This window comes from Rutilus rutilus (assembly GCF_951802725.1).
Source record: "Rutilus rutilus genome assembly, chromosome: 20".
Classification (NCBI taxonomy): Eukaryota; Metazoa; Chordata; class Actinopteri; order Cypriniformes; family Leuciscidae; genus Rutilus; species Rutilus rutilus.
The window spans coordinates 30,272,599-30,344,687 of record NC_140225.1 but is presented as its reverse complement, the minus strand read 5'-3'; the positions used below and the strand labels follow the sequence as shown (position 1 = coordinate 30,344,687).

General features: G+C 39.1%; 4 protein-coding genes across 9 annotated transcripts in view; 1 reads left to right on the top strand and 3 right to left on the bottom strand.

Moving 5' to 3' along the window:
* LOC311279721 (tight junction-associated protein 1-like) overlaps nt 1-28,373 on the top strand; it is a 111,998-nt gene extending 83,625 nt beyond the window's left edge. For all 3 annotated transcript variants that reach the window (XM_084391404.1, XM_084391406.1, XM_084391405.1), the window contains 4 exons: nt 7,500-7,566; nt 15,465-15,572; nt 17,192-17,275; nt 24,877-28,373. In XM_084391404.1, the coding sequence (XP_084247530.1) occupies nt 7,500-7,566; nt 15,465-15,572; nt 17,192-17,275; nt 24,877-26,313 (1,696 nt within the window). In that variant the 3' untranslated portion in view covers nt 26,314-28,373. The remainder of the gene's footprint in view (nt 1-7,499; nt 7,567-15,464; nt 15,573-17,191; nt 17,276-24,876) is intronic.
* An 11,299-nt stretch (nt 28,374-39,672) lies between these two features.
* lrrc73 (leucine rich repeat containing 73) lies at nt 39,673-55,916 on the bottom strand. 2 transcript variants are annotated; one of them, XM_084391413.1, is made up of 6 exons: nt 55,268-55,916; nt 51,922-52,082; nt 49,901-50,023; nt 49,414-49,514; nt 42,724-42,919; nt 39,673-42,610 (listed from the first exon to the last, which is right to left on the bottom strand). In XM_084391413.1, exons 1-6 carry the CDS (start codon nt 55,537-55,539, stop codon nt 42,516-42,518), a joined length of 948 nt encoding a protein of 315 aa, XP_084247539.1. In that variant the 5' UTR covers nt 55,540-55,916; the 3' UTR covers nt 39,673-42,515. The 2 variants fall into 2 exon arrangements, with proteins under 2 accessions (XP_084247539.1, XP_084247540.1); XM_084391414.1 differs by having other exon boundaries at nt 39,673-40,023; nt 55,268-55,887.
* Nucleotides 55,917-61,564: 5,648 nt separating this feature from the next.
* Nucleotides 61,565-67,480, bottom strand: LOC311279729 (serine/threonine-protein kinase pim-2-like). Of its 3 annotated transcripts, none has more exons than XM_084391423.1 (10): nt 65,218-65,344; nt 64,943-65,035; nt 64,719-64,769; nt 64,153-64,534; nt 63,879-64,050; nt 63,312-63,456; nt 63,049-63,129; nt 62,843-62,939; nt 62,512-62,661; nt 61,565-62,104 (listed from the first exon to the last, which is right to left on the bottom strand). In XM_084391423.1, exons 1-6 carry the CDS (start codon nt 65,218-65,220, stop codon nt 63,447-63,449), a joined length of 711 nt encoding a protein of 236 aa, XP_084247549.1. In that variant the 5' UTR covers nt 65,221-65,344; the 3' UTR covers nt 61,565-62,104; nt 62,512-62,661; nt 62,843-62,939; nt 63,049-63,129; nt 63,312-63,446. The 3 variants fall into 3 exon arrangements, with proteins under 3 accessions (XP_084247549.1, XP_084247550.1, XP_084247548.1); XM_084391424.1 differs by having other exon boundaries at nt 62,584-62,661; XM_084391422.1 differs by lacking the exons at nt 61,565-62,104; nt 62,512-62,661; nt 62,843-62,939; ... (3 more) ...; nt 64,153-64,534; nt 64,719-64,769 and adding exons at nt 66,149-66,484; nt 66,579-66,698; nt 66,805-67,480 and having other exon boundaries at nt 64,990-65,035; nt 65,218-65,403.
* Nucleotides 67,481-70,923: 3,443 nt separating this feature from the next.
* LOC311279731 (protein YIPF3-like) overlaps nt 70,924-72,089 on the bottom strand; it is a 4,148-nt gene continuing 2,982 nt past the window's right edge. Inside the window, exons 2-3 of the mRNA XM_084391427.1 lie at nt 71,532-71,612; nt 70,924-71,029 (exon numbers count right to left, since the gene is read on the bottom strand). Of these exons, the coding sequence (XP_084247553.1) occupies nt 70,934-71,029; nt 71,532-71,612 (177 nt within the window). The 3' untranslated portion in view covers nt 70,924-70,933. The remainder of the gene's footprint in view (nt 71,030-71,531; nt 71,613-72,089) is intronic.

Sequence of the window (72,089 nt, the reverse complement as noted above, 5' to 3'; positions counted from 1 at the left end):
AGCGTAGGCTTCAGGAAATAAATAAAATAAAGGTTTTACAGGCAATCAAACAGCTCTATTGTCTGACGAATGCCTTGAGTTTTTGCCGGCTAATTAAGGGCTGCATTTGAGACCCGTAAGTGACTGTAATGTGTTATTTTCATTACAGGTAAAGGAGGAGAACAGTGCCTGATTTTAATGAGCACAAGCTCGCTGTGAGGCTGTTTTGCAGTATTTGTGTGAGGATTCAGTGGAACTGTATTGGCCAGTTCATCTCTGTTACTGTGTAACTGTTTTAATTGGCTAGACTGTTGCTTCTGACATGCGGACAGGCTGATTTCTGTGTGAACAATGGTGAAATACAGTACAGAACACTATAGATTTTGAAGAATGATTATGAAGACAAACTTTTTTTTTCTTTTTTTTTTTTAATAGTGTGCACTAATTATGGGCAGTAAGACCAAGAACATCTTTTCCTTTTTAAGGCCTGTTCACACTAACATGAATGTTCAGCGTTTCGCTGCTTATGAAAATATTGTTTGCTTATCAGGATCTTGGAAAATATCTATATTCGACACCACTTTCGATACTATGGGAGAAACTGCCATATATACCGCCATACAGATAATTTGTTATCTCATAATTGTTTGATAATTTGGATAATTTTGTTGCAATAGCTTACACACAGCACAGGGAGGCTTAATTTGTATCATTGAACTACATTTTCATAAAAAAGACAAGTAAACAGTCAGTAATAAAATAAGAACAAATAAATTGCAAACAGTATCACAAATAAATACAATAGAATAAAGAGACAAATTAAATAAACATGGCTTTAAGTTTTTCAGGTTGGGTCTAACAGTATATTCAGGTAAGAAAGTAATCAATTGTAAAATAACACTGGATAGTTTTCATTGTAAAAAGTAAATACATATTAATGCTCTCAGTTAAAGTTAAAGTTATTTAGTCAAAAGCAGCAAGTGATTTTCTCTTGTCTTTTGCAGCAGGTTTATTAGGCTGCTGTCACTTTAAGAGCTGATCGGATCCAATATACTGTTACACAACATGCATTTTCTCTTAACTTTTTTCCGCACAATAAGAAAAAGAAGTTTATATGGTACTCATGAGCTGTTTGAGAACGCCACTTAAAGACATCAGTAGTGCACGCGCTTTTGGTGTGAGCGGGAAACTTATGGGAATGACTAAAATGATGCGCAATACAAGCACTATTCAACCGGAGCGAATGAGGCGAGTGAGTGCGAGGAGGCGGGTGTGTGTCAATTCGCCCTCAGAGAGAAGAGAAAGTGAGAACGCACAGTTAGTATCGGTGTATCGATACTGCAATATGGGAGTATTAGAACAGTTTCAGATATTTCAGTATCAATACACCTTATTTATTTATTTATACGCAAGGTTACATGGGTCGAAAACAACGAAAAAAATATGCTTTTTTATTTTAATCATTTATTACTTTTTGGTGGTGATGCCAAATTTGAAACTCTGTAAAAAAAATCTTGGTAACACTTTATTTCAATAGTCCACTTTAGATAGAAAAACCAAAAGATCTGCTCTCGTTTATAAATTATATAAAAAAATTAATTATGCAACAAAGTCAAGTCACCTTCATTTATATAGTGCTTTTAACAATATAGATTGTTTCAAAGCAGCTTTACAGTGATAATAAAAAATTAAAGTAACAGAGATTGTTTGGCTTTACAGCAGCTCTAGGATAAAGTCATTGTCCAGCTAAAGTTAGTTTTGATTGATTGATTCACTTCCGTTGCAAAGTTAATTTAGGGGCCGCTAACACGACACCGTTCTAACAGAAAACCCTGAACGCGCTCTGGCCCGCTCATCCGCACTAAACAGTGCCTGGTGGCTCGAGAACACAAACCCTGAAATCAGTTCCAAGGTGCAGGCGTAAAAAAAAAGTTACCATCTCCGTGCAAACTTCAAAAACGTGAATCTGTGAAAACGCAGACGGCGTGCACAACATGTATTACGTGTTTAGTCTATAGGTATGTGCGTTTTAATATATATGTGCGCAGGCGTGTAGTCTTTCTTTACAAATTGACCTCAACAAATTACTTGCCTGGCCTTAAAAATTCATAATACAGAATTTATCGCTTCCGCGTAGCCATGTGGACTGGAATTATTTTGACAGTGTTTTATCTGTACAGAGGTGAAGGGAAGGGAAGGAGGTCTTCACAGGGGAGAGACTAGTTGACACTTCAAGACTGCGTTGTCGTCGTGTCCAGGCGCAGGTCCTTCATCAGATCAGGATACGGCTTGGATCCGGCGGACTGCGGTAAACCTCTGGATAAACGGAGAGGCTAATATTAGCGTAGACGCCATTCGTCATGTGTCTGCTTGTTAGGAAGCATGTTCTACAATGTTAGGAAGATTGTTCCAAAGTTTTGGTGCTAAATAGGAAAAGGATCTACCGCCAGCAGTCGATTTTGATATTCTAGCTATTATCAACTGGCCGGAATTTTGAGATCGCAATAGACGTGAAGGACTATAATGCGTTAAGAGCTCGCTCAAGTACTGCGGAGCTAAACCATTTAGTGCATCAGCAATATTTAAAAATGTATACAATGTTTAATAGGGAGCCAATGCAATGTTGACAGAACGGGGCTGATGTGGTCATACTTCCTGGTTCTGGTAAGAACTCGAGCTGCTGCGTTTTGCACCAGCTGTAGTTTGTTTAGTAAGCGTGCAGGGCAACCACCCATAAAAAGCATTACAATAATCTAGCCTTGATGTCATGAATGCATGAACTAATTGTTCCGCATTTGTCATTGAGAGCATATGACGTAATTTAGATATACTTTTAAGATGGAAAAATGCGGTTTTACAGATGCTAGACACGTGACTTTCAAATGAAAGATTGGTATCAAAGAGCACACCCAGGATCCTAACCGACAAAGCACGTCTGGATCATTAGTCCACTTCAATAGTTTACTTTAGACATTCTACTACAGTAACTATGCGTAAGTTATCAACGATATCAGTCATTAGAGTATTAGTAGACTGTCTGCTTAATATCTGCTAACACTTTATTTTGATTCTCCTCAACAGACACTCTACTGACTATAGGTAACTTTGCAACTACATGTCAAATTATTCTACTAACCCTAACAGTCTACTAATACTCTGAGAGTTAGTTGACATGTAGTTGCAAATTAATTAGAGTTAGTTAACATGTAGATGCTTATATTTAGTAGAATTTCTAAAGTGGACTATCAAAATAACGTGTAACCGAATTATTAGTCGAAAAATGATTAGTCGCAGACTCACAGTGAACGTCACTTCGCACCTTGTTCGGACACATTGTTATCAGTTCAGTTTAAGATCAGCAGGTCTGAGTGCAGATTCTGATTATTTAATCTCATATCGGCCTGATATGCCCCTGATGGTCTGAGTGCAGTGCTTTGTGATTGAGTCGGTGTGTAATTTGGCTGCAATCATGCCACTTTATCTCCAATCAGGATGCATCTCCGGCTTATATGCTTTCAGACGGCAGAGAGATTGAATTACCCAGCATTCCTTCCATCAAAAAAGTGCGGTGCTCACATTTGCTGCTCCATTTCCTCGCCTGCCACATCCGAAACCTGCATGCCAGCTCTCCGCAGATAATAGCCTAATTGGATCGTAATTGGTTGGTGATTCTGCAGCGTGGGCGTTTGAATGCGATCTCTGATCTAACGCTGTAACATTGTCACATGCGCTGTGGCGATTTGCACCCGGTGCTGGGGGCTCTTATAGATGTTTGTTTGTTTACTCAGTTACCCATTTATTTCGTGTGTTTTACCGAATTTATTTAGCTTCCCCTCCTCTGTGATTCAGAGAGGTCATCAAGCAACAGTAATTGCGCACATTTTGCATTTCATCAGCACCGGCCGTCTGCAGCTAGAGTTTATGACTGCGCTCAGGGCAAATCACCACAGCTTGCTAAAATGAATTGATTAAATTCTAATTGTTATGAAGCGAGACAGTGAAAGTCCCCTATGATCTGCCAGGCATTGAAACTGTATTGATCCAAAAGAGGGAAAGAGTGATTGAGACCTTGGTGTCCGCTGTAAACTGAAAGGCAGAACTTGGAGAAAATGTGTAATGCAGGCCAGATGACCTTTTGTAAGCATAAATTTTGTGTTTGAATTGATGTTTCCTACAAAAAGTTTTATGAACCTTTGAGCCTTGTGCTCAGTCTCAGTGTTGATTCAATGAAGATATAATATCAAAAGGTCTCAACATCAGCCCATGTAGCCCACCGCTCATTTCTTGGAGCTTTGGTCTTTAATACCCCTTAACCTTTGAAAAAAATAGTGTAAATGATTCATATAAAACTTTCTCTCTTCCTTAAAGCACACAACATAAGTTTATGGAGGATATCCTGGCTGCTCTTGTCCATAGAGTGAAAAAGGGTTGGGTCTGCCAAGCTCCAAATTGATAAAAAAAAAAAGTAGTAGCATATCAGTATGCCTAATCATTTCAGTTATATGGAAAAGAGTGGTCAGGATAGTTTTAGAAATAGAAACACCCATTTTGGGTGAAAATTCCCATTTTGTTTCCACATAAAAGTGGACATATCTACTATATAGTATCCAAAAAGCACAATGTGAAATGAGTAGTATGAAAAAAATGCTCTGATGTTGTATTGATTTCACTAAGAATTGAACGATGAACACTTTTGGACAAATTTGGGCACAGTGAACAGGTTCTGCTGTCAGCTTAAAGCTACACTGTGCAACTTTTTAAGTTGATTCTTAGCAAAAAACACTTTGTTCTATCAAAATGATATGTGCTCATTCATGTGTAATTACTTCCCACCAACTAATAAAGTATTCTCGTAAGCGTAAAATCTGCCATTTATAATACATACGAGCGAGTCGCTCGAATGGCGGCAGCCATGTTGCGCCTCCATCTTGAAAATACATTCGCCAAAGAGGGACATACCTGGAAATTCAAGCTTCGCCTTTCGCGCTTTACACTCAGTGACACCGTGACGAATGCGAGGAGGAGATTACTCGCGACTGCCGGCAGATTTGAAAGATTGCTGATGGTGGATCACGCCTATTCTCGAGGACATGTAGCAGAGTCGCCAAGGAAGCGAAAGAGAGAATTAAAACGTCAACACGACAGGCAAATAAGCAAGACCAAAGTCAATATTGGAGTAACTTTTCCCAGATGGAAAGAGCTCATGAGGAGCAAAGATTTTAAAACGGACGCCGAAGTTGCCTGCTTTCTTCTCGACAGGTAATTCAGCCTATTTGTGTAAATTCGAAGTTTTATAGTTGCTTGTCTAACCATAGCATGGTTGTGCATAACGCCAGAACGACCTCTAGTATACCTTGCGTTACTTTTCCTCGCGTCAATGGTGAAAAAGTATTGTTTACCATGTAACATAAATCTGTGCTGCGACGGATCACAGGTGATGAATAGTTTTAAAGGCGCAATTTTTTAAGCTATATAAAAAACGGCATAATCTTGGAATAATACGGCCACCGTAGGAGTTAAAACGCCCTCGAAATTGAAAGGAACAGAAACTATTCACTGAGTAGTCATATACAATTTCACCGCTAGATGGGGGAAAATAATCACACAGTGTAGCTTTAAGCATCTTTAAAGGAGCCATATGTAAGATTGTGGCCAAAACTGGTACTGCAATCACTTTCAAATTACTGTAGAGCGGTGTATCCCCTCCCCCTCCCCCCTGACTCGAGGTTGCCAGATAGGCTGCAGGATCCAGCAGGAACGTAGGCTGCTACGTAGCTGTGGTAACTAGAGCAGAGCTGGCAACCCGGATGCCGAAACACTACAGACTTCGTGATTGGTAGATAGGTGGAGGGTGGCGCATCAGGCCAAAACACAAGATGACAACATCAACATCAGTTGAGGGCTGCAACTTCACTTTTTAAATGACAATATCCTGGCCGGACTACTGTTGTCAGTGATATAAGTATTTGAAATGAACATGATTTCTTAATGTCTAGTGACATATCAGGGCCATTTTATGATTAATTGAAATACATTTCTTACATACAGCTCCTTTAAAGTCGAGATGAAACAGAAGTAGCGACAGTTCTTTTCTTTTGTATTGTGACACATCCAAGTGTGATGGATTTTTTAAAAAGAACCAAGTCCCAACCCTACATTTTTTTTTCTTCTATCGATTGGTTGTTGAAGTTGATTGGATTTTGAGTGTGGAATGTGCCGTTGCACTCAAAAATAAATGCAAGCTTGGTAATAAAGCGGCATATATCACCAGAGAGAAGAGTTTCACCGGAGGTCGAGCTGTGACCATTTTCATTAAGCATTTCATGTTCATGTTACAATCCAGAAGGAGGCGCGTGGTAATGCAACACTGTTTGCTAACAGCCGCAACAGGAAAAAGAGCAGAAGAAGAAGAGACGGTCTATGCACCAACCCAAAACAAGTGTTCAGACGACACGCAAGAGCTTGCTAGTAGCCTATACGCAGAGTCTCGATTCAGTTTTGTGACGCGCTCCAGAAAGCAGAAGAACGTATCCTGTTTGTTCTCTTTATTTTACAAAAGCACAATGTTTTGTTTTGGTCACACTTCAGTTTAGGCTCCAATTCTCACTATTAACCAGTTGTTTATTAGGATGCATATTACTAGTATACTGGCTGTTTATTAGTCCTTATACAGCATATATTAATGCTGTATTCTGCATGATCATATTCTACATCCCTGAATCCTTCCCAATACCTAAACTTAACAACTACCTTACTAACTATCAGTAGTCGTAGTTAATAGTGAGAATTGGACCCTTTGCAATTTCTAATAATTACTCTTTAAATCCTCTTATCTGTATAACCATAAATGGCAGAGTTTTTTTTAAGTTGTTTCCACTGTTATAAAGAGACAAAATCATTTGGCATTGTGTTGATTTGTGTCGTGGAAGTCCACTCGTATCGAACCGTGACCCCAAAACCGAGGTACATACTGAACCGTACATTGTTTCATTGTTTCTATACCAGATACTGTTGTAAATGGGTTGGAAGTACTAAAATGAAAAAAAATATATAATGCCTTTTCTTTTTATTTGCAATATATTTCATGCAACACAAAATCTGTCACTTTTTGGTTCAAAACACTTGCACAGAGGATAAGCTTAATGGCTTTTTGTGATGAAAATGTCTTTTTCTTTTCCTCTTCTGACCACTTGAGGATTTGATGACTTTAACAGCAGACACACTCTCTTACAACTCTGTGTTGAAATATGAGGTCTTATTATTGCAATAACTTGTGAATGTTTTCTTCGGCTTGCCTTCACCTTCAGTACATCAGAGAGATGTAACGTTATCTTGTGTGCGATGCGACATGCGGTAACGTTTCCCAGCAGAGAAATCTTGTACCGTTTCCTGTGACCTTTGATGTCGCTACCCACATATCCATATCAATCCCACACCATACCAGGATACATCATATAACATCAGGATATAGCTTTATACCCTGACAGTGACACAAACTTGTTTTGTTGTTCCCCCTACAGACTGCAGAACAGCTACACGGCGTCTCAGAGAGCAAATCAAGACCTGGAGGAGAAACTTCACGCCCTGGTAACCTTTACACTCCACTTCACTTTCCCTTTCGAAAGCCCTTTATCTTAAACACTGATGTCTTTAATTGCTGTTTAATTGTTTCGAGTGCCCTAATGACGCCACGCTCAGTCAGTTTTTTCACAAGTATTATGAACCATAATTGAGGAACCTTTTACTTTGCTTCATTCTCCAGGGACTAACAAACAATTACCAGTATTCCTCATGCCACTCATGCATGCTGGAAGTTCATTTTCCACTGGGAAAATTGTTGTTGGAAAACAAGCATCAGTGATTGTGTTGCTTCGATTCGCTCTCGAGATAAAAACACCATCATTTTTGCGATGTGCTTTAAATTGTTGCAGTCCTGCTACAAGCCCACTGTGAGTTTTGTTTACTCGCCAAATCTGACTCACTTTTAACTCTTTCTGAATGCTCTTTTTGTATCGCGCTTTCGTAGAGGAGCTGCGATAGGCAAATAATCGTGCCATGGATGATCATAGACACTGGCCTTGTTTCTTCCCATTGCTTTCATCTCACTGCAGTGCAGTTAATGTCGCCATGAAAAGTGACAATTCTTATTTTTTATGGAATATTGCAACCAAAAATGAAAATTCTGTGATTGATTACTCGTGTCGTTCCAAACACGTTTAGACTTTCGTTCATCTTCGAAACACAATTTTTTTTTATGAAATCTGAGAGCTTTCTGTCCCTCCATAATACGCAACTACCACTTTGACGCATTAAAAAGTTCATAAAGAGATCGTAAAACAAATCCATATGAATTGAGCGGTTTAGTCCAAATTTTCGGAAGATACTCGATCGCTTTATATGATGAACAGATTTAATTTAGTTTTACGGGTTTGGAACGACACGAGGGTGAGTAATTAATGACAGAATTTTCATTTTTGGGTGAACTAACCCTTAAAAAATAAGGGCTCTAAAAGGGTGTTTCGCAGCAAGGTCGTAGAAGAAACATTTTTGGTTCCCCAACGACCATTTCATACCCCTTTTCCACCAAGGCAGTGCTGGTGCCGAGTTCGGAGCCGGTGCCTACTCGCGAACCAGTTCTTTGTGTTTCGACAGCCAAAGAACCGGTTCTCGGACAGGAAAATTGGTTCCAAAGCGGCACCAACTCTTTGCTGGACTAGAACCGTTCTTTTACCACGTCATGTTTACGTCTGGGGCTGGGGGCGGGGTTATTGTCGAACTTCTTCTCGAACGTAACCTCCGTCTATAGCAATCCAGACGTGCAGCACAAATGTGTTCTAAACGTCTTCTTCTGACCCCAATATAGGATCGCAAAGCCAGGAGAAACATTTGCAGAAAGACGATGTAGTCCGCCATTGTAATTGTTATGCTTGAAGTTGGCGAAAGCTAAGACGTATGGCAACGTACACAGTGACGGAACGACGTCGTTCGCTGGGCTCTCCAGTCAGTGGAAAAACAATCAGGTTCTGAGAAGGTTCGCAAGTTGAGGTTCACCAGCACCAGTTCCAAACTGGTTCTTTTTTGGTGGAAAAGGGGTATCAGTGAACAGTTCTTGAGAATTTCGTAGTGTGAAGAACATTTTTCCCCTATAAAGAACCCTTTGTGCAATGGAAAGTTTCTATGGATGGTAAAGGTTCTTCATGGAACCGTAAATTTAAAATAAAAACCTTTATTTGAAGTGTATAATACTTTTTCATATATCAATTATTTTTAAATTCACCTTAAATGTACAAAATATAAGAAAAAAGGAAAGGTTTTAATCGACATGATGCCAATTGCATTTTTTTTATTGACTATTCCTTTAAGTGGATTAAAGATTTTCAAGCATTGCTGTTAAATGTACAATTTATTTATGGATCAGTCAGGCATCTTGGTTGCAGACAGAACTCGGCGTGTTTTGCATGATTTTTTTTTCCCCCATAAAATCTTTGTTTGGGTGAAATTGTTCTGTGCTTTAGAGCTCTACCAAACACAGACAAAGACAAAGTAATTTTCAGAGAACAATCGAGAGAGAGAAAAATGAATAACATCAAAAGCGAAAGATTGAATAAATGTACAAATTTGTCCCTAAGCCTCTTTCCCTTCATGGAGTATAAAACAATTCCCACTGGATCTTCTAATACATCATAATAACCGTCATAAACTGCAGTCGTCGTCCGACAATGTGATTCAATTAGGATGAATGGGAGATAAAGATTATTTAAATGTGATTGCGCATCACAGAAACAGTGCGTCATGCGTTCAGTGAGATGCATTTATTCAAATATCTTTGGAAACTGCTGTTGGATTTCATGTTTTATTTAAGCCAATATGAATCTAAATTTCCCCTCGACTCTGCCCTTTTCCAGTTTCGCTCAAATGAAAATTTAATCAAACATGCATCTATAAGAAGTTATTTTAGGAATATTTGATCTCTCTTAGGTGGTCTACAAAATTATCTCTAGTAATTTAGCATGACTGGAAAAGTTGATGATACGCTCGCTCTTAATCACGTCTGATGACTCCATGCGTGTGAAGACAGCATTAGCTCACGATGATTTATTTTCATTTCCTTAGTTCTGCATGGTGAGATCTCATATCCATGAGCTCTGCATAAAGCTTTGTCAATCACAGGTGAAACAGGTGGTGTTCTGCTCAGTAATCTCTCACAGGGATTATCCCAGCCGACCTGTTCCACCTCGTCGTTTCTCACCACAGGTGCTCTCAGGACATCAGCTAATCCAGAGCGCCGGTTTAGCATTCATCCCTCCAGATACACACAGCAAGAATGGGTTTTTATATATATATATATATATATATATATATATATATATATATATATATATATATATATATAAGAGCATTATAAAATAGATCTTCTCTTGGTTGCTGATTGGTTAATACAGCGTATTACTATGATTGAACTTTTGTTTGCATTGAAGTGCACATTTTGTTTTTGTTCTTCTACATAGTGAATATTGTCTCAGCTGAAGTGCTTTTATGTATATATATATATATTTATTACATGGCTTGGTTGAATTCCAATGTTGAATGCGGTCTGTTATTTCTTGATAACAGACCGCTGCAAAGTATAACACACCGTTGCCATGAAAAACAGAGCGTTGCTATGGACGCAGGATTCTAACCGTAGAGACGGAACAGACTATTTTCTTTAGCGGAAGCAATACAATCAATAAACTCCTTTTTAAATAAAATATTTTGCGTCAAATTATTGATTTATTTGGTGGGTAGCCATGTAATAAGCAGGATAATAAGAGCGAGGCGGTTGTTATAGCGAATACAACCCCTTCAGGCTTCGCGTCGGGGTCCTGATCAGCCTGTCGGGGTTGTATTCGCTATAACAACCGCCTCGCTCTACATTATCCCTTATATATATATATGTATATATATATATGTATGTGTATGTATGTGTGTGTGTATGTGTGTGTATATATATATATATACACACACACACACACACACACACACACACACACACACACACGCGTAATAATAGGCTATATATTCTTTTTTTAGTTTTCATTTAAGTTTTAGTAATTTTATGTGCTTTTGTTATTTTTATTAGTTTTTGTTAAAGCATTAACGGACAATAAGCAATATATTTGATACAGTATTTATTGATCTTTGTTAATGTTAGTTAATAAAAATACAACTGTTCATTGTTGATGTTAGCTCGAGTCTTGTAAATTATATTAACAGATACAACTTTTGAGTTTAATGTGTCAGTAAATGTTGAAATGTTCATTAACTAAGATTAATAAATCTTATACAAGTAGTTTCCGATGTTTTTTGTTATCTAATGTTAACAAATGAAACCTAATGTAAAGTGTTACCGTTTTTAAATATCTAGCTTTAATTTATTTTTATTTCCGTTTTAGTTAGTTGTAATACTTTTAGTACTTCAACTTCAAGTTATATTATTTAGATGGCAAGGCAACATTTCTCAATTTTAAGTTACATTTTCTAATATATTTTATTTGGTGGTTTTTTTAAGCTTTATTTCAATTACAGGATAATAATTTTATAGCTGATGAAAAAGTGTTGATTTAGTGTGCATATATAATGTGTCTTTCACATCTTTTTTCCTTTTTTCTTCTCTGTACTTTGTGTCTTTCTCTCATTTGCACTCCATCGTATATGTGCAGACAAACAGGCTACAAAAAACTATAAGAATAAACACAATGTTAAATCTTTCTCTTCCTTTCTTTTTTCCTCCTTTCCTCTCCCCTCATGCTGCCTCGTGACTTGGGTATTTCACCACCATCATCTTCATCATCTTCATCATCTTTATCATCATCATCAGGCTGCCATCAGTCAAACTTGGGTCTATGCAGTTGCGTTCTCATTCTTTCTATTTATTCTGTTCTTTCTGTCCTCCTGATAAGTATCACTGTGGATCCCATTCCCTTGACTCATTGCATCTCTTTCCTGTCTCCTCTCCTTTCTCCCTGCAGTAGATGGCTGGATATAGATGTGGCCATGTGCATGTGGGCAGGGGGATTCTGGGATACATGCAGCAGTCCAAATGTTAAACTCAGTGGTTAAAATGCACAGCACAACTTGGAGAACACTGCAAGAAAAGCTGCAAAATATGCTAAAATATCAGTGGATGACAAATATTGTTATGCCCTTTAAGGGCACTGCAAGATGGAAAGGCTATGTGTGAGCAGTGGAATCTCTCCCATAAGGCCATTAGCATTAGCATTAAGTGTTCTGTAACAGTGACCGCCCACTTTTTCAGCCTTGTTGACACCGGAAGTATTTTTCCTATTCATTTTCTCCACAGGCTCTTAAAGAAACAGTTCAGTAACAAATTGTAAGCCTTGACCAAACCATCTGGCTCCTAACTGAATCAGCTATTTGTGAAAAATCGGTTTTATTTTTTAATTTTACTACTCAAACGGCATAATTGAAACATTTACAGCTAAAATGTTCTTTCTGTATGGAGAAAATGAATGGTATTTTTACTTTTGGATCCTTACTCTTTGCTCTGATTTGTTCACATACATGGGCTGTCAGCTGAAAAACTTCCTTATTGTTAATTAACAAGATTCCTATAAATAATACAATATTGTCTTAATAGCTACGCATGAGAATTTTGCAGCTATGTTTATCAAAACAACACTATGATTCGAGATAAATTGGAATGTCTTCGCTTAGGCTGTTCCAAACAGGCATATTATATTAAACGTGCATATTTTTCCTAAATAAGGGATGTTTTCCTAGTCAATTATGAAACCTGAAGCTCTCTGTTGACACTTTGTTGGCATTTTGACCACTTGACTACAGCTTTGGATGGTGTGAATGCAGCTGTTAAACTGATAAAAACACTTTCTGTCCCTGTCTCCTGTTAGTCTGTCCGATGTGCTGTGCTTTATACTGGCTGTTTCATTGCCTTAGTTACACGTGGACTGCATCATGCTGAAAGGCTTCCCTCAACTCTCTTTTATTGGTCCACATTGTCCGCTTCCGTCAAACGGTGACTATAAAGATAATTGCTTTGTTATGAACATGCCAAGCTCCTGATTAAGGGTCACAGTTTCTCTCTACTCTTTCTCCGTGTCTCTGTCTCCACTTAAACCAAGAGCCGACAGGACTGAAGTGTGTCTTAAGTAGCGAAGCTTCTGCTAAGTATGTCCTCTTTAAAGTTTTTTGAAGAGCTTTTGTTCAGTCGTTTTACAAAGACATTGTGACCATCGCAGCAGGAGTGTAGTGTCCTCAGACGACACTCATCCCTCCATTAGAAAAACACTAAGTCAGACAGAAGACGTTTTAGGTGTGTAAATGTATTTTGTCATGGTGTTTTTCTTCGGTCTCAATCGGAGTCGGACGGCCCACAAGTCCCTTCTCTGGCTGTCTGATGCATGTTGAAAGTACTTCTCGTTCCTTCAAGCTTATTCTTTTCACGAAACACAAAAAGAATCAGTAACACTTTACAGTAGGGTTTCATTAGTTAACATTAATGCATTCACTAACATGAACTGACAATGAGCAATACATTTGCTACTGTATTTGTTCATCTTTGTTAATGTTAGTTAATACAAATAAAGCTGTTCATGTTAGTTCACACTCTCAGTGCATTAACTAATGATAACAAAATTGTAATAAATGTTTAAATTAACATTTAACAAAGATTAATAAATGCTGTGTAAGTGCAGTTCATTATTAGTTCATGCTTACTAATGAAACCTTATTGTAAAGTGTTACCAAAGAATCTCCAACAACAGCTCATAGTGACCATCAAAATATTCCATATGACGTGTGCCAAGTGTACACCAAGTCCCGAGTCATCTGACGAAATATGAAAAGAAGCTCTTCATTGTGCATTTATAAACTGCAACGCTCATTCCAGTCCAGTCCATTGAAAACAGTGAAGATTATCAGTGAATAACAACCATCTTTGATATTATTCACAATATAACTTTTATATACTAGGGGTGTAACAGCGCATATATTCGACGTGAACGGTTGCGGTTCGACGCATACAGTCAGACGACGAATACATTCAGTCACAAGTGATTCACACTACAATCCAGAAGGGCGCGCGGTAATGCAACGCTTTTTGCTAACAGCCACAACAGGAAAAAGAGCAGAAGAGGTGGCTAGTATCCTGCAGTATACGCTGAGTTTCGATTCGTTTTTTTACCAAAGCACAATGTTTTGTTTTTATTGTGTGTACACAAAAAAAATAGACCATTTACAGTTTTGAAATGTACTATTACTATAAATGACGGAGTATTTTAAGTTGTTTCCGCTGTTATGAGACATTTGGCATTGTGCGGATTGGTTTCGTTGAAGCCTCACTCCTCCACTCCTACAGTATAAATGGGAAGCCTCAGTGCTTCTCTCGCGGTCTCCTCGTGGAAAGGTGAAGTATGCTCTTTTTTTCCTTCTCGCTCATCTTTCCGGGATTTCTTGAAAAGGCGTAATATTGAACTTTGTGCCTCCGCCATTGTAACCGCATGTTAATGAACTCTCACGCGTAAAGAAAGCTAGTCTCTGATCAATTTTCATTTTTCTATTTATTTTGTACTTTTATTACACAAGAGATGCTTTTCAATTTTGTAGTTGACTGTGACCAAATCAATTTTGTTGTTTTATCAGATCTATGCGAGAGTGCATTCTGTTTACGGCTCATGCTTAATACATTAAAGGAGGCTGTTGTGGAACAAACTGTAATTTGCGCAACTGTCTGTTCAAAATAAATGAAAAGAAACCAAGCATTGGGGATTTGTTGCTTTTTCCTGTTGTACCTAACTCGTGTCGAACCGTGACCCCAAAACCGAGGTACGTACCGGACCGTGAATTCTGATAGTTCACCCAAATGGAAGTAAATGGGGTCCATCAACTGTTTGGTTCTTGCGTTTTCATCAGAAGAAAGAAACTCGTACAGGTTTGGATCGACTTGAGGGTGATTTTTGGGTGAACTATCCCTTTGACCCAGAGTTTTGAATGCGGTAGTGTACAGTATGTGGACTACTATGATGGGACTTTTAATGCTGTCGTATCTTTTTGAAGCCTGACAGATGTGGTCACTGTGAACTGTCGTTGTAAGAGAAAATCTAAAGATCAACAACTATCATATGTGTTTTGAAGCCAAAGTTGGTTTATCAAAGATAGACAAAATACTGGAGACTAAGAGACGACACGTCGAGAGACTGTGATGCTTATTTGCCATGAGATTCAGCAAAGTGATTATGACTCCTTGCCGTCTTTGTTTTCCCATGGGATGCACCTCATTCCCGGGCTCTTTGGATGACTTTTTCTTTGCAGCCGGTGCCATGTCAGCAATGATATTAGGACTGAAGGAAAAGTTGTTTTGTTTTATCAAACGGCTAAAATGGCCCCTGTTTTATAAGAGAGACGTTTAACCTCACATGAGACCTTTTACGTTTAAGTTTACATGAATGTCCTTTTTCTCCTTACAGCTCCGTAAAGTGGAAAGGGACAAGAAAACCATGGATCAAGAGATAGTGGAGCTCACAAATAAACTCGTGGACGCCAAAAATACAATCGACAAGCTGGAGGAACTGAATGTACGTGCAATATCAGAGCTTTGTGTGTGTTTGTGTTTGAGGCACGTTTCGGGCTCGAGTTTTCAGGGCTGGGATTGATGACTACTGGAGCTGAAAATTGAAAGTTGCATGAGGAGGATCTGCGCTGAGTTTTCACTGAAGTCTACTGTCAGATTACAGAAATGATGTCTGGCTTATGGAGCTTTACTGGGGAACACGATCTGCACTGCACATAAACAACAACGCTCATACACTGTGCACTAGACCAGCATTTATACATCAAATGCTGCCTGTTTTAAATACCATCTATGGCACTGGTTGTATGGGAAAGCCCTTTATTTATATTAAGAGATTTGTTAGCATTCAAGTAATTGACACCGGACTGTAAATCAGCAGACAGTATTCTGGCAGTGGGTTTTTAAGATAGTAACTCCATGAGGAATAACAAAGCAGGTAGTTCTGAAATGGGCCTTTATTACACCCCATGTGTGAAACGGTGCCACAGGGAACTAATTATAGCACTGAAGAAACTGATATCCGTCTGTTCGCGGTGTTTAAACAGAGCGCTTCATCTCCTTATACAGAGAGAGCACACATCATTCATAGCTCATTCCTCAGAGGTTAATGTCGGGAGAATTTCTTTCCCCCTTAATAAGCTTTTTTAGTTATAAATCCTGAAGACTGCGACCTTGGGTGCCATTTTCCTTGTTTTACTTGCAAATTTTCAGTGAAAGGTTTGGACAGAACTACTCATTATTATTTAGTCATATATCTCTACATGTTAGAGAAGTTGTTCTCGACCAGGGGGCTCGGCAAACTTTCAGTGGATCCTTGAGATGAATTTATATTATTTAAAATAATGCAAAACTTATTTTAATTGACCCCTCGATTCACTTGTTGTTTCCTTTGAAAAACCACAAACCAGTGTTCCCATAGTCTTTGAAAGCCATAATATACGATGTGGCCTAAAAGTCATCTTTATTCACATATCTATATTACAATCTATATATGAATCTATATTTTACTAGTTATGCCTAGCTTTATTGTGGATAAATTGGCAAAAAAAAATTTAAATCATTATCCAATTAATCACAAACAACTGGAAGAGTCATGTAAATTCATGTAAAAAGTAGGAACAATAAGTTTATAAAAAAATCAGTTTAATTAGTGTTTTAGTTATAGTTGAGCGCCCACAGATATACATTTTGAAAACCAAACTAACGCTAAGAGGCCTTTAATATTGTTGTCTTAAAGGTTGAGAACTGCTATGTTCGAGTAATAACGAAGTCATCAAAATATTGAAATGAAAGCACTGATCACATAGTGAAAAAATGCTAAATGAAAACTCCTATTGACAGACTTGTTGGCTGCTTTTCCTTCTATCCAGTCCAACTCGTGTGTGTGTGTGTGTGTGTGTGTGTTTAGCTCAATAAAATGAGCTTGTGAAACATACAGTCAGTCAAGTTTCCAAACTTTTGACTGATACTCTGTCTGTCTTCTTTCATAACTGAGCATTTCTGTTAATTTTAAGGAAAGTGTCATTCCCAAAAAAGTTGACTTTGATGACTTTTCTTTATTTGATGTGTCTCATATCTGTTTCCCCTGACACTTTCTTATATTCATTTTCTGTCCTCATGCAGGAACGCTATCGGCAGGATTGTAATTTGGCTGTGCAGCTGTTGAAGTGCAATAAATCGCATTTCAGGAACCACAAGTTTGCTGATGTAAGTAATAGGATCTGTTCCTCATAAGAACCTAGTTTTAAGGCACATCCCCTCCCATATTTTAAGGAATCGTTCACCAAAAATTAAAATTCTGTCATTTTACTCATCTCATATCGTTTGATTGTTGTAAACAGTGTTGCCATACAACAGCTTTGTTTGCGAAAAAGCATCCAGGTGCACACGGACAATAATACACTGCTAAGTATCAAAAATGATCTCCTGAAATGTAAATATGATTTCTGAGTAAGATTGTTGTAGATTTGAAAATCATGCTTTTCCCCATTATTGTTGAATCATGGAAGCTACACAAGTTATTTTGCCAAGAGGTCTCTCATTTATTATTTTTATTCATGCGTCAAACATAGGAGAGAAACAGGCATAGAAGAATAAGGCTACAGGCGAGGTAGTCTTCATTACAGATTTCTCTGTTCCCCATTTCTCTGTCTTCTCTCCTCTCACCCCATCATGCCAGCTGTAATGGTTTCTCTGTGTTTCTCATTCCTCACCCCCTCGTGCCTTTATGTTTCTCTGAGTCAGTACAGTAAAGACTGAGCTTATATACACCACTGAGGGACTTAGTTACAACTTCCTTGTAAGGGAGCAAAACATGTTGCTTATGCTTAAATGGAACGTATACCTCATGCTTACACATGGCACAATCCATATTAAGAAACTATCCTTCGGTGTATACATTAGTGGTACATTTGCATCAGTTGAAAAACATTCCTTTCCTTGTAAAGAACATGCCAACTGTACACATTTGAAGTATCATCATCAGTGGAACATCTCTGTTCAGTGAACACGTTACATTGCAAACATACTTCTGAGCAGAAAATATAGCTCATCCCCATATATCTTATCAGCACACATGTACAACATACTCTGACTTCACAAAATACATTATGAAATTATTATGAAAATGAATAAAGAAAAATAATACAAAAAAAATAACATTAAACGGTAAATTTTTATTCTTCAATTATAACAAAATACTGTCACTTTCAGTCTATTCCGCAAACAAAGCTATAATATGGCTTCAGAAGACTGGGAATATGATTTATATTGTTTGTCCTTTTTTGAGTTTGGCGGTATAAAACACCATCCACTTTCATTCTATGTAAAAGAGCAGCTCAGACTTTCTGCTTAACATCATCTTTTGTGTTTCGGAAGAAAGAAAATAAAACTGAAATGACATGAGGAGTAAATGATGACATTATTTTAATTTTTGGCTACTAGTACCCCTTCCGCAGAGGGCTTGTTGGAGTCTGAATGTGTTTTACACTCCACAGTGACATTCGTGGATGGTGGTGAGAGAAAAAGAGAGAGAGAGAGAGAGAGAGTGCACGATTGCCCAGTGACTTTTTTGTTATGGACATGGACCTCTGATTTTACAGACTGGGATCAGAGAGGAATAGTCAGAGAGAGAGAGAGATAAAGAGAAAGAGACCAAAAGAATAGAGAGAGGGAGAGGATATAAAAAAAGCCATGTCTGCATGATGTGCTTTATTGAAGCGTTTACCGTGAAAAGTGTGTGTTAGGGCCGTCGTGCTGCGAGACACGGATGTTACGTTGGGCGTTACTTTTGACTCTGCTCTGACTTTCGACAAACAGGTCAGTGGTGTGGTCAGAAGTTGCTTTTATCAGTTAAAGAATATTGCGAATATAAGGCATTTTTATCACCCAGAGACATGGAGTCGTGATGCATGCTTTTATTTCATCAAAATTAGACGACTGTAATGAACTATTCTTGGGAGTCTCACAGTCCCTATTGTCACGTCTTCAGCTAGTTCAAAATGCTACTGCAAGATTGTTAACAGGAACATGGAAAGCGAACATATTTCGCCAGTGTTGTTCTCTCTCCATTGGCTTCCAGTTAAACATCATATTGAGTTCAAAACACTGTTGTTTGCTTATACGGGATTGCATGGCCTGGCTCCTCCATACATCTCTGATCTCCTTTCATCCCACCATAATGCTTTTAGAAAACGTAGGTCAACCAGTAGTCTACAGCTGACTGTTCCAAGGACACGTTTAAAACTGAAAGGAGATCGTGCCTTTTCAATGGCCGCTCCACAGCTTTGGAACAATCTGCCATCTTACATAAAGACTGCACCAACATACAGTGGGTACGGAAAGTATTCAGACCCCCTTAAATTTGTCACTCTTTGTTATATTGCAGCCATTTGCTAAAATCATTTGTTCATTTTTTTTTCCTCATTATTGTACACACAGCACCCCACATTGACAGAAAAACACAGAATTGTTGACATTTTTGCACATTTATTAAAAAAGAAAAACTGAAATATCACATGGTCCTAAGTATTCAGACCCTTTGCTCAGTATTTAGTAGAAGCACCCTTTTGATCTAATACAGCCATGAGTCTTTTTGGGAAAGATGCAACAAGTTTTTCACACCTGGATTTGGGTATCCTCTGCCATTCCTCCTTGCAGATCCTCTCCAGTTCTGTCAGGTTGGATGGTAAACGTTGGTGGACAGCCATTTTCAGGTCTCTCCAGAGATGCTCAATTGGGTTTAAGTCAGGGCTCTGGCTGGGCCATTCAAGAACAGTCACGGAGTTGTTGTGAAGCCACTCCTTCGTTATTTTAGCTGTGTGCTTAGGGTCATTGTCTTGTTGGAAGGTGAACCTTCGGCCCAGTCTGAGGTCCAGAGCACTCTGGAGAAGGTTTTCGTCCAGGATATCCCTGTACTTGGCCGCATTCATCTTTCCCTCGATTGCAACCAGTCGTCCTGTCCCTGCAGCTGAAAAACACCCCCACAGCATGATGCTGCCACCACCATGCTTCACTGTTGAGACTGTATTGGACAGGTGATGAGCAGTGCCTGGTTTTCTCCACACATACCGCTTAGAATTAAGGCCAAAAAGTTCTATCTTGGTCTCATCAGACCAGAGAATCTTATTTATCACCATCTTGGAGTCCTTCAGGTGTGGTTTCATGTGTCTTGCACTGAGGAGAGGCTTCCGTCGGGCCACTCTGCCTATAAAGCCGCGACTGGTGGATGGCTGCAGTGATGGTTGACTTACTACAACTTTCTCCCATCTCCCGACTGCATCTCTGGAGCTCAGCCACAGTGATCTTTGGGTTCTTCTTTACCTCTCTCACCAAGGCTCTTCTCCCCCGATAGCTCAGTTTGGCCGGACGGCCAGCTCTAGGAAGGGTTCTGGTCGTCCCAAACGTCTTCCATGTAAGGATTATGGAGGCCACTGTGCTCTTAGGAACCTTAAGTGCAGCAGAATTTTTTTTGTAACCTTGGCCAGATCTGTGCCTTGCCACAATTCTGTCTCTGAGCTCTTCAGGCAGTTCCTTTGACCTCATGATTCTCATTTGCTCTGACATCATGCACTGTGAGCTGTAAGGTCTTATATAGACAGGTGTGTGTGGCTTTCCTAATCAAGTCCAATCAGTATAATCAAACACAGCTGGACTCAAATGAAGGTGTAGAACCATCTCAAGGATGATCAGAAGAAATGGACAGCACCTGAGTTAAATATATGAGTGTCACAGCAAAGGGTCTGAATACTTAGGACCATGTGATATTTCAGTTTTTCTTTTTTAATAAATGTGCAAAAATGTCAACAATTCTGTGTTTTTCTGTCAATGTGGGGTGCTGTGTGTACAACGAGGAAAAAAATGAACTTAAATGATTTTAGCAAATGGCTGCAATATAACAAAGAGTGAAAAATGTAAGGGGGTCTGAATACTTTCCGTACCCACTGTACATTGATTTTAAATCTTTGCTTGAAACCCACTTATTTACTGTTGCCTATGGTCATAAGTGGGCCTAGTGGTATAAATTGTAGTGCATTGTTTATTTGTGTGTTTTATGTTCACTCATTAGGATACCTGTTGACACTTTGTACAGCACTTTGGCCAACAGCTGTTGTTTTTAAATGTGCTCTATAAATAAATATGACTGACTGACTGACTGACGGATGGTCTTTGGATACGAATGGTCTCGCTGGCAGAGAAAAGGCATCATATTGACAAGGTGCCAGGCTCCAGACACATCCGTCTGTTTGGCCTTTGTGTCTGTCCGTGGGGGAAAGTAGGGCAGATTTCATGCTGATGGACAGCTCTGTGTGTACAAGAACAGAGAGGTATGATAAGACGGCTTGACCTCATGGGCATATGGGTATTGAACACATCAGGACATTATCACCTGCGGCCTGCTCTCTACATTAAACACATCTATCACTCTGTCTGTACTTGTTGATCTGGATTGCAAACAGCATTAAGTCTGTGGCCGGTTGCATAAACTGCTTGGGCTAGACTTACAAGTTAGTCATCTAATAGTTAAAAGTCAGTTACATAAAAAGGTAGATTTGTCTAATTTGAATCAAAAAGTCAAGTCACCTTTATTTTTATAGCGCTTTTTGCAAAACAGATTATTTCAAAGCAGCTTTACAGTGATAACAGGACAATAATGCAACAAGGTTTGTTTCTGCTGTACAGCAGATTTAGAAGAAAGTGTAACTTTCTCTGGCGTTTAGACGGGTATTTTGACATTATTTTATGTTTAGGTGTCCGTTCAAGGGCAAGGAAGTGCAAAAGAGGAATCGATTTGTTGTTTGAGCGCTATCTGAAACGTCTCTCTCTCTTTCGAGAATCTTTCAATTTACATTTGTCCAAACTTTTAGGTTATGCTAAAAAAGGTGGCATTAAATTCAGTAGCCTTATTGAGAGAGAGAGAGAGAGAGAGAGTGTATCTTCCTCCTTGCCAGAAATCAATTCACAAAGGATCTGTCTTCATCCTTTTTAATTTATTGAATTGACATCAGTGACTGAATTGTGATCTCTCTATGAAAACTATAGTGATGAAGTGAATTTACTGGGACCAATGGTATTTTTTAGAGGATATTTGATTCATTGTCCAGATTATCCTCTTGCCCTGCAAGCAGAGACCACAGACTATTCCATTGGTTATTTTTAGACTCAATTGAGCCTAAGCCATTACCTGTTTTTATTCCGGTACTTCTAACATAAAGCCACTGTTTTAAAGCATCCACTTGTAAAGCACCATTTGTAAAATTCTCAAATGAATGTCAAACTGATCTGCACTACATTGCATCAAACAGGCCACTTGTGTATTCTCTCACAGCTTTAGAAGTGCTTTGAGAGCCATTATGCTTCAGTCCAGTGCTGGCAGACTGAGAGTTATTATAGAAGCTCTCATGTAGCAATTCTCTATCTTTAGCTAAAGATGGAAATGATGTTTTCACGGTAATTTGCATGCAGTCTTTAAGTGTAGGTCACTGCAAAAATGCGAAGAATTGTGGCTTCTCTTTGTTAGGATAACTGAGGAAGATGACAACTAGCATGCCACTAGCTGAAGTTGACCTAAATGAAATATATATAATTATGGTTATGTAAGTCTCAAGTCGTATAACAATTTGTATGTTTAGTGTAGGGGTGCACCGATATGAAAATTTTGGCCAATATGATAACCGATAATTATTTATATTTGGAAGCCGATAACCAATATATTGGCCGATTAATCTAAATCCAAATTTTGATATAAATTGAGAGCCTGAATACAAAAACAAAGTCCCAAGCACACAATTATAACGTTCTCAGTATAATTGTATGTAGCCTATATAACAGACTTGCACTGCACATGTTGCACATAACTGTATTTTCCTTTTTTTAAGTGATTTCAGTCATATTTCAAGCAATTCAAAACCATCTTGACAAACAGTGCGCATCTGAAGTGTCTCAGCTGAAGGAAATAATACATTATTTATCGGTTTTAACATATCGGCCAAATTTTCTTATCGGGCCGATAAGGATAACATTATAAATTATCATATATCGATATACCGATATGGTGGCCGGTATATCGTGCATCCCTAGTTTATTGTGTTTTAGGCAGCTGAGCTTGTATATAGTCTCATGTAGTCTTACAGGATAAAGTCCATTCCATACTGAAGATTTTTCTGCCTAAGATTGACCGGTCTGTAAACATACCTGAGTTTGTCCTGATTTTCTGTTGGTGAAAATAAGTTGTTTTTCGTTCAGTGGATTGTAGCACTTTGTGTATCATCTGACTTTCCCACACGAGCATGTGACGCTTCAGTGGTCATTGGATACACATGCACTCTGCCCCCTGGGACAATTGATTTAGGGAGTGTCATGTAGATTTCTAAGCTAGAAGGCCATGAAGGGGTCATGCTTGGAAGCGGGGTCTGGACAGATCAATTCTCCCGTGCCCTCACACCCAGTGGAAGTAAGGGTTTTTGGAGTATTTGCCGCCCCACAGGATCGTTACAACATAAAGCTGAGCAGGGCTGTGCGATCACTGATTTTCCCTGCCTTTTTTTTTTTTTTCACAAATCAATGACCTAGACTGGCTTCGTTAAATCGTGCCACACTACAGAATGAAATAAAGGCCTCATCACCTGCCTTTTTTCTTTTAGTCTCTCTCTCTCTTTCTCTGTCTGTCTCCCCTCTTCGGTAATAATCTAATTTGAGGTGAGCTTTTTACTCTTTATTCTTCTTTCTCGCACCAGGGCGAGGGCATTTTTTTTAAATGGAAAAAATGCTATTTTCTGCTGTTCTTGATCATGACTGAGATAACCTTTGGTGCAGTACGGTAGATAGACCTCATTGAACATCTAATTCCCATCCAAGCGTTCATTGAGTACATGTTAGTGAAACTGCACCTTTTGAGATTACTTGCAAGAGAGAATTCATCTCCAAAATGTGCTATATGAAAGCTACGTAGATCTCAGAGCAACAAATGTGGTCTCTAAAAAGTTATTGGACTAGACGAGATTAAAGGCATAGTTCTCCCAAGAAAGAATATTCTCATCCTTCTGTTATTTCAAACCTATCCCAAACTTACTCTCTTGGAACACAGACAAAAAGTTGTATGGACTATTTGATTGTACTTTATTGTCCTTTTTGGATCTTGACTTTCCCTAATCACTGCTGCTTCTATTGTATGGGGAAAACAGTGTAAACATTCTTACATTTCTACTTTTGTCTTTTTCGTAAGATATATGCAGTCATATTTTAAGGACTTTGGTTGGTCCTTAAAAATCACAAGAAACTGAATTGGCCCTGTTCATCTATTCAAAATGAGGCCATTTGAATGCCTGTAAGTCAGGTCACCTTTATTTATATAACGCTTTTTACAATACAAATGGTTTCAAAGCAGCTTTACAGTGATAACAGGAAAATAATGCAACAAAGTTTGTTTGTGCTGTACAGCAGATCTAGACGAAAATAGCATCATAGTCCAGCTTAAGTAAGTTCAGTGATGGTTCATTTATGTTGTAAAAATATACATAGAGCCGCTCTGGAGCAAACAGTGATGTCATCATCCAGTTCATTTCAGTTCTCATATAATGGTGTCAATGCAGACAGATCAATAATATTGTTGAATATATTAACACTAAGCAAGCCAAAAGCCAAAGTAACAATAAAGTTCTTATTATCCAGGCTTTTTTTTTCAGATTAGTTTAAATCTTTTTATGTGTAACATATATTGTGTAAAACTGGTTGAAAACGATACTGCTGGAAAATGATCCCTTGTCACGCTGGTTTGTCTGTGTGTTTATTATTTCTATAATGTTTTGCAGTTGCCATATGAGCTACAGGACATGGTGAACAAGCACATGAAGAGCAGCTTGCCTAACAAGACTCAGGGCTCTCAGGGAGCTCAAGCCCAGGATCCTGACACTCTGAGCCTGACTCCCGCAGACGTGGTGCCCACTTCGGTGATCGCTCGAGTTCTTGAGAAGCCCGAGCCCCTGGTGCTCAACTCAGCCCAGTCAAGCAGCAGTGCAGGTCGGCCAGTGGCCGAGGATGTATTCGTGCACGTGGACATGACAGGACCACAAGATAATGGTGGAGGGCATGAGAATGGTGGTCCTCTTCATGCGAGGCCTCCTGCGGGTGCTGGTTCTGATCAACAGCATGTAAACGGCATGTGTCGAAGCCAGGGTTGCCTAGATGGTCCGGCAGGAGAAGATGGGGCCGCCCCCTCTTTTGAGAAGTTGAATCCTTACCCAGCTCCTCCACCACCAAACCCGCTCTACCCTGGTCGCAAAGTTATTGAGTTCACTTCAGATGACAAAGTCAAGATCCCCAAGAACAGCCCACTTCCCAACTGCACCTATGCTACACGTCAGGCCATTTCTCTGAGTCTTGTACAGAACGAAGAGGAGGCTGCTGACCGCCAGCGCACCGTTCCCAATAGCCCTGCTGTATCTGATGGGGGTTGGCGGTCGGGGACCTCCTCATCTTCCGGCGGAGGACTTGCCTCTCACCAGCGCACACCTCCGCAGATGGATGCTACGGACACCCTCTCCAGTCATTCGAGCCCCTTTAGCAGCCCCCCTCAGCCGCCTAGTGCTTTTGCCAGTTCTGGTAGTTCTGAGGAGGATCTATTGGCAAACTGGCAGCGCATGTTTGTAGAAAAAATGGCACCGTCTACAGACGGCTCCCTTGTCAACCGTACATCCTTCAGCAGTGAGACGGTGAAAGATCTCCAAAGTCGTCACAATGGGAAATCAGGAGACGGTGCTCTGAGAGGTGCTTACTCTGACGGCGAAGAGGGTTCCTCGGCCCAGAGCTGGACAGCAAGTAGAGAGTCCAGTTTGGATACTGACACCAGCAGCATGGCGGACCTCCGGGCAAAGAAGACACAATATGGAGGTGAATTTTCCCAGGAAGAGGGTGAACACCTACTGATGGCTCTTGATCCACTTGACAATGATGGTGCCAGTGGAGACACCATGGTCACCATTGAGAGCAGTCCAGTTTCTGCTGAGCATCAAGAGTTCGCTGAAGATGCGGGATCAGCAGGGAGTTCAGCTGAGGAACGAGATATCCTTCCCCAGGACTTACCTGTCATTGGCTCAAAGGTCGTAGCTGCCCTTGAGGATTTTACAGACAAGCCGCCTCGGACTGGCTCCACACGACCTCTGAAGAGTCCCAAGAGGATGGGAGTTCATCACTTGCACCGTAAAGACAGCCTTACCAGAGCGCAAGAGCATGGAAACTTGCTGGACTGAGACTTCCAGGCTTATTTTTCTCTTTTTCGTTTTGCTTTTTTTTTTTTTTACCTTGAGTGCTCTTTGTCTTACTAGCAATCACTAGTCATAGCAGCACACGACGAGTGGAAGGGATCGAATCAGCCTTGCTGTAGTTATCCCAGATCATGCTGCTGAGGCATCATTGTAACTCTTCTGTCCTCTCTTTGAGGCATGGATCTCTCTTATCTGTTGAACCTATGGGATTGATGGATCAGTGGTAAAGTACCGACTGCAACTTCAATTACTCCGGCTAGTGAGTGGACAGTGCTTCAGGGATCGTACAAGAATGTCATAGTTTGATTTAAGGTGATTTTCACCAGTCTGAGACTTGCTTCTGCTTGATGTGACATGATTGAATGGGCAACAGCAGGACACATAGCCATACAATCACACTTTTGTAAGGGAAAGAGTCCTTCAGAGGCGACGAGATTGAGCAGCATTAGGATTGAACCCTGTGGCACTGTGCAGACATGGATGTTTTGACTTTTACTTTTGCCCTCGGGTGAGAGTTTTCTAGCCAGATAAGGATATCTATCCAGTATCCCAGTAACAATCCCTTTGTTGTGGGAAATGGGATAGTACCAAATGGCCACAGATACCACTGTGTCAGGCATTCTGCTGGTTGAAGCAGGTTAAATGTAATCTATGGGACTCTCTTGTCAATTTTCAGTGCCTAACCCTTGCTCTGACAGAGGGGGCTCTTCATCACCCTTTAAAAGAACATCTTGTTCCTTTAGTTTGCTTTTAGTCACCATAAACTGAGAGGATCCTTCACCTCAAGTTTTCAGTTACCTCTCGTCATTGATCTACCACTGTATTTCAACATCCAACCTAAGGACAGTTTTTGTACTTTAATAAACAACATGTCTTATGAAAGGATTTTGATGTATTCGGTATATATGTTTCAATGATGGATATACTTCCTGATTTTCATTCTGACCTGTTTTGTTTGACTAATGGTATTTAAAACTGATTATGATTTCAAGTAAATATTTAGAGTTAGGTTTTTTTTGTGTATTTATTTGTCTTTTGCTGGTCTAAAGTGTCCCATTTCTCCCCTCAAATCAGTTAAGCACTGGCGGAAGTGTACAAGAAGTGCACAGGTTACTAAATCCTGTCGTAAAATGAAATGAGATGGTGTACAATCTCGTACAATATTACACTTTACTTATTACACTGCATGGAAATGCAAACCAAACAGTGCAGTATCTGGCATTTTAATGATTTAATCTGGAAAAAGATTTCATCTTTTTTCAAAGGCCAGTAAAATATTTTGCAATTAAGGCTGAAACATTTGGATGTGTCATTGGTTTTTCATGTCCTCCAATTTAGAGGTGTATAAATGCGTCCTCTCGCTATTGATGGCACAAATTGCCATTCAGAGGGAATATTAATATATAAAAAACAAAAAAAAAACCTATGCATTATAGTACTGTTTAAAAACACCACAAAACCCTGAACCATAGCAAAGCATTCTGTCTGTAATGATGACTTTACTGACTTTGAAATGCAGAATGTTGCATATAATAGACCGAAAGAAAACCAGTGAGTTAAAAAGCAGAGATTTCAGCCAGAAAGCATGCCTTTGTTTGTTAGAATGGCACTGACACAAACACGTTGCTTTGTTTTTGAAACCCTAATTTCAAGCCATGTTTTAATCTTAATGAATGTAATCATCTTTTATGTAGCATCCATTTTCTTTGGTTCCTTATTATTCGTTAACTAATTATACTGCTGTATTTTAAGGGGAATGTACATCCCGCCATCATTTAGTGTGTTTTTCTGTGTTTTTGTGTGTGTGGAAATCTGAATTCTCTTGATTTATGGATGATCAGTCTGTCCAGCAGATACTTTCTACAAGTTATTATTTTCTGTTCTGTGTGTTCGGTCATTTCATTTCAAGCCTCGTTCAGATAGCATTTTAACATTTATCAGCTTTTCTCAAAGAGTTTCAGATGCGACCACTACAAGCATCCTCGTTCTTTTGTTTTGATGAATATATTTTAGAGACGATTAAAACTCTGTGTTGCCTTTTTTAAGTGCTGCTTGCTTTGTGTTCTTTTTATTTAGGCCTACAAGTTTATAGTCTCTTGACCAGTCAATATCCCACCCTGGGTCTCAAGTGCTGTACGCCATGCAGTGTTGTACTTTTAAAAAATCTGTGTATTTTTTAAGTAATTGGACACAGAATACTGACTGACTCGAGACATTACCCCACTGGTGATATGCAACAGTGTTCTTCATGTTTAAGAGTATGTTGAGCACTTTTGATTTTTAGGTTTGTCTTTTATTTCCGTACATATCAGCCAGTCAGAATGTACAGCAGCATGTATTACATTTTAACAGTATTACTGGAAAGATGTCAGACTTTTGTAGAATGCTTGCTGTATATATTCAGTCACCGTGACTTTGACATGTTCCTGGATCAACATATTTAATCTTAAAGGAGTAGTTCACTTCAGAATAAAAATGTCCTGATAATTTTCAGGAATCCCCACATCATCCAAGATATTTATGTCTTTCTTCAGTCAAAAAGAAATTAAGGTTTTTGAGGAAAACAATCCAGGATTTTTCTCCATATAGCGGACTTCAATGGGGTCCAACGGGTTGAAGGTCCAAAATGCAGCTTCAAAGTCTCGACACGATCCCAGCCGAGGTTCTTATAGCTGTGATGCGCCACACATTACGTAATCACGTTGAAAGGTACCAACCTAGTGTTTACAAAGCGAACCTGCAAAGAATAAGTCAAACGGCATTTACAAAATTAATAAAAGGTAAAACAACGATGTTCCGCCTACATTTTCCGCCTGACCTATCCAACGTCAGTGATGCGTGAAGTCGTGGACGTGCAAGACGAGCATTTGTGGTTAAAAAGTATATATGATTTCATTTTATTTTAGAAAATAACTGATGGTTTGGCTAGATAAGACTCTTATTCCTCGGCTAGGATCGTGTAGAGACTTTGAAGCTGCACTGAAACTACAATTTGGACCCCATTGAAGTCCACTATATGGAGAAAAATCCTGTAATGTTTTCCTCAAAAACCTTAATTTCTTTTCGACTGAAGAAAGAAAGACGTGAATATCTTGGATGACGTGGGGGGGGGGTGAGTAAATGATCAGGAAAGTATAATTCTGAAGTGAACTAATCCTTTAACCCTATACTCAAAAACCTGTGGGAAATGATAGATGATTTAATACGATTGTAAGCCTAAACTTGACGTGAACTGTAAACTTGTCCCTAAAATGAGATTGGTTGATTGAAATGTTGATCCAGGAACATGTTGCTCTTGGTGAAATCACGTTCACCGTATATTCACCTCATAGCTGGTCTGCCACAGCACTCCTGGCCTTGAAGAACGCAGCTATACGTTCCTCAGTGAAGGGCAGAATGAAGGGCTCCCAAGTCCACACTTACTCTTCTTGTCTTCATTATGTAGTTATCAATCTTGCTTCGCAATATATGGGAGTACCACTAATAGCCCATGATTAATTGAAGTGTAACTACCGACCATGCTGAATAATTAATATTTTATCATGTTCTAAAATAGTTCTGTGATGCTTTAAAGAGACAGAGTACAGTCTGTCAGGTTCTTGCATGTGGAAATGGACGCCCTTAAATAATTCAGTCTCATCAGATGTTCCACTGCAGGCCCCAGGTTGTGCAAATAAATACAAAAAAAGACGTGACAGGATGCGTCTAATACACCGAGTGTATAATTAGGCCTTTATCCTCTGCTCTCATGCAACTTTAATGACTCAAATTTAATTGCACGCATACGTGTTATTTAATACAAGGTGACCCTCAGGCATGCTGTGCGCAAGTCATGCAAAATCTTTACCGAGAAATCTTAAGAATGAACAAAAAACGAGTCAAGGTTATCTTCCAACCAACACTCCAGTCCCGCTTCTATCCAACGCTGACGTCTCAGTGATGGAAAAACATATTTGATTCACGTTATCTTCCCTTTAACCTTCAAGACGGTGCGGGATCTGCACACCTTTTCCTTTGATCTGATGTATGAACGTTTTTATTCATCAGTAGACCAACTTTCATGTAACCATCAACAAGATTTAAAATGTCAAGCTGACGCTAAAGTTTCTCATTGGCCACTTCTAAGGCCTGGTTTAAGCATTGGTTCAACAAGCTCTCAAAAGCTATGGAACGACTATTCTCCATCCAATCAATTCCTCATAGATAAAATAAAGTTCTGCCCCACATTTTGAGATTTGAATATCCCGTTTCACTCAGAAATGTTTAACATTACGAAAGCAAGCTCTTTTAGTTGTGCTTCGTGTTGTTGTGGAGTCCTTGCGTAATTTAACACTTGACTCAGAAATCCGGACACTGTTTTGTTTTCTTTGCTGTTTGTGCTTGCTTTAATTTAATTCTTGTGTTGTTTGGGACATTTAAGGTCTGTGAAACTCCAAATCTTACTGTCCCGATGCTTTAACATGGTGGGGAAATCTCCCATGATTGTGAGGGGATATTCTAAGGGTGCAAAAAACAATTTCGTGTTGATGGTGTTGACTCCCACAATCTCAGATGTGTGTGATTTTTACCGTCTGTCTTCTGAACTCTTCGGGCAGATTTCTGGTGCATATGCTCCACATACCTTGTCTACTGGTCTTGTATGTGTGTAACTGTAGCAACATGGTGCTTTTTTTCCCCCTCCCTTGCCATGCAGTTCCTCCATGCCTGAGTTTATTTAGAATTTTACTCGATCAGGTCGTGTAGATGTACCATGCGCAGATTATTTTTCCCCTGAAACAAAAAACATGCTTATGACTGGACTGATTTTATTTTCTGAATTTGTAAACTGATGTATATTTTAAAACAAATAAAGCTATTTTAAACAATGGGTTTGGAACTGTGCACACTTTGGCAGCTGTGGTTCATGGATGTGTGTTTTCGGGTGCGACGTCACTCTCAGCTGAGCCGGTGTAGGACTGCCCACTGCTGGTCATGAGGGTCCAGTGCTGATTAACGCACATAGCAACAGTGTGCGAACAAACCTTCAGTGGAATTGTCAAACAATTACAAGCACTAATTAGGGTCAGTAAAGCATATCAACAGAGCTGACAAGAATTATCTGGTGTTTTGTCTGACAGATTCCAGCATGACTGCATAAATTAACACCTTGAGACTTTAAAAAGCAGCATCATAAAAAAAAAAAAAGAGGGTCCCACTTTATATTAAGTGCCTTTAACTACTATGTAGGTCTACTGACATTTAAATTAATCATTTGACACAATGTACTTATGTACATAATTTTTTTTTTTACATTATACTTACATTTAACAAAAAATCTGCATATTCACCAATTCCTATAATAATTCATTTAACACGGTAACACTTTATTTTTTGTCCCTTTTGAACATTCTGTTGACTATAAGTAACTTTGCAACTACATGTCAACTAACTCTCATTAGAGTATTACTGTCTGCTTAATATCTGCTAACTCTTTATTATGATGCTCCTCCAACAGACATTCTATTGACTAAGTAACTACATGTCAACTTATTTTAACTCTAACCCTACCAGTCTACTAATACTCTAATAACACACTTATGAGAGTTAGTAGACATGCAGGTACAATGTTACTTATAGTCAACAGAATGTGTTAAAGGGACCATCAAAATACAGAACCTGAATTTTCAACCACTTGTGGATAAAACCACATGAGAAATGTCTGGATGGACCTTGCTTCTTTAATCCCTTGTTGGTCACATTAATCTAGTTAAAATGGTTATCGTGGCCCAAATTCCTTTATCTTTTTCAAAATATTCCAATTTGTATTAATGAGTCTTTTCTTTTTTTTACTACACTTTAAAAAAAAGATGCTGGGTTGTTTCAGCCCATGTTTGGGTCAAATATGGACAAACCCAATAGTTAGGTTAAATTTTTTTTTGACAATTTTAAACCAATGATTGGGATTCTCCATATTTGACCCAAACGTGGGCTGAAACAACACAGGATTTTTTTAGAGTGTAAATTTGATGGCACTTTGCGTTCATTTCTATGGGGAAACAAGCTTCTCAAAAAAAAAAAAAAAGAAATCTTCACCTTCTTAAATTTAAAGGAGGCCTTGCGCTTCCTGACTTATTACTGGGCTTGTAATGTTAATCAGATTCTCGACTGGAACAGCTCGATCCACGCTGAAACCAGCCTCTTGGGCTCTCACAGAGATTGCATCATCCAAAGGTACTTAGTATTCTGTTATTTGCTCTCAGCTTCCTTTTAGCTCTTACTAAAATCTCCAATAATCCACTTGTCAATATAGCTCTATTAAAGTCTGGGTGCAATTCAGGAAACCTTTCAGTTTGCAAAGAGCTTTTATCCACACACCCCTTTGGAAGAGTCCTTTTGGCTCCATCTTGCTTTGATCCTGCATTCCTCATTTGGTCAGTCAATGGACTCGTTACGCTTAAAGACGCGTATGGGGTCTTTACATCTTTATCATTTTTGTCTACTAAATACAATCTGCCCAGTAGTCATTCGATTTGTGTTTTTCAGGTTAGACACTTTGTTCAAAAGTTGTTTCCACACTTTGTCACTCGCCCTTCTGAAATCCCCCTTGATCAATTTCTCACCTTGAATGCAGGTCAGAAACATTTCATTTCAGTTATTTATAACTTAAGTACCCTTAAGACCCTACTGTTTCCCTTAAAGTGTCTTGGGAGCAGGACTTGAGTTTCTGTTACTGATGAACGATGGAGTGGCGTCCTGAATCTTGTTCACTCTTCATCCGTATGTTCCAGTGTAAGACGCTCCACGAGCCCATCTTACGAATGCCCGATTGGCCAAATTATTTCCAGATAGGAGTGATGCCTGTGATCGTTGTGAGCAGTCTCCTGATGATCACCTTCATATGTTTTGTAGCTGTCCCTTCTGGCAGACTTTTGATCAAACGTTTTTGATACGGTCTTAACACAGACCTGGACCCCGACCCACTGACAGCCCTCTTCAACATGTCCTTGACACCCGACTTATCTGCCTCATCTCGCCGGGTTATCACTGTTACTACAGTTTCAGCTAGATGAGCCATTCTTCTTAAATGGAAACACGTTTCCCCCATATCATACGATAGGTGGATCCAAGAAATCTGTTATTGTATTAGACTTGAGAAGTTAAGATGTTCACTTGCTGGATCCCTCAAATTTTTTCACAAGACTTCAAAACCTTTCTTAGACAACATTAAAGATTTGCTGTGTTCTCCTAATGTTAGTGGGGATGCGCTATAATGAAATTTCTAGCAACAACTAATGGAATAAGAAAAGATTCATATTGGAGAATTGTTTTTTAATTTTTTTCTGATTGCTTTTTTTTTCTTTACTTCTCCCCTACCTTGAATGTAGGGTGTGAGTTACTGGTTCTGTGTTAATTTGGTAGTTTGAATGGGGAGGGAGGGCTGGAAGGAGCCATTTAATTCGAGATAATCTGTAAAAAAATATATATATGTTTAACAAATGTACAGTTGTGTGTTGTCTTGTTAAATACCAATAAAAAAGATTTTGGAAAAAAACCCTGCGTATAATTATATATGTAATTAAAGTAGATTTATGATAAATTTTAAACAAATATCTGCAAAAAAATAACATTCTTAGAAGTCTTTTAAAATAATCACTGTATGGCAAAACAGCCCAAAACCCCCAAAAGTGTAGCACTTAATCAGTGTATGTAGTGGCAAACAGTTTGACAGTAACATAGTTGACAAGCTCACCAGGAAAAACATCTCTTTCTTTTGTAATATCAAAATGGTGTTTAATGATTAAAGTCCCCCTGTAGTCAATAATCCCTTAACACTCGCCATTGATCACCAAAATGACATATTTAAAAAAAAATTCCTGTGAAAAAACAACTTCATGCCTTAAAATAGCTCTACACCCTTGTTTCATTTAGTATACGCAGAAGCATGAATATGCAAATTAGCCCCGCATCCAATCACTCACACCAGCGCCGAGACTTGGTTGGCCACAGTAAACTTTATAATATGTAAGTTGATAAACATCCTGCGATGCACTTACCGCCTCAGATTCGCCCGTTCTAATGACGGACAGAACACTTAAAAGTCCTGTAGTCAGTAATTGTATCCCTTAAAACTCATCTTTGATCACCAGAATGAGATATTTAAAATATTCCTTATGACTTCATGCCTTAAAGCAGTGGTTCTCAACTCCAGTCCTCGGGACCCACTGCTCTGCACATTTTGTATGTCTCCCTTATTTAACACACCTGAATCAGATCATCAGATCATCAGCTCATTAGGAGAGACTCCATGAACTGAACTGAGTGTGTCAGATAAGAGAGACATACAAAATGTGCAGAGCAGTGTGTCATGAGGACTGGAGTTGAGAACCACTGCCTTAAAGGTATAGCGGAGGATTTTCTTTTTTCCGGGTGGATCATCAAGACTATTGGTCCTCCTAAGTGTCAATCATTCTGGTGATATGTTTACGTAAGGCCGTCGTACGTGCTCGTGCACACGATTCACACGATGGCGTGCGCTCAAAACACAGGTTGGGCTTCCCACTGATGCCTCAGTCGCGAAGTTTCTACTCGACAGGTAAAGTTTGGCATGCTATTTGGAGAAATCCATTTAAAATCACTGCTAGTAAAAGTTAATGTAAGCTATGATTAGCTCGTGCATGCTCTCTCGTGCACACGTTTAATAGGCGTTCCCTCTCGGGAGCAGGTAGAGTGTTGCGCATGTGCATTTTTTCAAAAAGTGGAGAGGGCGGTTCTTTTCTAAAATTCGGGAAAATCCTCCGCTATACCTTTAAAATAGCTTTAATGTAACTCTACACACCCTTGCCTCATTTCGAATATGCGGTTCTATGAATATGCAAATGAGCTCCGCCTCCACTCACTCACAGCAGCTCAGAGATCCACTCATTGACGATCACACATTGATCTGATTGGTTACAAGGTAGTTTGTGGCGTCAGAAACACCAGCGACTTTCAAACCGCGTTCTTGAGACTGTCTTTGGTTCACTGCAGTTTTAAGGAGAAAATACTCAGCAATGGTTTGTCTTGAAGCCTATTAAAAACACCACATAGACATATAAACAACATTAAAAGCTTAATTTTCACCACAGGAGGACTTGCTTGCTTCGCAACTAGCAGATACGTTACACTGATCAAATATATAAACTGAAACCATTAGTTGTTTTATTGAGAAAGCATTTGTTTTCACACTTTATTGCTGATGTGAAATGGACCCTAAATTATAGTACGATTCTACTATTTTTGCTCTGCCAATGAAAAAGCGTCTTCGAACAACACACAGTTGAAGCTGAGGTGTTTTTGAACGAAATCGGTTGAATTCATGATTCAATGTCTAATGAAAGATGTCCTACTCGTCAGCATCCACTGGCGTGTCATGTAACCTGCAGAAAGACTCGAGATAATTCCAGACATTTTGTCCACTGACTCAGATCTCATTTCAGTCCCATCCAGTTTCTTATATAGTTTTTAGACTAATGAGCATTTCATCATGCAGAATCCTTTAGCATACTCCTGTCAGTGAAGAGGATTCATTACTGCATTACCCACTGGAAAATTGGCCTTCCATTTGTCTCAGTTCTTTAGCAGCTCGGTAGATTGATCGGAGGCCGTTCATTAATTATAGACAATGATCTCCTTCCTTATTATTTGGCTTTCCTGGCAGCCGCTGTATGAGAGAGGAGATAGGCACGACTACGCTGGGTGTCCGTTTCCGCATTCGATCCCTGGCCGGAAATAGAGAGCTGCTCAGTCAAAGTCATGGAAGGGAACATTAGATGTCATAGTGCGTGAAAACACATCTTATAAAGCCATGTTTTTCACTAAATTGAGGTCCCAATGAGGAAACAAGCTTATAAATCATACAGAATGAGTTTTTTTGAAAATGCAAAACCATTATGTCTATGGAGAGTCCCCACAAAGATAGTGAAACCGTGTGTGTGTGTGTGTGTGTGTGAGAAAACCTAACAATGCACAGACTGAAATGGAACACAGTTTGTGATTTAATAATTCATATTTTTGTTGGCAATATAAAATTAACTAACATTGCAATTATCATAATTTTAATAGTGAATCTGATTTAAAAATGAACGACTCGTAATCAAAACTGAATAAAATAAATACATTTTACTTGCTTTGAATTTTTTTTGTAAATAGTACTGTTTATTACTATGTATTGTTACACACACACACATAAACTGTGTGTATTTGTATGGTATTCCATATATATGTACGTGTGTGTGTGTGTGTATATATATGTATGTATACATATATATACACGTGCATGTATACATATATATACGTGTATGTATACATGTGTGTATATATATGTATAAACACACGTGTGTGTATATATGTATACATATACATATATATGTGTGCACACACACACATATACATATATATATGTATATCATACAAATACACACAGTGTTGTAAGATGATATGCTCTGGCCAGACTCAGACTCTTATCATAAAAGAAAAGGTGCTGTGTAAGTCTTGGCTGGAAGCTGCACAAAGCTTTTGAACTCCACATTACACAGGAACCCCTGCGCCGTGGATTCAATTACTGACTCAACACAAACGCTTTTAATACCCTTGTGCTATAACTGCATCTGAAATGCTCAAAAGCTTGATTTCCTAAGAAAAACGGCTCTCTAAAAACAGCAGGCTTTTAACACATCACACCGCTGTGCGGAAGAGAAAGTGCAGGTTAAAAATGCATGAAGCAAAAGGATCTGGGAATACTTAAATGTGGATCACAGTTGTTCTAAACGGTATAAACAACATAATCATCTTTGCGCAGGAGCCGCTGTAACAGTACCGAAGCACTGAGACGTGACGCCGATGTGACTGTAATGGTAATGTCTGCCTTTTTTCACTGCGCTACGCCACTTTTATGCTTGGATGTATTCCGAGTAGGAGTATCGTATTCACGCTGCACAACTGCCTGAATCCAAATGAAGGAGACTGTGAAAAGATGGTGACATCAAACAGCATTAGAGGACATCAGACACCACACCGAAGCTTCTGAAGCACACACACACACACACCTGTGTAATGGAAACAGACAGGTGTTCACTGGAGAGACAGGATCATACAACCTGTGCCAGCAATATATTTATGACAAATAATGTACAGTCATTGTACAATGGCAAGTCACTTATTACGTGGCTTTTCAACAAATAAATAAATACAGGAATTTATTTGAGTTAAAATTTTAATAATTTCACTTTATAATTGCTTTCACTAGAAAACAATCGACACCGGATGAGCGGACGTATTATGGCGAATATAGGAACAGTTAGGTTATAGAAGTAAAAACTTTAACGACACACCTACATATTTCTGAGGTTGTTCATTTATTCCATATGCTTATGTTGCCATCAACCACTTATTTTTTTAAATAATCACATTTAACAGCTGAATTTGTGGTGAAAATCGACATTACCCATGATAGTGTTGGATAAGTTACTCTAAAAAAAAGTAATTAAATAAAACAGTATAATGCATAAATTATTCTTAAAGTCCCGCTGTGGTGAAAATGAAGCTTTTAATGTTGTTTATATGTCTATGTGGTGTTTTTAATATGCTTTAAAGGATTAGTTCACCTCAAAATGAAAATTGCCTGATAATTTACTCACCCCAATGCCATCCAAGATGTTCATGTCTTTCTTTCTTCAGTGGAAAAGAAATTACCTTTTTTGAGGAAAACATTTCAAGAGTTTTCTCCATACAAGTATGAGGCTTCAACGGTAACCAAATTGTTGAAGTCCAAATCAATGCCGTTTCAAAGGGCTCTGAAGTGCTTCAAAGGGCTCTGCACGATCCCAGCTGAGGAATGGGGTCTTATCTAGCGAAACGATCGGTCATTTTCCAAAAAATATCATTATATATATACTTTTAACCACAAATGCTCGTCTTGTACCATCTCTAAGATGTATTACGTCATCACGTTGGAAAGGTCACGATTTTTTTTAAAATAATAATAATAAATTAAAACAAAGATGTCAGACGATTTTGAAGTTGGAAGAGAAAATGAGATGAAATTTTTCGGGGATGACCGATCGTTTCGCTAGACAAGACCCCATTCCTCAGCTGGGATCGTGCAGAGCCCTTTGAAGCACTTCAGAGCCCTTTGAAACGGCATTGATTTGGACTTCAACAATTTGGTTACAGTTGAAGTCCATTGTATGGAGAAAAATCCTGAAATGTTTTCCTCAAAAAACTTAATTTCTTTTCCACTGAAGAAAGAAAGACATGCACATCTTGGATGGCATTGGGGTGAGTAAATTATCAGGAAATTTTCATTTTGAGGTGAACTAATCCTTTAAGACAAACCATTTATTTTCTCCTTTCAACTGCAGTGAACCAAAGACAGTCTCAAAAACGCGGTTTGAAATCGCTGGTGTTTCTGACGTCACAAACTACCTTGTAACCAATCAAACCAAATGTGTTTGAGTGAAGGTGGGGCTAATTTGCATATTCATAGAACCGTGTATACTAAATGAGGCAAGGGCGTAGAGTTACATTCAAGCTATTTTAAGGCATGAAGAATTTGTTTTTTTTCAAGGAACAAACATTTAAATATGTCATTTTGGTGATCAAATATGAGTTTTAAGGGATAAAATTATTGACTACAGGGGGACTTTAAATCCACTATTGTTTGATATAGAATATATGGTCTATCATTTTGCAATACACTTAAAATATATTGTTTCTATAAATCTAGTCAGCAACTTGAAATTAAGTTTTATATTGTCCATCTTTTTTTAATGTGATTGTCATTCGCAGTGATTGTAGTTTTTCCCTCATTAAAGACGTTAATTACAGTCTTGCGCCTTTGTCTGATTTTCAAATTATGGCTTTAATGAGGGGACGAACTAAAAGATGTTAACTGTGCACTTTGAAATAACACTTTTTTTTTTTATAGCAAAATATGCACATTAAGGAGATTGACTGGATTATTCACAGTGCTTCATGGTAGTTAAAGAGCTCTTTTGGCACCGTTTGTTTGTTTCAATTCTCTGATTTGGTAGAGATTTCTTTGCAGACTCATGGGTAATGTAGTTTTCCACCAGAAATTCTGCTCTTAAACACAATTAAATAGTGTGGGCTCGTACGCGTGAAATCCACATGTACCAGATGTGCCCCCGGATCTGGGCCGACACTATGTTGCCGTCTGGGATGTGTGATAACTAAACCATTCCACTGCAAATGATGGCCATTCAATACTAACCATGTATATCTCTTTAATGTAGTTCTTATCACAATATTTGAATTGTCGGGTCAGACACAACAAGAACAAACAAAACAAAATCAGAGGAAAAAGCATTTAAAAAGATGTAAACTGATTTATTCAGGCATCAGGCCATCACATCAACCCTATACAGCTCATCTAACAGAGTATACTGTTATCGGTTAAATACTCATTTATAAATAGACTGTACATCTGTAAAATAAATAATTCACTATTGCGTATTATAAGTCACTTGGTGTTTAAGGTTTTTGTTCCAGCTTGGAACTGTCTTGCGCTAATTGCTACAGGTCATGCGGTGCGAGAGGTCGCGCTCTTGCAGTGGTCGAGCACAAAACATAGGCAGCTCCAGAATCACATCTCTGTCTCTGCCAGAAAGCTCTCGCCCAGGCCTGATGTCATCAGGACCATCTGGGAGCTGGAAGAGTCTGGAAGGGTCAGAGACAATTTGGTAAATGTTTGAGATGTATGAAGAGGACAGGAAAAGGCTACTCCAGTTCTTAGTCTACTAAAGATTCTTCCTTGCAGGGATAGTTCACATTCTCTCATTTGAGAGACATCTCTTTTGTCCGGTGTATTTTTGGAGAATATCCTGGCCGCGCTTCCTCATATACACTAGCAAAGTTTGGGGTCAGTAAGATTTTTGTATGTTTTTGAAAGTATCATACTAAAGGCCTGTTCACACCGGGACGAATTTCGCGCGCGATATTCGCCGACGTTTAACGCCTCGTGACTAAACAAAGGGCGCCAATGTGAGTGTGCACACCGACGCGAAAAACGCCACGCGTAAAAGCGTCATTTTTAAAAAAACGCCTCGGGTTCGTTTTTTTGGTTTGACGCGCCGCGTCAAAAACTATCCGACCAATGAGATTGGCGCTTTTGCTCACGTGTCTGGAGCTTCTGAAGTTACAGTAAAACACAACTTGGGGGCGCTCAAACACAAAACGGTCTTGCCGAGCACACATACAGGCGAAGAAGATAGCGTCTACACTGCTGGGAAGAAATAAGACGAGGAAGATGCAAGGCAAGATGAATGTAGAGCTGCTGGCCTCGTTGGTGTCGGAACATAAAGAACTATATGACAAACGCGACTACAAAAATCTTGATAAAAGAGAACTGTTATGGAGTGGTATTGCAGAGCAAATGGGCCTTGATGGTGAGTTTCATTTTACTTAATTGTCTTTCATGTACATAAGCTTGTAACTTTTTCCCACGAACGTTTGACAATCGCGCCATCTAATGTCAGGGAATGAATTTGCATGTTCACTCGGCTCATCGTCAGCGAAAATCGCTTGGGTGTGAACACAAAAAACGCGTTGAAAAACGCTGGCGAATAACGCGCGCCGATATTCGTCCCGGTGTGTAAGGCCCTTAAGGCTGCATTTATTTGATCAAAATACAGTAAAAACAGTTATGCTGTAAATATTAATGCAATTTAAAATAACTGTTTTCTATTTTAATATATTGTACAATGTAATTTATTTCTGTGATCAAAGCTGAATTTTCAGCATCATTACTGCAGTCTTCAGTGTCACATGATCCTTCAGAAATCATTCTAATATGATGATTTGCTGCTCAAGAAATATTTCTTATCATTATCAGTGTTGAAATATTTGTGCTGCTTAATATTTTTGTGGAAACCATGATTAATGTTTTCAGGATTCTTTGATGAATAGAAAGTGCAAAAGAACAGCATTTATTTGAAATAATTGTTTTGCTACAAAATGTAAAAGACATGTATTCATTTCTTTACAGGAAAAACTTACTGGCCCCAGTGGAAATGAGAGGAGACTGGGTCTTTCAGGCTCCAAAATCACACACACACACAAAAACAAAAACATAAGTACCATGAAAGTAGTCCCTGCATCTTGTGTACCATTTGCCAAATCAGTGTGGAACAAAAATTTCAGCTTTCCTTCCGAAGATCATCTTGCCCAAGCTCTGAAATTGACTATAAAAGTCTTGTGGACTATAAAAATGGGGCATTGACATCATTGGCCCTGTTTACACCTGGTATTAAGATGTGTTTTGGTCGATTGGATCACAAGTAGACGAGGCAGACGCATTCCAGTTTACACCTGGTGTTTTAATCCGTCTCTTTTGTCCACTTTCAACCACTTCTGTCCTGATTTCTTTGAGGGGAGATTTCTGTTTCTTTCGATCTAATGGATGAAATAAGCTCACGCAATTTACATATGAACGTGATCGGAAACGACGGAAAAACACACACACTTGCTGGTCGCAAGACCAGCTGAACGCTGAGTGTGTGTTAGAAATCAGGAATGGTGAGAGAACATTGTGCTTGGTATGTTTTTCCACTTCAAACCAAACTTGGGTCTCCAGCCGATAAAGTTTAAATCCCGTCTGATTTGCTAGAGTAGTGCTAGAGTAGACGGTCTTTTGTGGCTGTTTGAACGCATTTGATCACATGAGCGTCTACACTACGAAAGCAATCCGGATGTGTTTTCTACCTCTAGAAGTGGTTGAAAGTGGACAAGCTCAAAAAGTTTTAGACCCCGTTTACACCTGTATTTAGCATCCACTTGTGATCTGATCGAACAATACGCATATTAATACCAGGTGTAAACGGGCCTATTGATTGTACTGATATGGAGTACTTATTTGACACTTTTAAGGTGGGGTTTTTTTTTTGTGTCATTTTGGAGCTTGACATCTCCAGTGCCCATTAACTTTCATTATATGGAAAGGAATGGTCAGGATATGCATCCAAAATTCACCTTTTGCGCAAAAGTCATACAGGCTTAAAGCGGCATGAAGCTGAGCGATGACAGCATTATAATTTCTGGCTGAACCCTTCCTTTAAAATGTATCTTTACTAATAATAACCACTAAGTCTAAAGACTTAAGTACATACAGGACAGAGAACTCACAACTTGGCAAATTTAAGAAATTAACATTTCTATTTCGTAAGGAGTAAATGATCTCTCCTAAATAATGCATGAGAAATGTGAATTTCTGTACTTCCCTTTTGCCCCAGCCTCTTAGAACCAGTTACTGCAGGAAAGTCATCCACAAACAAAGAGAGGAAGAGAAAGCGGGAAATCTAAGTGAAACAGTCTTGAAGCAAAGAGAACAGGCTGAGAGAGAGAGGCTGGGTCAGCCCTTACTGCTGTGGGGAACCCAGTTGGGTTTCTCCCTGGGGGTCACCGAGCTCCCGCGAGCCTCTCCGTCCTTATCTTCCTCTTCCTCGCCTTCGGAGAGGAGATCCGAGATCTGCTGCTGCAGCTCCGGGCTGATGTCGTTCTCCGCCAGAACCAGGGCACGGAGGCTGGTGGGGTAGTTCTCCACCATGTCTAGGAAGATCTGACCACAGAGGAACAAGGAAAGGCATGAGGAAAATTAATGTGCCCAAAACTGGGAGGAAATAAATACTTAAAAAGCAAATAAGGGTGCGTTTACATGACAACGATATGCTTAAAACTGAGAAGTTTTTCCTTTGAGTTTTCCCCGCACAGACATTGGTCAGAACGATCTCGATCCACACGGATCCGCGAAAACGACTAAAAACGCTGTATTCTGCTGCCAGGACAGTAGATGGCGATGAAACACTATAGACTGAACACGTAATACGCATGTGTATGACGTCATCGTCTTCAAAGATTCGCTTTTTTGTTGTTCACACGGAGACCGTTTTTAAAAACTTGCACTTTGAAACCCATTTTCAAAAGTTTCCGTTTTCAGCCATTGTTGTCGTCTAAATGAACGGCCAAAAAGTTTTACGTTTTTAGCTGAAAACGGTGTCGTGTAAACAGCCCCTAAATCTCATACAATCACATCATAAACAATCCGGCGGCAGCAACTATCTGGTTGACACTCCAAAATGGTAGGTGGCAGGTTTGCACCTTAACGCTAGTTTCTACCCGTCATAAAATGGAAAAAAGAAGTCATATTGTGTAGCTGCCATACAAAATCATGTCGGAGGAAAAAGTTAGCTCAGTGGGAGTTTTTTTGGATTCCATCAAAAAGATGAGGTGAAAAGCCCTGATCACACCAAGGCCAAAACCTAGCCTGGGTGCCAGCCCGAACCCCGCCCACAACATTTTTTGGTCGGGAAGTTCGGTCTGGACTCGATCCGTTGAGGAGTAATTATGCTCGGCTCCCAGAAGGCCGGGCCAATCAAATTGCCAGGGCGGGCTTTAATCGATGATGGACAGATGATCTGCGGTTACGTAATCACCCACGTCACCAAAGAGCGCTTGATTTGAATTAGTTTACAACAAAGAAGACTGCCGCTGGAGAATTGAGATTTCACGAGTTCACACTTGCAAATAAGTCAGATAGAATAAATGCGTATATTAGATTTCACGAGTTCACACAAATAAGTCAGATGCGTATATGACGTGCTGTCCGAGGAGAGGGCTGTGGGCTCGGTAGCCATACTCCCCCAGTATTCCTGGTTGTGAGAGAACAAGCCAAGACAAGAGTGAGGATTCGGGGTGGTGGAGGGATGCTGAAAAACTGTCAAGGAGTGTTAGGTAAGTTGACAGAGTGAATATGCTTCCTCATGCTGATAAAGGGTAACGTTAGACATGGTATTGTTTGATGACAAGTTGATATTGGATTGATTATTTGTACGTGTTCCTCCCGAACTTTGTTTATGAAACATCATGTGTAGATTCCGCCATCGCGTCTGTTATAGAAGATATCCACAGCGCATTCATTTTAAAAGAGGAACAGAGAGCCGCGACATTTTGTTGGTTGAAAATATGAATGAAGAACATGCGTCATTTACTCCGTTGCTCTGATTGGTTGTAGGTCTATCCAATTGAGTGCAAAGTTTTTTTTTTTTCTGGTTCAGTTGAGACACGTCCCATAATCAAAGTCCTATGGAGCAGTATCAGACTCACATTCTGACTAGAATATGAGTATGACGAAGTCAGGCTAGGCAAAACCTATAACGATAACTAAAAATAAAGTTTTAAAGTGTTGAGGTCAAAGTTCGCCTATGTAGGTTCAGTATGAAGTGAGACTGGACTTATTTTCAGCAGTTCAGAATCAGTTGTTTCTTTCGGGAGACAATAACTCCATTTATCTACTTTGATCTTTGAAACTTTGCAGACCTTTTACATTCACAGACAGCTATATTACACACTGCATGAAAGGGAATATCTGAAAAAGCATAATTGGGGCACTTTAATAATAGTTTCAATTCTATGAGAAGAGGGAGTCCACATCACATCTATAATGTTAGGCTGCATAGATTAGGTCACCCGGAACCGGGAACACTCCCCATATATCCTGATGTACTTGTTACATCATAAGAAGGATGGCGTCTACGCTAATATTAGTCTCTCTGTTTATCCCGAGGTTTACCGCAGTCCGCCGGATCCAGGCCGCATCCAGATCTGACCTGCACCTGGACACGACAACAACGCAGTCCTGAAGTGTCACTCCCCTGTGAAGATGGCTACGCGAAAGCGATAAATAATTATTTATTATACATTTTTAAGGCCAGACAAGTAGTTTGTTGAGGGGTGGTTTGTAAAGAAGGACTACACGCCTGCACACATATATATTCAAACGGGCATAACTATAGACTAAACACGTGATGCGCATGTGCACGCCGTCTGCGTTTTTGAGGTTTGCGCAGAGATAACCTTTTTTTCTAAAAATGTCAAGGCTTGCACCTTGGACTCTATTTCAGGGTTTGCGTGGAGGGGGGATTATGGTGCGGGGTTGTTTTTCAGCATTTGGGTTAGGACCCTTACATCCAGTCAAGGGAAATCTTAATGCTTCAGCATACCGAAACATTTTGGACAATGCTATGCTTCCAGCTTTGTGGGAACAGTTTGGGTAAGGCCCTTTTCTATTCCAGCATGGCTGTGCCCTTGTGCACAAATCCATGGATGAGTTTGGTGTGGAAGAACTTGACTGGCCCGCACAGAGCCCTGACCTCAACCCCATCCAACACCTTGAATGAACTGGAATGGAGATTGCGAGCCAGGCCTTTGTGTCCAACATCAGTGCCTGACCTCACAAATGCTCTACTGGATTAATAGGCATTAATTCCCACAGAAACACTCCAAAATGTTGTGGAAAGCCTTCCCAGAGAAGTGGAAGCTGTTCTAGCTGCAAAGGAGAGACCAACTCCATATTAATGTCTATGTATTTAGAATGTGATGTCATTGCAGTCCCTGTTGGTGTAATGGCCAGGTATCCCAATAAGTCAGTAGGCACGTTTCCATTACAGATTTGCGCAAAACTTTTGCGATTTTTTTTCTAAATGTCGACAAAAAACTATTGCGAAATGACCCAATTAACCGATTCCATTAACCGATGTTATGCGACTAAAACTTAATTTTGTCCTCTCGCGATAAGTAAAGTCATTCCAAAAACCATGGCAACGGACGTTGGTAGGTTTATGTATCCCAGCCACTGCAGTGGCCATTATTATTAATCGAAGGAGATGTATGTGTGTTTTCCAGGCATTAATGGTAAGGAACGACCCTTATACTTGTGAGCAGCACATATGAGGTGTTTCTGGGTGTTTCTCCCTCATATCTGCTTCGAGGTCTTGATTGTGGCATTTATTTGAGGTTTAGAATCCATTATTCCTGTAATAATTTAGTTTTATATGAATTTAATAAAGATCTCCGTCTCGTATTCTGTCCAAACACACCAAGTCATCTACGTCAGATGACCTGTAAATGTGCAAAAACAGTTTCCATTGCAGTTTTGCAAAGTATTTCTTTTTCGAATTGCCTGAAAAACCACCTCAAGCGAGCGTAAAAACTTTTTTGCGATAAATGGGAGTTTTTGCAAAAATTCCGTGTTTCTATTAAGTGTATTTTCAATTCGCAATTTCAATTTGCGCAATTTGAAGGGTAATGGAAACGCGGCTAGTGTCTTCTCTCGCCTCTGGCTCCCTGTGAGATTCAAATGTTTAATGGGATTCTCAGCTTAAAGGCAGGGTAGGTAGGTGTTTTCGAAAAAACTTTTTCCCAAATTTGTTTAAACTGTCTTTATATACCAATACATAATTAAAATGTAAGCACTCTGAAAAAGAGAGTATAAAAATCGAGTGTCTGTAGTCCTCGCAGGACTGCAATAAACACAGCTACTTATTTCCATTCACTCCCACCCCCTCCCTTCTGGGCTCCTTCCAAAGCCACGCTCCCAAAACACATGAACGCGCGATGCCGACCGCTCAGCTGGTGGACGCTGTAACAAAATTCTAATTCAGGGAAGGAAGAGGACAGGGTCAGCTTGCGGAGCTGTGGGCGTGTTTATTTATAAATGAAAAAAAAAAGAAGAAAAAAAAGTCGCGCACACAGCGCTGTAGCAGCAAAGTCCAAAGTCCACTGTAATCAGCGATCGCGTCCTCGCGCTTCCCGCACTTGCACTCTCACTATCAGCCCACAGACCTCCGCGTGTCTCCCTCATAGACTGGTCTCCCTCCATGAATCAAACTGGTGCGCGCATGTGGGCAGCTCCTGTCGCAGCAGGGGTGGTAGCCATGGTAGCGAGGGAGAGTGACAGTCGCCCAGCCAATCATTTCATTCGTTCCGAATGGAAATAAGTAGCTGTGTTTATTGCGCCCTGAGAGGACTACAGACACTCGATTTTTATTCTCTCTTTTTCAGAGTACTTACATTTTAATTATGTATTGGTATATAAAGACAGTTTAAACAAATTTGGGGAAAAGTTTTTTCGAAAAAACCTACCTACCCCAACTTTAACTGACTTTCAGTGCTAAAAAACAAAATGAAATTAGCTAGAAATATCCAATAAATAAACATGCAATGAAAGGAAGTTTAGCAGTATTAAATGAATGATTGGCGTTCCAGTGTGCCTTAAGGTGCGGTTACATTAGCGAAAGTGGGTAGGAAAGTAGCGATTACCTTGTATGCATCACGCATAATTCATCACTGATTTAATTTAGAAAATGGTTGAAGTGGAAAAAGAATCGGGTTTAGTGGGCAAAAAGCCACTGTCTGTTGCTTTCTGTCAAGAAATCCCGAACGCGTGGATCACTAATGAATCGACTGGGTTTTTCCAGTGAAAATTCGCTAAGCAACAGTAAACGACACCGCGCCTTTAAGCTCTAGCTTTTCTGCAGTCATTTGCATAATAGGTTGTCCTGCTCCACATTATCATCAAAACAGTACAATGTTCGAATACTTAATAATCACGATACAGATTATTAAGACTGAAATATTATAATTTCAGATTATTATGACTGAAATATTATTACAGTTTAAAATAACCTTCTTTTCATTTGAATATATTGTAAAATGTAATGTATTCCTGTGATCAAAGCTGAATTTTAAGCACAAATACCCGGACGACCTACTACACCTGCTGAGATTCTGCAACCAATGAGCACTTTACCATCCAGTGGCATCAAGAGAGATGAGGAGCTATCAAGTTCTCTATCAAAGACTTCATGGTGTCTTTTCAGGACAAAGGTCCAAACGTTGTAATTACAGCCTTCATGAGAGGACCACACACACTGGAGTCTGGAGAACAAACACTCAGATCACAAATAAGAAATGTTCTGTACAACCTTGCCCTCTAGTGGAGAATTATGAAGACAAAAACCCTCTAATGATACCTCCTTTCTACAGTCCCAAAGGATGAAGAGAAGGTTTTTAAACTAAGGAACGGTTCATCCATTTACTGATGTCATAGATCATGTTGTATTGACCCTTTCTTCCATGAACACAGATAACATCTCATTTTGTGCTTCATAGAAGAAAGATAATAACATGAGGCTGCAATGACATGAGGATGGCAGAGGTATTATGGCTTAAAGTTGTGCTTAATCCATTATTTTCCTCCACAGTGCCATTTTTCAGCAGGTGGTGATAGGATTACTCATCTGGTTTATGAAGTGCATATCTGATCTACATGCCCAATCTCCTTTCAATTGCAAAATTAATGTAGCCACTGCACAGATTACCTTGTATGCATGACGCATAATTCATCACTGATTTAATTTAGAAAATGGTTGAAGTAGAAAAAGAATAGGGTTTATTCTTGCAGAAATCAAAGTGAACTCCATGGCAGGGTCTTTATATATATATATATATATATATATATGTATATATATATATATATATATATTTTTTTTTAGAATTGCAATCTAATAGGCATTTATACATTATATATATATATAATCTTTTTTAAAGAAGTCTTTCTTCTCACCAAGGCTGCATTTCATTGAACAATACAGTAGCCTAATATTGTAAAATATTATTACAGTTTAAAATAACCTTCTTTTCATTTGAATATATTGTAAAAGGTAATGTATTCCTGTAATCATTATTACTCCAGTCTTCAGTGTCACATGATCCTTCAGATTTGCTGCTCAAGAAACATTTCTGATTAATATCATCATGCTGCTTCATATCTTTGTTTTTCTGGTTTCTTTGATGAATAGAAAGTTGAAAAGAACAGCATTTATTTGAAATAGAAAATTTGTCTTCACTATCACTTTTGATCAATTTAATGCATCCTTTCTGAATAAAAGTTTTTTTTTTTTTTTTTTTTTTAAGCGTACTGACATCAAACTTTTGAACATTAGTGTAACGTTTATGTTCCACAGATGAAAGAAAGTCATATAGCTGTTGAAATATGTTTTACAACATAAATGAACCACCACTGAACTTACTTAAGATGGACTATGACGCTATTTTCTTCTAGATCAGCTGTACAGCAGAAGCAATCTTTGTTGCATTATTTTCATGTTATCTCTGTAAAGCTGCTTTGAAACCATTTGTATTGTAAAAAAAAGTGCTATATAAATAAAGGGGACTTGACTTGTTTCGTGAAGCAGTTCTGAGTTTGGAAGGTACCTGTGCTGACTGATTGGTGAGTCCGGTTCCCTCCAGGTCCAGAACTTCAAGAGTTCGACTGGATGCGACAGAGACAGCCAACATCCCGGCGATGTGATCCCCTGGAAACCACAAGCAGAGGGAAAAGCTGAGACAGGGGACTGGGACGTGCAAACCTAGCGCTTTTCAAAGAGCAAACACTGCGTTTCTCCAGCAGTAACATTTGTACGCTTGGCTAGCAGTTTCATTCACGGTCAGCAAAATAAATGTCTCAATATATACACTGTAACATCTACACCTTCCACTATACTTCAGGAAAATACTTGCATCTTTGAATTAATTCTTTGATTTATGTGTCAAGCGTATAAATAATTAAAAATGCTATACAGTAAATGTCAGTAAAATTGCCTGAAGACAAATCCCTGATCGAACTTACTGTCAGTTTAGCGATATCTGTGTATCATGGCCAGCACATATCCATACCTCAAAACCGCAGAAGATCACTCACCTAAGGGATTGTAGTCGAGGTTGAGGACCCGTAACTGTGAGCTGTGAGCCACGGCGATGGCCAGTCGAGCCCAGCCCTGGCTGCTGATGGCTGGGTTAGCACTCAGTGTCAGCTCTTTAAGCCCTGCGCAGTATTATTGATCGCACTGTTGATTCATAAGAGCTCCCAGCATGCTTCTAGATCTAGAGCTACTTTCCCAGCTAACAGGGAATGTTCTTAAAACTTCCCTAACATTCTCTCAAAGTAATGAACAAACTTTCTTCCAGTAACATTAATAGAATGTTCCTTCAGTTATCTGGTCTTAAAGGAACACTCCACCGTTTTTTGAAATAGGGCTTATTCACCTTCTTTCCCACATTTAGATAGGTGGGCAAATGCATTTTTGTCTCAGTGCATGCGTTGTTTTAGTTTGACAGGGTCGGCGCTAGCTTAGCTTAGCACAATGAATGGAATCCTTTGTTGCCAGCTAGCATGGCCTGAGTAAATGTGATAAAAAAACAACAAAAAAACCCACCTAATTACTTCTTGTGGCCTGCGTATTCACAACAGGTACAAATAGCGATCCAGATTAACACTAGACGATTTCCTAGGCAGATATTGACTTGGGACTATATTAGGGGGAAGCATAGGCGAAGCACTGCTGCTTAGGCGAAGCACTGCTACTTGGGCGCAGAGATATCACGCAACACATGAAATGTGAATATGTGGTATAATATGTGAATGTGAATTCGTGTTGGCACTCATCCTCAAGTCCTCAGGCTGTTGAGCGATCGCAACCTCCTCCTCCTGTCATTCTATTTCCAAAGCACGAAGCTCATCTTCTGAAAACTCAGGTATGGTTCTGGCTCTGGCTCTTGACTGTCTGAGAAGTCACCCTCTTCGTCTCTCACAAAATTAGCCATGTTCATCGCCATTCATGTACTGTAGGAAAAATAGCCAGCTACTATTCACGCCGGTATGTTGACGGAAGTCGTGGGATTTCATGTGTTGCATGATATCTCTGCGCCCAAGTAGCAGTGCTTCGCCTGTGCTTCGCCCTAATATAGTCCCAAGTCAATATCTGCCTAGGAAATCGTCTAGTGTTAATCTGGATCGCTATTTGTACCTGTTGTGAATACGCAGGCCACAAGAACTAATTAGGTGGGGTTTTTTTGTTGTTTTTTTATCACTTTTACTCAGGACATGCTAGCTGGCAACAAAGGATTCCATTCATTGTGCTAAGCTAAGCTAGCGCCGACCCTGTCAAACTAAAACAACGCATGCACTGAGACAAAAATGCATTTGCCCACCTATCTAAATGTGGGAAAGAAGGTGAATAAGCCCTATTTAAAAAAACGGTGGAGTGTTCCTTTAATAATATTCTCAAAATGTTGGCACAAAAACGTTATCTATGAAAAGGTTTTTTTCCTGAATTGGACGATCGTGTAACATTTTTAAATGTTAATTCTTGTTTCAGAATGTTCAGTGAATATTAAAAAGTAACAGTCCAATGGGTTCGCATGACCAATAAAAGGTTTTTTTTTTTTTTTTTTTTTTACTGGACGCTTTGAACGCTCAGAGAACATTCAGTAATAACGTTAACATTATGAAAATGTTAGCAAAACGTTCTCAGAACATATTTGTGTTTGCTGGGATTACAGTATTTTCAAAATTATTGAAAACCTTACAGCCTGCAAAACCAAATGTGTTACAAAACTACAAAAACTATTTCAACTACAGAAACAGGTTATTTCATTTATTACTTTAAGAAAGTGGAGAAAATGTGTTTTGAAACATGTTTTCCTGTATTCGCTGTGTGTTCACAATGATAAATGTGCTTAAGCACTGAGAGAGTGCAGCAGAACTACAATACATGTATATCAGTTTTGCACAAACGCTGTATATTTCTGACATATTTATTGGCATATTTATTCAGCCAACGTAAAAGTACTGTAACATACTCCACTTAACATAACATATATAACTGCTTAGTTAATCTCAATGTATCACAGGTTTTTGTATGGAAAGCTGTGATGTTTTACCCGATTTAGCTCCATCCGGAGGAAGCATGCCACAAATGATGCGAATGGCCTCATCTCCCAGCATGCAGTCCCCCAAATCCAAGGACACCAGAGAAGGGTGAGTGGAGAGGGCTCCATTCAGGGTGACCAGTCCTGCATCTAAAAGTGGACTTCCGTGGAGACTATAAGGGGCAAAGTGAACAGAGATGGACATTACGTTCTGTGCTAAATTTGCATTCCCTGAAGAAAATGGCGGCAAAACATTAGAGTTTTATATTTAGGTTTAAGTAGGTGATTTGTTCCAGAAACATTTTTTGTTATGCTGGTTGAAAATCTCTTCACATCCTAATAGCAATCACTAAGTTAAGTGGTCTAAATGTATTTATATCGTCTGTGGAAGGCGTAGAACCATAAAATGTTTGTCCAATCATTGCTTTAGGTTTGACTGCAATGATAAGATGTCCTACCTGCCTGTCAACATGCGCACCTGCTCACACAGACATCACACTTCATCTGCGTGTTTCATGCTATGCAGAGTTAGACAGACGTCAGTCACTGAGCACCACAAACGAAACAGCAACGGCCTTTTCTTAAACCAAAACCACGAGCTTAGGCCCTGTGTCCACCAAAGCGTTTTTTTCACTAGCTTGCGTATCAACCGCTGAGCGCTCGACGGTTTTTACCGGTCGCCGAGAGTTGAAGAATGTTCAACTTTGGGTAAAACACAGCGCTCATCACTGTCACATTTTACCCAACCGTCCAATCACAGTGGAGGAGGGGCGGGACTTATACCACACCAACCGACCGCCACATTCTGCTTGTCCAACGTCAACAGATGACAACAACAAGCATAATAACGAATAAAATAATTTAAAACAAGAGCCAGACCAAATACTTTACATTGTATCGACATTTTAATAAAGAATAAACACACAAACAAACTATCTGTGAAATGAGATACTAGTAACACTTTCGCGGATATTCCGTATTATAACAAGCAAAGCGTCTCAACTGAAAGAAACACTGCGCTGCCAAAGCGCCCACAGCTAGCCGTTTTCAGCAGAGCGCCTAGCGTTTTCAGCTGGCTAAAAACGCTTTGGTGGACACACGGCCTAATGCTGCGTTCACGCCTTGACTACTGTAATTTGGATGGAAGTGATGGAAACTAGGGCTGCAGCTATCGATTATTTTAGTAATTGAGTATTCTACCGATTATTCCATCGATTAATCGTGTAATCGGATAAAAAAATCGTGGTAATAAAAACAGATCCAAGTGAACAACAGTCTTTAAAATGTCTTAAAATACAAATATATAATAGCAAGCTATAATAATTGGTTCAAATAAAGTATCAAAGTAAGTAATCATATGGGTTTTATTGAACAATACTGTTAAAATACTCCATGTAAAATAAATGATATAGCGGTATTAACATTAAGTGACATGACATCTGACACACAGAAGCCAATGGCACATGTCGCTAATATGCTTGACGCTATGACACATCCGGTCACTGACACGACACCTGACTGACACCGAGTCGCAGAACATGTTGCTGTATGTTGTGACACCTCCAGTAGTGACTGACAGTGACAGACGAATTGAGCAGCTATACACTGACGTAATTGTGACACAAAATCCTAAATAAATAGCCTAATTTAGTGATATTTTAAATATCAATTAAATGCATTAAAATCAGTCATATTTTTTTCAAAAATGTTATTTGTGTCACGTCTGTATTTGAGTGGCTGAATGTTTTGTAATACCAGTGCTACTTTATGTTGTTTATCACGCCCATTCTCGGAAAGACAAGAAATAAATCTCTCGTAGGTCACTACGAATAACTCATCAACAGTCGCATCTGTTACTGTAAACCTTTATTTCTGCATGATGCTGCACGGACGCACGCCGGTAGGTGTCAGTATAAGTAGGCCTAAGTGTGACACTGGCCAGCGCAAGATTCTCATCCATGGCTTTAATTTTTCAATAATAATTTTATGGAATTATGTATAATAAAAAAAATCCATTTTTGTTGTACACATTAACTCAGCGATGTTTGACAGCATAAAGCATTGTTCTGCAAGTGTTCAATTGTTCCCCAATTGTTCTGCAAGTGGCACATGACGCAATCCAATGGCACATCTCAAGTTTCAGTGACACATGCCACTATCCACTGGCACATGCCAGTTGGCATGTGTCAAACTGACACTCTTTATGTTGTGGCACCTCCTCCAGTAGTGACACCTGCAGCTGTCTGCCAGAGTAGATTATGTAACATGTGCACTTAACTGCAGAACGGTAATTAATATGTTGCTGCCAAACATATGATTCATTACATCATGGAGTTCATTTGTACAACAAAAGTGGATTTTATTTCTAGAATAATTCCATAAAATTATTTTTGAGATATTTTGAAATATTTGTTGAATTTTTCAAATGCACTGAGCACTTTTTTTGCACTTGTATAAATAAAGAAGATTGCTAGTATAATCCTTTTTGGATTTGTAGCCTAACTAATTATTTTTGTATGAAATCGGAGAACTTTCTGTTCCTCCATTGACAGCAACGCAACTGACACTCTGACGCTTTAAAAAGTTCATAAAGAGACCATAAAACTAATCCATATGATTTGAGCGGTTTAGTCCAAATTTTCTGAAGAGATTCGATTGGTTTATAATGATGAACAGATTGAATTTAGGCTTTTATTCACATTTAAACATTGATCAGCAAACATAAACAGAAGCTCAACCCACCGAACCTGCTTGACACGTGAGATCAAACCTCATTGGTTCTTACAGAAGCTGCTGCAACACGAGAATGAACCTCATTAGTTCTTGCAAAACACGAGAATGAACCTCACTGGTTCTTGAAAAAGCGAGAACTTTAGAACTTTATTGGTTCTCACACATCAAGTAAACATGCTTGAGCTTGCTTGCATTTACCATAAATCAACTGAGGGGTGAGTTGATGAATGTTTATTATGTGAATAAAAGCCTAAATTTAATCTGTTCATCATTTAAAGCGATAGTGTCTCTTCAGAAAATGTTGGACGAACTTTTTAATGCGTCAAAGTGTCAGTTGCGGAGCTGTCAATGGAGGGACAGCTCTCAGATTTCATCAAAAAAGATCTTCATTTGTGCTTGTTAGAGTAATTAATGACGGAATTGAACTAACCATTTAAGTCTACTTGTCAAAGTAAAAATAATCTCTCGAAATGGCCTTTCTTCGATCAAGTCTCTTAAGTCGTAAAGCCTGCTCGCTTATAGAAAAGTACAATTAGCACACTTCCCGATAATATCGCTTGAGTATGCGCGATAATAATATTGTCGTTCGCTTGCCTAAATAAAGATTCCTTTCGGAAACACTCACAAGAGGGTCTGAATGGATCTGTTGGCCTTCAGCGCATCTGCCAGATGCTTGGTCCGGCCGATGGTGGACACCACGCCGAGGTTCAGGTTGAGCTGAGCGAGGGAGTGTGACTCTGCGACGCCGCGACACACACGGCCGAAGTCTCGGTCCGACAGCTGACAGCCGCGCACGGACAGCAGACGCACGCTGTTCTCCTTCAGGCTGTCGCAGATGTCTTTCACCTCCGCACAGGACAGCGCCTCTCCGGTTATCTGGATAGAGCCCGGCAGCATCTCGGTGGTGTCAGGCTTGACTAACGCGCATTATGGATCCGCAATGTATCCAGCCGACGCCAGAGCACCAGCGACAGGCTCGGGATAACGCGGAAGGTGGTGGTGGTGCTGCTGTTTCAGCGTTTTGTGCTTCCCCTGTGTCTGCCTCCCGACATGATGCTTGGGGATCCTCAAGGCTTCGGTCTCTGCAGCATGAACGATGATGACGATGCTGGTGCTGTCGGTTACTGTGCATGCACTAAAGGGCGCTCGCATTAGATTGTTCCCATCTCACTAACACCACCATTCAGGCATTAGGCGACTTCAGGCTTGAGGTAATCCGCCTGACAGCTGATGATGGTGGGATTGGCCACAAGGAGAGAAGAACGTGCGTCTGTGTGGACGCGCGCGCGCGTGTGAACGGAAAATGGTGCGCGAGCTCTTGAGGTGACGAGTGTTGCCTACATCTATTCCACTGTACCGATTATAACTTGGGTCGTGGAAGTAGGTTGCATATACTGCATTAGAAAATAGATCACTGGGACAAGTTGTCACACATTTTACCCCAGTGAATAATTGTCCGTATAGGTTTTTTATTTTTGGTGAAAGTGAATTTCTGTATAGACACATACTGACAAATAAATATTTAAAATTAAATACATAAATTGCAATATCAAATTGATTAATCACATCTAACATAATATAGCTATATATGTGTACACACACACACACATATAGTTTAGCCTATATAGCCTACTTTATATGCACGGAAATATTATATAAAGACCAACTTTTATGTTATATGCGATTAATCGATTTGACAGCAATAATAAATAGATTAAAATATATATATCTATTCACTTTTATTACCTGTGAAAAGAGATGATACAGAATAGGCTACAGTTCCACCACTACCTTCATTGTCTGTTTCAGACTGTTCTCTGAATGTGTCAGTGTAGTTTTATTGTGTCCACTTGTTGCAACTGCTTATTAGAAGGTGCATTTAATTGTTCATGCGTATGCACAAATAAGCTTCATCCAACTGCAGCTCTGTGGCACACATGAGGCTTTTGAATAATATATTGAATGGATCCACATGAATGTCACTTGTCTTTCCCTCAGCAACAGTCTGAGGATGTGAAGGTGGATAGTATAACCAATTGTACCCACAGCGTTTCTGGTTGCATGACCCTATCTCTGTGACAGTCTCAGTGAGAGCAGGGAAACGTGAGCCCTGAATTAAACAAACACAATTAATTCCTAATGCAGCCCAGTGTATGGACTCACCTCAGCTTACCCTGATCATCGCAATCACAATGAAACCGCAACCAGGCACAGAAAGAGTGTACATTTAAAAATTAAAATGATTTTTGTGTGTGTGTGTGTGTGTGTGTGTGTGTGTGTGTGTGTGTGTGTGTGTGTGGAAGATTTAAGTTCTGAGTGACAGTGGTTTGTGTTGTTCCCCTCTGCTACTGACCTTAAAAACATTTTCCATCCTGCACACCAATGGCATTGTAGTGTCAACAACATTTTGCTGCAGCATTTTCAGACATTTCATAACTTCAGTCTATGGAAATGGTATCAGTGAGTAAAAACAAGTGTTTAACATCCAAAGCTACTCCAGAAGTCTTGAATATATCGCACATATGGCCATATGGACTACATATGTTACTGTTATGCCATTTTTGGCCTTTTTGGAGCTTTCATGATGACTATGAAAAGACATTGTATGGAAAACAGCTGCATAAAGATTCTTCAAAATTGTCCTTTTGTGTTCCACTGTAAAAATAGCAGTTTATATGACTTTGTTTGGACCGACATGAGGGTGAGTAATAGAATCTGTTTTAGTTAACTATTTCTAAGTATCTATCAGTTCTCTGGCCAATGAACGAACAGTGTATGATTATGATTCAGGCAGCATTACTGGTCAGAAGTCAGATTGGATCAGAACACTGAGAATATTTATCCAGTTCCATCTGGTTGAAGATCGGAGTCACGCCAATATGGAGACGAGTTTGTTGAGGATCGGTGCCGATGGCTGTCGTGTCGATGAGGCCTTCACAGGGCTGATGAGGCTGACCCTTGAGGAAGGCGTTGTGGTCGTGTCTAGGCGCAGGTCCACCATCTGATCTGGATACGGCCCGGATCTGGCTGACTGCAGTAAACCTCGGAATAAACAGAAAGACTAACATTAGCGTAGATGCCATTCTTCTCATGATGTTACGAGTACATCAGGTCAGGTCATCATAGTCAGTTAAACAGCTGAGAAAGAAAACACACATGTACAGTATAAGTAGGCTATATTGGATCAGTGCATTAGGTCTTAAAGTGACAGCAGCCTAATAATCCTCAAACAACAAAGGACAAAGGAAAAAAAAGAAAAAAAATCACTCACTGCTCTTGACTAAACAACTTTTGTAACTTTAATGAAGATTAATCTGTTTAATTTAGTAATTAATGCAGTGTTATTATACATTTGAATAATTTATTAAATTGAAAATTGTGAATTTTCACAAGTATCTAAATTTTGGTGTCATACCTGTCAAACTGTCTGTTTTTGCAAAAAAGTTTCATGGCCGGTAAAAAATTGGCAGGTCATTTCCAGAGCCGGACAGTAACGGAGTACATTTACTTGAGTACAGTACTTAAGTACAATTTTGAGGGATCTGAACTTTACTCGAGTATCATTTTTGGGGAGTACTCATGACTTTACTCAAGTACATTTGAGAGGCAAATATTGTACTCTTTACTCCACTACATTTCTATCCATAACTGTGAGTACCCGTTACTTCTAAAAAAAAGGAAAAAAAGAAACAACTCGGAAACCCTCAATTTGTTGTTTCCCTCTCAAATGTGATTGGATTGTGCAGGCGCCACTGATTGGGACAGCCTATCAGCAATTACCTTCAGCTTTCCGCCAAAGTCAACTCCATGGTCAGATTTAGATAAGAGACGAAACCATGGACGAAACAATGGATGAAGGTCCATCCCGGGAGCGATATTTTTTTTCCCAGGATGGTAGGGGAAGACTCATGAATATTCATTAGGGAAGTCATCCCTGATTGGTCTTAATCCCAGTGACGGGTAGGTTTAGGGGCGGGGTTAGGGAGGTCATAAGACCCCCAGTGACGGGTAGGTTTAGGGGCGGGGTTAGGGAGGTCATAAGACCCCCAGTGACGGGTAGGTTTAGGGGTGGGGTTAGGAGTAGGTAATCAGACCAATCAGGGATGACTTCCCTAATGAATATTCATGAGTCTTCTCCTACCATCCTGGGAAAAAAAATATTGCATCCCGGGAATGTGCCAAGCCGTGGCCCCACCTCGCCAGACTATTTCAATTTTCTGAACAAGTTAATGATAGTTTTCGCTTCAAATGTTTGCTGTGTTTACCAATGTAAGCACTGTGGCAGTAGTAATGCAATATTTAGAAAATGTACTCCTGTACTCTTGATACTCAAGTACTTTTAAAAACAAGTACTTTAGTACTTTTACTTAAGTAGACATCTGACTGTAGTACTTTTACTTGTACTTGAGTAAAATTTAGCAAGGGGTATCTGTACTTTTACTCAAGTAGCTGTGTACTCTGTCCGCCTCAGGTCATTTCATAATCATATGATGAACTTTACACAGTTTTTGAACTGGACTGAATCGACATTAAACTGTCTTCAGCTGAATAATGGCACTACTGTCTTAGAGCTGCTTTACAGCACGACTGAATTCTGTTTGAGTCATTGATAATTGTCCTCCTGTTTATCACTGTAAAGCTGTTTTGAACATTCTGAATTGTATGAAGCGCTATAGAAATAACTTGACATGACTTTGAAAACAAAACAAATGTGTCTGTGATGACTTGAGGACTTCTTTCCAGTTTTCAGTCTCTCATGTTCTTGCTCAGACGTGGACAGGTTTGAGTTTCCCGTCAGGATATCCATCCAATCCTGTGTTTAATCCAGTGTGGTTTTTGTAGTCTGGATGGTGTGTGTCCAACCCTGGAGAAGAAAAGCAAAATAATTCTTAACTCTGACAGTCTTACATCCCAGGCTTTGGGCTGGACTCCAGCAAGCCAAATCTGTGATTTCATATCCAATACAAAGATTTTATGAACATGTGAACTCATGATTGTCTCTTTTAGAGCTTCTTTAGCCGAACTGAATTCTGTTTTACTAAATGATTCTTTTATTTTCCTGTTTATTACCGTGAAGCTGCTTTGAAAAAATAAGTATTGTATAAAGCGCTACATAAATATGAAGGTGACTCGACTACAACAAGAACATTAAAATGAACTCTGGCCACAACAGCCATTTTGACATAATTTTGTGTGTATATGACTATTCAAGCAATAAGTCTTGAAATTGAACTCTATTCAGGATCGTATACAGTCTGAGCTTTCTGTGCGCGTGTGTTTCAGGTGTGTGTCAGACAGTGCGAGTGAGTTCATGGCTTATTGCACTTCCTTGCTAACAAAAATATAATGGTAGCGGAGTGTAAAATGTTAAATTACTGCATAAATGGGGACAGCGCCATCTGTCTAATGCGTGATGGCATTTAGTGTCTGGAATAGGCCCCGCCCACAGCAGAGATAACGAGACATGTTTTGAGCAGTTGGAGTATTATCAGTTAAAACAAGTGTCTAAAACACATAAATAACTGCTCTATTGTGGATTTATCCTGCAATGAACTTGTTAGGCAACTTTTGACATGTGTTTGGCGTCGAGTGTGTTATTTTATATCGAGTTATTTTGACTTTGTATTACTAGGCACAACCGTGATTAATTTGTGCATTGTCTTGTGTTTTATGTAGATCTGATTCATTCTCTATGAAGTGAAACCCCTATTTCCACTTTTTATATCTCCATTGTGCATGTAATATGTATAAAATATGTTGTTATTTAATGTGTTTAATGGATTAATTGTTTTATTCATGTAGTATTGTGCATATTCACCACTAGGTGGGGATGTTTCCATTCACATTTAGTTTAATTGAGTTGTTCAGCATTTCATTGAGTTGATTTGTGATTTAATTCACTGAAAATGAATTATAATTGTCAATCTGCAAAATTGTACTCACTATATGATCACAACGACAAAAAGATTACATTGAATAAAAATATTAAAAAGAAGAGTAGTACTGTTTTAAATAAACATTTCTAATAAATTTATATTTTTGAACTTAAATATGCAAGCTTGATAAAAATGATCATTCTAGAAGAAAATTTCAGATGGCACTTAGAGGCTTTTGCATCTGAACTCTTCATACATATACATATACACCTGTGCTCCACTTTTAAGTTTAGTTTGATAAACAGTGAACTGTGTTTCTTTCCATTTGTATTAGGATGCAATAAAACAGTCAGCTGTGTTTAGAAATAGGCCAAATGTTTTGCATGGTAGCTCATTTATAAAACAATAAGCTGGTCTGTCACAGGTTGAGGGACATTGCGATTTAAGAGACAGATTTTGAGATTGTCTGATTTGAATGTTTTTTTTACCACTAATTGATTTTTAAGAAAGCCTCATGTGAGCAAGACTCTGAGATTGTAGCTGGTTTTCTACTCTCAGAATATGATGTTGATGATGATATTATAATAAAGCTAATAAAAGATTTTACAGGATCCACCTCTTAGTTTCTTCAGCTGTTTTAATTCAGTGATGTATAGAAGCTTGTTTCCGCCACAGAATAAAAGGTAATTGCGCCTTTTTATCTCACAATTCACATTTCCAGCCTTGATTAATTTGGACAAAAATCATCCCTGCACAATGTCCATTGCATTGTGATGGTGGGAGTGGTCCTATGTGTGTATATACAATGCAGTTTTCTCTGTATATGTATATATATATATGATGTGCATGGATAAATCATTTCTAATAAATTATTTCTTTATTGCAATATTCAATAAAAACAAGAATTGTCCATTTCATGGTGACTTTAATATGTTGTTCAGGCAACATGTGCATACTATGATTATCTTCACTTTATGCATATTTATAATTAAACAAAATATGATATAAATCAAACCAAATCAGGAAATACATGCATACTCTGTTTATCTTTAATGTATATTTATAATACAGAGAATATAGTATATTTATACATGAAAATGAGCTATTTTGGCTTTAAATGTAAACACCATTGTTAATTCATGTGTATCGTCCTAATAAATAAAGTTTCATTTTTTTATTCAGTTCATTTTACAAAGTACAGATGTTGGTGATGCTTCGTTCCCTTGTTCATTCGCTGGTATCCTTAGGCACGCTCCGCTTTTTACATGGACTTCGCTTCGCTTTGAGGAAATGTAATGATAAGTAAGACGGAAGCAATAGCAAGTAAAATGATGATTTATTGAACAGATGTTCACACAGGAAAACTCAGAACAGGCAGATGATCGCTTGATGCCGAAAGTCAGACCAGGAACACAGACTGCAGGAGAGCGGTGACGCAGGGACTGAGATGGGCGATCCAGGGGTGAGTGAAGCAGAGAAGATAATCCAGAGGTGAGAACGGGAGTGAAGCAATCCGGTATCCAGTGAGACGGGAAACACGAGGAATACAGGAAACAGGCACGAACACGGGAAGCTTCAACAACGATCTGACAAACACAAGACGAAAGACAGGGCATTAAGTATTAAGTATTGTTATTAAGTAAGCTGGCTAGATAGTCTGCAGCTGCCGCTGATGATGATCACAAGAAACAATCAGCGCAAAGGAGACCCACACACACACACCCACACACACACACAAGACCAGAATGAGACAGCGGATCTACCAACCGTGACAGGAAATAGACATAATCAGGTTTAATAAGCTGGAAGGAGGTAAAAAATACATATCACTTAACTTGTTTTACCATGAGGGGTCTATGAATTTTACTGAAATATACAAAGTATTCTAAATTGAGGATAACAAACAAAGTAGCTTAGTTGAAGACCGTGCTTGTTTGTTTTTAATAAATCTGAAAATAATTTATCATAATAAGAGATGATTTTCGACAATTACCCTGAATATCTGGGGGAAATGTGGGTCCCTCTCAATGTCTATGGTGGTTGCAGCCTTAGCTGAAGTTTTCACCTTGGAGGTCAGGAAACCAAGTCTTGTGTTTTCTCTTCAATTCAGCTTTCTCTTCTTCACTTGGTTTAGAGTCAGATACTGGAGGAATAAAAAATCATTAAGACACAATTGATGGAAATAATCAATATTAGAGAACAAATTTTTATGTTCAAGAATTTATTTCTGGGGGAAAAAAACAAATTAACGAGTATCCTAAATGTTCAAGAGAAATCGTCTGGGTTATGTATGTAACCCTCGTTCCCTGAGTAGGAGACGTTACGCTGTGACGACGAATGGGGTTTCGCTCAGAAAGCCTCTCGCCTTCGAGTATTATAAAACGGCAGCCTTCTCTTCTCCACTTGGTTTAGATTCAGATACTGGTGAAATGAAAAATAATAATTAAGATACAATTGGTGGAAATAATATATTAATAATCTAAAAGAAACCAGTATCTTTTGTTGTTGTGGCGCTGGCTGAATTTCTTACCTTCAATGCCAGGAAACCAGGTCTGGAGCTTCCTTCTGAACTCAGCCTTCTCTTCTTCAGCGTGTTTAGAGTCAGAAACTACTGAATAGAAAATAAAAAAATTCATTAAGTGACACAATTGGTGAAAATAATATACTAATATATATATAAACTTGACTTGACTATAAAAAGAACATTACAAAAATTTGAAAACCTCACTACAAATAATCCAGAATTGAAGACAAATGCTAATAATCTACTCTGTCTGTTCCTCTTCCTCACACCTGAAATCTCTGATCGAGTGAATCTCCTGAAGTTCTCCATCCTACAGTAGATCATTTCTAATCCACTTATGTTGTAAGATCTGCTCTAACGTCGGGCGTTTAGTTGGATCCAGGGTTAGGCACTGGCTAATCAGATCACTGCATTCTGTACACATTTTATCACGGAGAGAGCTGGTTAGTCATGACCATGTGACACTAATGTTGGCATCTATGAAAACAGCATCTGAAACATGATTAATATAAGGTAAAGTGTTCTTTATCTTTACTTTAAAGGTGAAGTATGTATTGTCTTCTGCACTAGTGGCACGTTGCGAAATGACAAAATAAAGCATATTTTAAAAAACCTACGTCATCACGTCATCCCCAACTCAAACATCACAAACGCAGCTCTTACTGGTACTTGTGAAGGCATGTTTCAGGTCCAACATATTAGGAATACTTTTAGCTGTGTTGCATTTGTCTTTATTAACATGTGTAAATTTTACACACTTCAACTTTAACTGTGTCTGTACTGAGCCTTTTGCTTTATGTGTGTGTTCATCAATGTTATTAATATCATTCCCTCACCGTTGGATAAGCTGGTGTTCTGAAATGGCTTCTTTGGTTTCCGTTGGATTGTGAAAAGGAGGACATGCGTTCACCATCTCGTACAGCAACACTCCAAGAGCCCAGACATTTGCTGGGACGGCGTGAAATCGAGGTCCTGTGAAGACTTCAGGTGGGCAGTAATCCAGTACTCCTGTAAGCAAGACATTTGTGCATTGTTGAGCAATTTTTTCAAAGTGTCAAATAATCAGCAAGTCATTACATCCAGGTTTCCACACACTCCCAAAATGCTCACCAATGTAAATGTGGCTGTCGTAGCCATCACTACTAAGCAGCTGACCACAGCCAAAGTCTATCAGCTTGAGCTCTAACGTGTCTTTCTTCAACAGGAAATTGTGTGCATGAACATCATTGTGAAAAACGTCATGATCAATGCAGTGTTGCACTGCCAGCACAGCCTGTCGCATGATGACCCGTGCGGTCGTTTCGTCCAGTTGAGGATTACGAATGATAAAGTCCAGCACGCTCTCGCAGGGTTCGGGATACTCCATCACCAGGGTGAATTTTCGAGGGTGCTCAAACCAATCGTGTAGTTCTATGACGTAGGGGCTTATGGGTTCTTGCCTCATCATTAGCAGCAGAGCCACTTCTGTAATGAGAGGTTCGGGACGCCCAGGCTAGAGAAAAGAAAAGAAGGTATTTTTAAAGGTACTTTTCTTTGATCTTTGTAGATCCGATCAACAGAGCCTTTCCAGGCTTATTTGTCCATTACATTTACACCTAATGCTTCCTACAGGTGTATTGACTACAGTAATCAGCACTTAAACAACTAAATACACATTCAGCTTTTGGCCAACTTACAATAGCAAGATAAACATCGATGCAAGTCTTCCGCATCCGCTTGATGGCAACCTGCAAAAATGAAAAAAGAAACACACTATTCAATAACAGTAACAGCATTCAAGCGCCTGACCTTACACATAACATTTACGATTTGAGCATCTAAGTATTAAATCATCTGTATTAAATATGTTTTGATGCGTGCAAGAGCAAAATGTTTATACAATTCAACAAGACTGCTTTACCTTTTTGCCATCAAATTTGCGTGTTCCCTCGAACACTCTTCCGAATCCTCCAGATCCAATCATCTCTCCCGCGTTATAGAGACTCAAAGGAGTCTGAAAAACAAACAGGAAAATATGAGAAATATATGAGCTTGCTAGATCCTTTGTTTTATAGTAAAAATATCAGTGCAGGTCGAAAAAATAATATGAATATTCTCTGAAAACAAGCCTCAAGATATCTTTAGTGGGAAACAAGACGATAATACTGTTTAAAACAATAATGACTGCAGATTTACCATGATCTGGCTCGACGCCGGAGTGATCTGGATCAGAATCTGGCTCTCAGTCCAGATCTAGTGGAGGAACGAAAGGCTCCACAACATCCACAGCTTTACTGCCAGAACAGCAGCGGGACAGACTCGTCCACAAGTTCCTGATGAACCGACACATTCTTTCCATCTTCTTATGTTTTGTAGGTTTTTCTGAAAAAATTTAAATAAAATAATTAGAAACATCTCTGACCTCACATTTAACAATGATATAACTTCCATTTTACTGTTAAATTCTTATCTTTAATGTCACAAATCCAAAGTAATGCAAATATTTCCAAGCTATCCGCCTGACGACGCCCTGTTTCTGCTTAATGCCTGCATAAATGTCCCTTAACAATTTTTTCACAATATTAAGTAATAATCATTTTATTTCAAGATAATGATAGTTATTTTTTTGTTATTTTATTTGATCTTTTATTACAAAGAGAGCATACATTTCCAGGCCTCATTTGGCACAGGTCTGGCAATGGTAAAGGTCATATGAGCCATCATGTCTTAAAATATATTTCACATTTATTTCTTATGAAATATAGCCTAATATTTTTAAATAAACATTGATTTTATTAAATACAGCAATGTCTTATTAAAGACATAACTTAACCGACTCTGTTTACATGAATACTGGTCACAACAGCCATTTTGACACAATTTTGTCAGTATTTGACCATACAAACGCAATACAGAACTCTATTCAGGATCGTGCGTGTGTTTTCGGGTGTGTGTCAGACAGCGCAAGTGATTTCATGGCTAATTGGCTTAACAAAAATATATTCTAAGAACGTTTTGTCCAACTAAAATATTTCAGAAAAATTTCGCTAAGAAACAGTAAATGTGACCAGACCTTAACTTGTCAAACATTTTAAGAAGTCACCATTCTGCCTTATTTCAGTCTCACCTGTGGAGCTCTTGTTCACATCCTCCATGGCACCCGGAGCAGTCGGGACATCTGAAGTCTCGACGGGAACTTGGCCAGGCAGTGGAGGACACGTCCTCTCTTGGAAGCTGTCGGATCTGGACAAACTTCTGTTTCCGCCACTGCCCTGTTCATGTTGGCTCTCAGATCTGTTGTTACTGCTCCTCTTCTCGACGATGTACGAGCCTGTGCTGCTCAAGCTCGACGACGACCCACAAAACCGCCGCACCACATCCCTCACACAGTGGGACAAAGATGGTGTGGACATGATGCCCAGTGGAGAATCTGTGGAAGCAGCTCCACTGGATCTGCCTGAGGCTGGAATATTCCAGACATTTTTAATAATATTAATAATCAAAAAATGCAACTTTCTATTTTTAGCAGTCATCATTCTGCCTTATTTCAGTCTCACCTGTGGAGCTCTTGTTCACATCCTCCATGGCACCTGGCGCAGTCGGGACGTTTGAAGTCTTCATTGGCTCGACGGGAACTTGACCTGGCAGTGGAGGACACGTCCAGTCTTGGAACATTTCTAATAATATTAATAATCAATGTCAGTGGCCACACCCCCCAAAAAATGCAACTTTCTATATTCAATGACAAATAATTTATGAACTTCAATAAAAGCCTATTCTGACCTCTGCGAGAGCGTTTGGATGAAGTGGACGGACGTCCATCATCTGGCCTCTGCAACTCTCTCTTCCTCTGAGCCGGACCTGTGGACACAGAAACAAACTCACAAGACAGAGGTGTTAAATATCCAGGAATAAGCTCCTGGTTCTGTGCCTGGCTCGGGCCTGGCATCCTCCTTCAAACTGTAATAAAAACAATAAAATACAATAAAATACAATAAAATTCTCCTCAGAAAACCCCCTCCCAATAAAATAAAACAAATAATTAAATAAAACTCCCTCTAAAATTAGAAAAGAACAATCGAGTAGAAGTGTCCACAGAAATAATATGATAAAACTATAAATAAAACTATGTAAATGATTAACGTTATATCCTCCGATCTCCTCCTAGAATAAAAGTCTCTCTGAAATCCTCCAAACAGCTTCAAAATCGCAAGATCAGCACAGAAAATATTCAGCAAGTCTCTGAATCGCCTCGTCTCAACAAGCAGAAAGCGATTTAGCCTGTTGATATTTGCAGACAGAATTCATAACACGAATTCATAACACGCGTCGCTATAACGAATTCATAAGATAACAATAATGTGCTTTAGCAACAAAAATTCGAAGCATTACAGTTACAGCATTATTCGAAATGCCTGAAGTCTCGCGTGAGCAGAGCGCGTGAGCGCACATCGCATCTGGAAATAAACTGAATCAGGACTGAATGTTATTGTTAAATAACCATTTAACAAGTGATATAATAATGTATCATAACTGCTTAGCTAAAAATGTAATATGTTAACTTAAAGCATGAAATAAGGTACCACGAATCAGAGAATTTGAGTCTTGATTAGTGTATATTATCAGTAATAAATATATATAGTAGTAATATATAATATTTCAGTAATATAAAGTAATATATATCAGTAATATATATATATATAAAATTTGTAATCGTTCAAAAAAGTATTATGACATTTATGTCAATGCAAATTCAGAGACGAATACTAATGTTGTCCACCAGAGGGAGCCACAGAATAGAAAGTTTAAAAACTATGAAAATTGTTCATTATCTTGTAGTCAAAATAGCATATAAATTCATTATAGTTTCATAAAGTTGAATAAAGCCCAATAATAAGTTTGCAAAAACTTACAGACCATGATTTTTTTATATATATTTTTTTATGATATTGACAACATATTTGTAAAGTTGCAGACATGACAGAATTGATGTCCAATTGAAGAAGAGGCACTATATTAACTGTCTACTTTTATATAGTACTACATATATTAATACTTCCATAAAGAGACACTTAAAAACTCATATTTTATTTGAAAAGAGACATGTCCATTGTATAACTAAATATCATCAACACAAGCCATTGTGCTTGAACACCGACGATCGCCTCAAGTTAAACTGCATTGTTTCATTTACCTTCTGTGTCATTGCCCACAACGCTTACGTGACAGGACTTGAAACAGCTAAAACAATAAAAGACATGATGACTTACATCGCATTCAGCTAGCCAGCTCCGTCCAAGCTCCATCATCCTTATTTTTTCTTCGTTTGAACGCCATGAGAAAGAATTTTGTAAAGATAAAACCGATTTTAAATTCATGTTGAAAGAGATATTGCGGCTTTATCTTGAAAGTCGAGAACGGTCCAATCACACAAGGCAAAAATATTAAAAAACAACTTTGATTCGCTGAAATCAAAAGTGGGAGGGTCTGGTACAAGGCCAATCTGAAACAAACCAATTAGAGTTTAAGAATAATTAGGCACGTTGATTTTCTGATCATATTTTTTTTTTCTCCAGGCACATTTGACCAGTTCCAAACCACATTAATCTCAATAACTACTATTCATTTTGTGTTGAATCATTTCTAAGTGATATATAATTGTTCATGAAAGCTGGAAATAAAAAACGCCTTGTATTCAGGTATGCATAATTATTAGGCAAGTTTTCTTTTACAGATAAAATAAGCCACAAAAATAAGAGAGAGGTAAAGATTTGAACTAAGATTACAATTTTAACACATAATGAAAATGTGCATGAGTTTCAGATGAATTTACAGGTTTCAATATTCATACTATGTTTACATATGACTCAGTAAAGCCCTGCCATTCAGTTCTGTTTATTTAATGAATCATAATGCGATCGTATTATTCAACGCACTATTATTATGTTTGAGACATCAACCACTGGTCGATGACCATAATGTTTGTATAAACTGTAGGTAACAACTGGTAAAATGTTCATCTAGGTCATAAAAAACATAATATTTTCTTCTCAGCCATGTCAACAATTGTCCGTGAGTGAAATCTCCTCCCATCCGTTGTCTGATTGGCCTTTCGCAAGGATTCCTGGGTAGTTAAAGTGTGCGGAGCCTGCATCTATGCGGGCTTCGCGGAAGACCGCTTCAAGGGTACAAAAGGGGCGCTGCTGAGCACACTTCAGAGCGTTAAAATGCTGAATGGGACGGCCTATGGACTCGTAGCCTCAGCGAGCACACGCAATTTAAGTCCACGAGACCGAAAGTCCACATGAAGTGCGCCATTTGGGACAGGGTCAAACTGTCGATCAAAGCTCATAACGGAGGATATCGGACAGCCGTTGAACGTACATCGGTTTTACACTCGTTGTTGCAGTGCAGTGTGGGATTGAATAAGTGCACTCAATAATGTCCACTATGGTTTCGGACACTACAAATGTCTGTCCTCTCAAATAACGCCCTATTTGAGGGTATAGGGAGCGATTTCGGATTCAGCCAGGGACTACAGCGAGAGGTTTCAGGACATCTTTCAGGTCCGGGAGTCTCCTGCATATTGATAGAGGCTCTCTGACGGTCACAAATTATATGCATGTTTGTTATACATTATTGGAAAGCAGTGTCTCAGCGAGCCTCAACAGCCCCACCTTGTTACCGGAGATAGCCTACACGATCCATTATCAATCTTTGTTTACACTGAATGTAATAAAATCAGAATCATTCTCGCGTTTCGATGCCTCCCTAGTTATGTTTTGTCACTGAAGTTTTAATCAGGCTACTTATCCGGTCGGCCGAGTAAAATTCCACTTGTCCTAGACGAGCGTTAATGTTGAACCCTGTAGTTCCCTTTCAAAAGGGAACTCGCACTGTGTCGATGACGCTATGGGGAACACCCTCCTCCACGTGAACCGGTGTCTGAAAGCTTATCCAATCACGGCAATCGTTATTGACCGGCGACAGCCTATGACGTCACTACTAGTCCAACCCGGAAGTATAAAAGGGGCGCCTAGAGAACATGTGATCCTCTTTTCGCCTTCAGGGACTGTTTTGTTTGCTCGAGCAAACTACGCTTATGTTCAGGAGATGTGCGAACACGGGTATGTGTCGATGCCCCAATTGATGTGAGGTTCGCGAACTATCTCGCGGCGGGAGAGGCACCGACACTAAGTGCTCCGGCCCTGCCTTTTAAACAAACATCACGCTTTAATGGCAGGGCATACGCGATGGGTCTGGCTGGTGATGCCTTGCGCTCAATGGTTGTGTTGCAAGCATACCAGGCTGATCTGCTGAAAGATTTGGACCAAGGTCAGGGTCTTTATTCAAGAGTTTATAACGTTATGTAATATATCGCATTATAATTTGCAGTATATTCCCATATATTTTTGTTCCATAAGGGACTTGCAAAGAATCTCAGGGCAATGCACACAGTTTATGCTGTTGTTAAAGCCCGACTGCGACGAGTCGAACATTTAATGTGTGTTTCCAACAAATAAATGATGCAAATGATAGAACGATGAACAAATAACGATGATGGTGAGAGAACATTGTGCTTGATACATTTTTCATCTTCAAACCAAACTTGGGTCTTCAGCCGACAAAGTTTGAATCCCGTCTGGCTAGTGCGCTTCCCATAATGTTCACGCATTAGGTCAGTAGGCGCAGAGTAGACGGTCTTTTGTGGCTGTCTGAACACATTTGATCACATGAGCGTTTACACTACGAAAACAATCCGGTTGAATGTGTTTTCTTCCTCTGGAAGTGGTTAAAAGTGGACAAGCTCAAAAAGTTTTAGACCCAGTTTACACCTGTATTTAGTGTCGTCCACTTGTGATCCGATCGACCAAAACTCATCTTAACACCAGGTGTAAACAGGCCTCACATGTCATCTCTGCCTCTGATGCATCTCCCCCATTTCCTCGAAGCTGGAGCCCGAGGTGTCGTCCACATTCTCCATGTCCACCACTGCCGAGCCGCTGCCCTGGGGTCGGTCACGAGAAAGAGAGAAAGTTCTGTCACAAAGTCTTCTGTAAAACACTTATAAAGCCAATTTTCACATTCCAGAATAAGTTAGAGAATGTGATGGAGCAGGACAGGTTTATTTTCCCTTTATTTCTGTATAATTTGCTAAACTTTTCTGAATACTGCAAATATATAGAAAGTATTAAAGGGTTAGTTCACCCAAAAATTATCCCATTATTTACCCAAATCCTGGCTCTTCCCAGCTTTATAACGGGAGTGAACGGTACCTGATATTTTGAAGCCTAAAAAAGCACATCCATCCATCATAAAAAGTAATTCATACGGCTCCGGGGGGTTAATATGATATAATAAATGAACTACCATTTAAAGGGGTAAACGGTTATGGGGTAAACATCACAACGGTGATGTCAGACTGAGCAAACGGCTTGTTCCACAGAAAAATCATGTGTTTTCATACGTTATGTGACTGTATAATGCTGAGTTGAGTTGAGGTAAATTACCTGGATAATGTTGTCATCAAAAATATCCCATGGTTCCATATTTGTGTTTTTGCTTCCTTGTGATGCCGACATTGTTTTGCACTATGAAGAATAAGCAAAAGCGTTAGCTGCTAGAATATTAAAACGCTACAATCTATAGTTTGATTCTGGTGCTCATTTTAGTTTGATATTAAAAATGGTGTATGTGAATTGGTTTGCCAGCTGTACAGCGCTTTTTTTCTTTATTTATTAACTGCTTGAAAAATGAAAGAACCCCCCCCCCCCCCCCCCCCACAAAACATTAACAACAATTATTGTCATTGTCATAACATAATACAACAATACTCCAGAGTCCTTCAGTCCATATTAAGTTCCTCCAGTCTTTCAAGACGTTAAACACAGCCACTGTTCTTATAGCTTTAAAGTTTTTAGAGAACTCAATAGATTCAAAATACATTTTTATTTCAAGTTTAAATATTAAAAAAAGATTACATTTAGAAAATTTACATTTGTGAATGTGAAATTTAGCTAACAGAAAAAGAAGGTTTATAAAATAAATATCACTTTTCTTTTCACATT

Excerpts from the sequence above, each read along its gene's own strand:
- lrrc73 (XM_084391413.1), bottom strand. The coding sequence starts at position 55,539 with ATGCTGCCGGGCTCTATCCAGATAACCGGAGAGGCGCTGTCCTGTGCG. Across the intron at positions 42,920-49,413 it reads TCACCAATCAGTCAGCACAG|ATCTTCCTAGACATGGTGGA; the intron begins GTACCTTCCAAA and ends CTCTGTGGTCAG. Across the intron at positions 42,611-42,723 it reads CAACTGGGTTCCCCACAGCA|TAACTGGTTCTAAGAGGCTG; the intron begins GTAAGGGCTGAC and ends ACTTTCCTGCAG.
- LOC311279729 (XM_084391422.1), bottom strand. The coding sequence starts at position 66,970 with ATGCCAGGCCCGAGCCAGGCACAGAACCAGGAGCTTATTCCTGGATAT. Across the intron at positions 66,485-66,578 it reads TGTGAACAAGAGCTCCACAG|CCTCAGGCAGATCCAGTGGA; the intron begins GTGAGACTGAAA and ends GGAATATTCCAG. Across the intron at positions 65,404-66,148 it reads TGTGAACAAGAGCTCCACAG|AAAAACCTACAAAACATAAG; the intron begins GTGAGACTGAAA and ends AAATTTTTTCAG.